This window comes from Dermacentor silvarum, chromosome 3 (genome assembly GCF_013339745.2).
Source record: "Dermacentor silvarum isolate Dsil-2018 chromosome 3, BIME_Dsil_1.4, whole genome shotgun sequence".
NCBI classification, from domain to species: Eukaryota; Metazoa; Arthropoda; class Arachnida; order Ixodida; family Ixodidae; genus Dermacentor; species Dermacentor silvarum.
In genome coordinates, this window is record NC_051156.1 from 30,481,802 (window position 1) to 30,553,890 (window position 72,089).

A 72,089-nucleotide genomic window follows, 5' to 3' on the forward strand; every position below is an offset into this window, starting at 1 on the left:
AAGAGTCCAACGTCCAAGGCGACCAGAAGAATCCTTCAGGGAAGCCAGCCAACACAAAGCGTGATGGTCAGTCACCACGTCGAAAGTGTGGCCGTATAAGTATAGACGAAACTTGCTTATTGCCCACACAATCGCGAGACACTCTTTTTCGGTGACCGAGTAGTTGGATTCCGCCTTGGTGAGGGCACGGCTAGCATAAGCTACAACATACTCGGAAAAGCCTGGTTTGCGTTGTGTGAGCACTGCACCAAGACCGACGCCGCTGGCGTCCGTGTGTACTTCGGTAGGCGCAGTCGGGTCGTAATGGCGCAAAATGGATGGTGAGGTAAGCAGATGCCGTAATGTAGTGAAGGCGTCGTCGCAGGCTTGAGTCCAATTTGAAAGGTCACCAGGGCCTGCAAGTAGCTTCGTAAGCGGTGCCATGATGGAGGCAAAGTTCCGGACAAAGAGACGAAAATACGAGCATAAGCCCACAAACCTTCGCAGTTCTTTTACGGTAATCGGCTTAGGAAACTCCGCAACTGCGCGAAGTTTCTCAGGATCAAGAAGAATGCCATGTTTTGATACATGACCCAGTAGGGTGAGCTGGCGAGCCCCGAAATGACACTTCTTCAGGATGAGCTGAAGGCTGGCGTTGGTAAGGCACTGAAGAATCATGCGCAGGCTGGCGAGATGTGTAGCAAAATCGGGGGCGAACACGACGACGTCATCTAGGTAGTACAGACAGATCTTCCATTTTAGACCGCGTAAAATGCTGTCCATCATTCGCTCGAATGTTGCAGGCGCATTGCAAAGGCCAAACGGCATGACTGTGAATTCGTACAGAACATCTGGTGTGACCAACGCGGTCTTTGGACGGTCAGACTCGGCCATCGGGACTTGCCAATAACCCGAACGCAAGTCGAGCGAAGAGAAGTATTCGGCGCCTTGTAGACAATCGAGGGCGTCGTCTATGCGGGGAAGAGGGTAAACATCTTTTCTAGTAATTTTGTTGAGACGTCGGTAGTCTACACAAAACCTAATGGAACCGTCTTTTTTCTTGACCAGCAGAACGGGGGATGACCAAGGACTACAGGAAGGCTTGATGACTCCAGGTTGAAGCATGTCGTTAACTTGCTCCGTAATTATACGACACTCCGCTGGTGATACACGGCAGGGGCGCTGGCGCAAAGGGGTGTTGGTTCCGGTGTCAATTGTGTGAACAACGGTGTTCGTTCGATCTAACAACGCTTGAGGGAAGTCAAACGAACTTCTAAATTCGTTGAGAAGCATCAGAAGCTGCGCACGTTGATCCGGAGCAAGGTTACTGTCGATGGAAGGGGAAAATACGTCCGTGGACACGCCATCGGACGCACGGTGAGGTGTCAGCGCGTTCAGCTCCGGCTTCGGACTCGGCTCGTAAGAATGAATAGGCACAATAAGATCATTGTCGAGTGACAGTACGTGGCCAAGCGTCTCATTACAGCGCAATATGAGAGGGAATGAGGTAGAAATAAGTGTTCCGGAGGCATCCTGGTGAAGTGATTGGACGGCAAACGGCAGCGACGCATGGTGGCGGCGACTGACAGAAGGCGTGAACTGTAGTTTCAGTGAGGGCAGCACAGTAAACAGGAACAATGACGGCACTGAGAGGGGGCACGTCAGTGTCAGCAGCCACCACAAGCTTGTCAACACCAGACACGGGCATATGGACACAAGGTACATCGCCAAATACAGAAAGTTCCACCTGACTGTGAGCACAGTCTATAACGGCGTCATGGCGCGACAAGAAATCCCACCCAAGGATCACATCATGTGACCACGAAGTCAACACAATAAACTCAATGTTATACAGTACGTCGCCAATGATGACTTTAGCCGTGCATACTGCAATCGGATGGATTCGCTGTGCGCTTGTAGTACTCAGAGAAAACGCTGTAGGTGGCGTTGTCACTTTACGAAGAGAGCGGCAAAGTTTCTGACTAATTACGGATATTGTGGCACCAGTATTGACGAGCGCAAGAGTTCGAAAACCTTCAACAAAAACTTCGACAACGTTGGCGGGGGACAAGTGAGGACTTACACAGGTCGATGACGACGCAGCTCGTGCCTCCGGAGCTGCGGCAGGTATAGTTTTCCGTCTCATCGACGGGTCGGCGACGCATAGGTGACAAAGAACGGCGGCGTGGTGAGGGTGATCGAGGGGAAGCGAAGGGTGGAATTTCGGAGGCAGGCTGGGGGTCGCGTGCGTATACCTCAGGTAGCACGTCTTGTGGAGCGTAGTACCGGGGCCGGAAAGAACAGTCGCGGTATCTTGGTGCAACTGAGGCAGCCGCGAAGCGCCTACGACAGAAGCGCGCAACGTGACCGCGAATTCCGCAAGAGTAACATATCAGTCGGTTGTCAGGAGTGCGCCACGGATTGACGATGTGCTCCTGTGCACCAGGGAATGGCGCCGGTGGCTGTCGGAGAGGTTGAGGGGCCAACGCTGGCGGTCGACACGGAGGCATTGCAGCGACAGCCGCATAAGTGAGTGGTGCAGCAACAGGTGTCGGCGGAGCGGCGGTCGGCAGCACCTCGGATACTTGCTCCTGAATAACTTGTCGGAGAGACGGTGCGTGATTGTGCGTAGGCATTTCTGGGGTCGGCAAATACGATATGCACGAGAGCTGCCGTGCTACTTCCTGGCGTACATATTCTTTTATTTGCGACAGTAGCGTCTCGTGGTCACCAGCGATGGTTAAGGCGGCGAGGGAATCGTCTGTTGTCGGCCGCCGAACTAAGACGCGTTGCTTACGGAGCTCGTCAAAGCTCTGGCACAAGGTCGTAAGCTCAGCTACGGTGCGTGGGTCCTTTGCCAGCAGCATTTGAAAGGCATCGTCGTAAGTGCCTTTCAAGATTCGTTTAATCTGGTCTTGCTCGGGTATGGACGGATTCAGGCGCTTGCACAAGTCTAGGACGTCTTCGATGTAGCTAGTAAAATTTTCGCCTTGCTGCTGCGCCCGTCCGCGGAGGCGCTGCTCGGCGCGGAGCTTGCGCACGGCAGGGCAGTCGAACACGTCTGCGAAGCGTTTCTTGAACGCACTTCATGTAGCGAAGTCGGCCTCGTGGTTGTGGTACCACGGCCTTGCGACCTCTTTGAGATTGAATGACACATTCTGTAATTTGGACGGGTCGTCCCACTTAATGTGGCGGCTCACCTTTTCAAACGTCGCCAGCCAATCTTCCACATCTTGGTCATCTGTACCACTAAAGAAGGGAGGGTCGCGTAGGCGCAGCGAACCGCTTTCGAAGACCTGCGGAGATTGGGCGGCGTCGTCTTGGGTGGTTTCGTCAGGCATTGTCGGGGCAGGAGGTAGTGTCCGACTTCAGAGTTCCAGGGTTGCAGACCCCGCACCTCCACCACTTTGGAAGGGGGTTTATTAACGTTGGACGTCAGGCGGAAGGGTTGCACGACGGGCACAAAGACAGTCTCAGCCGGACGAGAGAAAGAGAGAGAGAGCGCGTCGGGAACGAGAAAGAGCACAGCTGCGCCTCTAGCGGGAGCGGCGAGTACTAGCGTGGCTACGACGGCGCGAGAAGGGACAAGGCTCGACCCTAAGGAGCTTCGCCTCTAAAAAACGAGAAAACAAGCTAGGACGATGAGACAAATAGCACGAGATATCATAGCGCGAAAGACCTGTTCTAGCTCATAAAAAAAAAAGCCGTGAGCAAGTCACTGGACAGCTGAACTTCTACGCCGTAGGCAGAGATGACGTGAGAGATCGATGATGATAAACATTATATTGCATTCACGACAGCTATGAAGAAGAATTAGTAGTTCATATTACTGTAAATAACTAAAAATAATAACTTAGTACCATATGTCATAAAATAAAAGCACTGATTTCGCCCTCTGCAGCGATTCGCTGGAACTTAAGAGCTTCCGTGGCCAACCAAAAAGTGTTCTGTGCAAGCATGATGTCGCTGTTGTTGATGTAAAGGGCCGACCGTCACGACGGCACGGGCATTTCGTTACGACGGGTTGTGCAAAAAAATGTCGCAGTTTCGCCCTAAGGGCGAAGCAATGAATGCGATAGCAACACAGCAATGTCATACGAAGTAAGGTACGTGAGCGGCTTTGGTAGCAATATGAATTGTAGTAAACATGAGCTAGTAAGTAAGCAGGTGTGCTGCGGCGTAAGTAGACCGACATGAAGAGCGGCTCGATGACCACGAGAAGGTGCGTGTGAAACGGTGGTTCAGAATAGTGTTGGCCTGAGCTCGTTGGTTGCACATAGCACAAATGGTTTCCAGCAGAACGTATGGACACGGACAGAAAAGGACGACGACACACGCTGGACTAGCAACTGAATGTTTATTCTTGGTTTCCCACACCTTTATAGCACACGACAGCCAATGCTTTTTGCTTTTGTCATGCCGGTTATCCGTCTTTCAGGGCGAAGTGTCGTCTTTGCGCAAGTAGTTTTTTTCTTTTTGTGTTAGTAGTATCGAGGGTGTACTGATGCATGATTGCCCGCTTCTGTCAATGGCCATGGCTTCTAAAATTTCGCGCGTCAGCTTGTCTTTACTTTTGTGCTTTGTGAAACGGTGGTGTTGAGGAGAAGCGCTTCCCGTGAGCAGCGAGTGCGAAGGGACACACCTGTAGCGCTGCACTGCCGATCCGGGCAGCATTGCATGTTTAGCGTGCGTTGGAAAATGTGGCTCGACTATTACTAACTGAATGAACAAGCGTGGTATGAGCGCGCACAAAGAAGTATGAATAGATCACACTGAATGACTGCAGACAACGACTGTCAAAACGCTGGCAGCAAACGCATACGCCGCAGCGGGCGAAGGTACGTGCGGTCTATCGCTTCAACGGAAACTGAGCGGCGAATGTACAGCGCATACAAAGGTCAGAGCCGTGTGGAGATAAGAGACGGTGCGGGCGAGCGACGAGCGCGGTTGTTGGCAGAGTAGAAGTGCCCCCCCCCCCCCCTCCGCTCCCTCCGGCGCTGGCTTCCCGCTTCCTTGCTTGCGCGTGGGAGATTGAGTGCGTTCGCTCTCCGTGATAGCGCGCGTCCCCGCACGCTTCCGCTCGGGCATAGGGTGCGCGGCGAAGATTTTATCTATACGGAACCTCACGGCGACGGCGACGACGACGCCAACGGCAAAAATTCGGTTGAAGTGTCCATATAATTGCTATCAAAATAAAAAGGATTGCCGTAGTCGAATGTGAAAATGTATACACAAATAAAATTGCAAATAAAAATAGCTATATTTGGCTACAAAATATTTTGCAACTTTTTTTCTGTTTGGCTGAATTTGGGCTACAACTTCTCTAGCTTGTGGCTACGCCGCCTCGTCGAACCTGGCAACACTGCACAGCTTTACTGCACTGCACTGCACCTGGACCTTGCACAGCTTTAAAACTTTTTCAATGTACGTGGTGCATGTCTCACCTGGTAGCTGTGCCCGTTGCGAGAATGTCTGCTCAGCACGCTTTTTTTTGCAACTGAGTGCCCAAAACACGCCTTGAGCTCTTCAACAAAAAGTTCCCACGTCGTAAGCGCGTTCTCGTGGTTCTCGTACAACACGAGTGCGGTGTCGATCAGGCAGAACACCACATTGGTGAGCTGAGCAGTGTAATCCCACCTGTTCGACTTGTTCACTCCTTTGTAATGAACGCGCCACTCGTCGGCATCTTCTCCCGCTTTTCCTCGGAAGGTGGGTGGAACTCGTTAGTATTGCAGTGGACTGCTAGGCGCTGCCCTCGGAGCGGCTCCTTCTTCAGGCCTGTCGAAGACGGTCACGGCAGGTGGCGGGAGGCTGGCAAGTCGACGGCTTCGACGAAGCTGCTGCAGTGACGGTTCCGTTGTTGTGAACGCTTACCCAGCACCTCCACCACTCTGTTACGCGTGAAGGAGACCGTTTATTACCCTTACGGAAGAAGGGGGCCGTTTATTGTAGGACGCGAAGGTGAGCGCAAGAGCGGCCAGCTGGTTGATCACCTCAGAGTCGTCCTCCTCCTCTTTTGTAATCCGGGACCCCAAGCACGTTCACCGGTCATCGTTCTTCTCACTCGCGCGTGCGTGCAACATTATATACATATAGGCTCCTGTAAATACATATTTTACCTCTCGCTTTCCTTGTTACAATATCATGCTTGAAAAGCTTGCGGCCCTTAATACGCAATGACTCACGACTTCAAGTGTACCAGAAAGATGCAAGAACGCCAACATTAAACACACCCATAAGAAGGGAGACGTTAAAGAATTGAAGAATTATAAACCCATTATCTTGCTTTCAGTATTGTATAAAATATTCACCAAGATGACATCCAATAGAATCAGGGCAACACTTGACTGCAGCCAACCAAGAGAACAGGCTGGCTTCAGGAAGGGATATTCTACGATGGATCATATCCGTGTTATAAATCAGGTAATAGAAAAATCTGCGGAGTACAATAAACCTCTCTATATGGCTTTCATAGAATATGAAAAAAGCATTCGATTCAGTAGAGATACCAGCAGTCATATAGAGGCATTGCATAATCAAGCAGTACAGGAGGCATACATGAATATCTGGGCAAATATCTACAATGATTGCACAGCAACCTTGGTTCTCCACAAGAAAAGTAGAAAGATACCTATCAAGAAAGGGGTCAGATAAGGAGACACAATCTCTGCAATGCTATTCATTGTATGCTTAGAAGTATTCAAGCTCTTAGACTGGGAAGGCTTAGGAGTGAGGATCAATGGCGAATATCTCAGCAACCTTCGGTTTGCAGATGACATTGTCCTATTTAGCAACAATGGGGACGGACAAATTACAGCAAAGGATTCAGGACCTTAACCGAGAAAGTGTAAGAGTGGCGTTGAAGGTGATTATGCAGAATGCAAACCTAATGTTCAATAGCCTGGCAAGGGAAGAAGAATTCAGGATCTCCAGTCAGCCTCTAGAGTCTGTAAAGGAGTACGTTTATCTAGGTCAATTACTCACAGGGGACCCTGATCATGAGAATAATTTACAGCAGAATAAAATTGCCTTGGAGTGTACACGGCAGGCATTGACAGATCCTGACTGAGAGCTTACCACTGTCATTGAAAAGAAAAATGTACAATCATCGCATTCTACCGGTACTAACATATGGTGCAGAAACTTGGAAGTTAACAAAGAAGCTCGAGAACAAGTTAAGAAACGCACAAAGAGCGATAGAACGAAAATGTTAGGCCTAACATTCAGGGCCCATTCACACTTGCGACTAGGCGAGGTCGCGCGACCATGTTGGTCGCAAAGCGACCAGTCGCAAGTAGTCGCAAATGGTCGCTTTTGTCGAAATGCGACCGTTTCGGGCCAGTCGCTCACTGCTAGATTTTTCAGTCGCGCGACCACAGTCGCAGAACAGCTGAACCAATCAGATGCGAAGGAACAGGACGTCCGTATACGCTGGCGCTTATTTTACGCGGCGATGACATTTCAAGCAGACATGAACGGCATATCGTGATACATTTCGGTTTAGCGACTCGTCGGTCGCATTTGTAAGTGTGAACATCGTTCGCCTTGAGTAGTTTTCTGGTCGCCAGTCGCAATTGGTCGCGCGACCTCGCTTAGTCGCAAGTGTGAATGGGCCCTAAGAGACAGGAAGAGAGCGGTGTGGATCAGAGAAAAAACGGGAATCGCGGATATTGTAGTTGACATTAAGCGGAAAAAATGGAGCCGGATAGGCCATGCGATGCGTAGGATGGACAACCGGTAGACCATTACAGTTACAGAATGGATACTAAGAGAAGGGAAGCGCAGTCGAGGACGGCCGAAAACTAGTTGGGGTGATGAAGTTAGGAAATTTCCAGGCGCAAGTTGGAATCAGCTAGCGCAAGACAGGGGTAATTGGAAATCACAGGGCGAGGCCTTCGTAGAATAGTTAATTGTTGGGCTAGCTGGTTCTGCATAACTTAACAAGTAACTCAGCGCAAAAGGCCTTCGTCCTGCAGTGGACATACAGATAGGCTGATGGTGATGATGTAAGCGCCTCATGACATGCGCCTTGACATCATGTCCTCAGGATTAGGGTTTTTTTTTTTTTTTGCAGCGAAGCTGTCTATGGCTAGAGTTCCTTGTATTTTTTGTGTCCCTCAACAAATCTGTGTTTGCGAAAATTCAGCGACCGAATTTGATGCAAGAACGCTTCATTCAATGAAAAAGCTGATACATCTCATCACCTGGATATGCACTTTCAGTAGATTAGTTATCAATAGGCATAATTTTCAAGATCAGTATACTCTCAGGTAGATAATAAGGGCTTCTCGAAGGTTTGCCGCTATGGTAGATGTGATCAGTAATGCGGTATATGTGAGTAGGCTGACTGGGATTATTACATGACGTACGCCAACGTACCTAGGTTAAGTCACGGTGAAAATTACAGAGCCCTTTATTGTATATATGTTGAAGTCATGTGAGAGTGTCTCTGCTAAAAAGTTATAAGGTTATTAATATCAGGACAGAATAGCCTTCTGTTAAGCTGTTGGTAAAGATACTGTGTACGAAGTTCTATTGTGGTTTAAACTGCAACGTTACCAGCGCTTCCAAAATAAAGTGACTACAAGTCCATCTTTCTCGGGCGTTTATTTCACCTAGGTACCACCGCCTGGCTCGTGACCTTTATATTTTTAAATCTGCCCCGATGACGTAAGTTACGTTGCGGAAAAAAATAAATACCCTTTCTAAAGAATGAACCATCACTGCTTCCCGACAAAGCGCGCTACGTTGGCGCAACTCATCATGTGTGATCACGATAAGAACGACAGCCCGTTCTTAAAAATGTCTTGTCACTCCCCGGTTTTTCTTTTTTTGTCAAGGACGCGACGAACCCGTAGAAGGGCAATCCCGACCTTGGCATGATGCTTGCGACTTTTCTGATTCCGGACGAGCGCATTCTTTGTGTGTAATTCAGGCGCCTCGCATCGAAAGGCTTACACCTTTCTACAGCGAAAGGCTTTCATAGTCACTTCGGTAGCTGCATGGAAAGCGCGGACAAACAGTCCAATTTCAGCACAAGTGCTCTGAGCCAAGACACATATTTGCGAGAAATGAGCTCCTATATTACCCATAGCGAGAAATGGATCCACAAATGACACCTCATTATACCGATGTGTTTATGAGCCGCACTCTGCTGCCTGTATTCCGTAGTATTACAAAAAATATAGTTTGTGCAGTGTCAGTAGCCTAAACGTAAAACAGGAAATTTAAGTCATCACAAAGACTGTCAGATATCATAAATTGCAAGAAAAAAAATTTAACTGTACTTCATAATACTCGCAATGCAAACTTCGATGCATGTGATTCATTTCAGTTTCTTATCTGTTCCAACCCGCCTTGGTTGCTGAGTGGCTATGGTGTTGGGTTGCTGAGCACTAGGTCGCGGGATCGAATCCCGGCCATGGCGGCCGCATTTCGATGGGGGCGAAATGCGAAAACACCCGTGTACTTAGATTTAGGTGCACGGTAAAGAACCCCAGGTGGTCGAAATTATTCCGGAGTCCCCAACTACGGCGTGCCACGTAAAAGCCAATAATTTAATTTTTTTAACCTAGATGTTGCTAATCGTAGTGGCTAAGGGGAAATAAACATGTACTCTTAGCGCGCGCAGAAACTACGCCGGTTTCTATTGAGGGGAGCTTCGCGCCGTGACGCAGCAGACCCCTTCAAGCATTGACAGTGCAGCATGCTGCCGGCCGAAGTATACGGGCGGTGGGGTGCAACTCGGATGTGGCGGGGGCTGCCGTTGCAGCGCGAGGATAATTGGATGTGACGGACGGTCGCGCCGAAGATTAAAAAGATTGTTGATATTAAAGCGATAGCTGTGCACTATGACGTAGCCAAACATGGCGGGTTTTAACGGTGGATCATGAACGCTATCACAGAGAAGGTTTACTGCAAAGAGTTATATGGCGGGTAGAGGGGCGGTGGGGCTTAAAGCGATAGCTCTATGGTGGCGATGCACAAAAAAAAATTGTACCCTAAGTATCCTTACGTGATTTGAAAGCGAAAGCATTTAGACTTTTCTTAGTCATTACCAATAAAGACTTCTTAAGTATTACAAGCTGTTTCGCGATCCTTCCGTCGCGTTCTTTTCTCTGCGTTCATTAATCACCAGACCACAACCATTCAGAACTCATCGCCAAGTAGCTACGAGTTGATATGGTGATCCACTTTATTCCACCTTAACCAAATTTAATTCATTGTAATTTAGTTTGCTTTACCTTAATTCGCTTGACTCCACCTTAAGTCACCCTACTTTAACTTGTAACTTTAATTCACTTCACTGTAATTCACCTTAATTCCCAATAACTACCCATAATTACTACTAATTAACGTTGTCATACCATTTACTATCCTCTCTATTACTACTGATTTCATTCAAGACGCTGATGACGTCACATTGACTTTTTATACCACTCGTTGTGGACGACGCCGGCTTTTCTGCCTCTTGGCTCATGTAATGCTTTCGCATTAATGACTACTGTAGACGACAACGGTCAGTCTGCATGGCATAGAGTAAACAGCTTTCCCATTTTCATTGCGATTGCGTGGCGTCCGGTCATGCTCAGAGTTGCTGCAGGTACTTCTTGCGCGGCGACGAGGGCGAGCGTGCATCTGCTCGAGTGCACGCGATAGCAGTGAGACCGCTGCTCCGGCCTAAGCGGCCAGAAGTGCTTCCTGACGCCGTGATGGGAACGCGCCTTTGCCGATACGGATGGCACAAGAGCTGAAGCAAGTGGTATACCGGCATTGTTTCCTCCATGTTCTCTGCTCTGTGCCGAGTAGAACGACTTATATCACTTGTCACGGCGTGACGACGCTCGGCCAACGGCGGTGCCGGTGGCGCGAGGGAACGAGAGGCCCTGCGTATACAGGGGCACTATCCCTCACCAGTACACGGGAGCCCAAGCCCAGAGTCCACTAAAGTTTGCTTGAGAGATTTAATAGTGGAGATGTGCTTTATGGTAAACGAAAAAAAAATAATAATCACGATAAATAAGCCAGATAATGTGGATTCCACTGTCAATCTGCATCAAATCGACTGATTTAGCACATGAAAACTTTTCTATAATCGCAATGGAACATTCGCATCACTTATGCTAAAACACTGCGTTGGATCTGATGTAAAGTTTTCATTGTTGTTGTACTTCCTCTATAATAATTAATTAATAATAATGTAATAGTAGTAGCAGTAGGGGTAGTAGTAGCTGTAGCAGAAGTAGTAATTTTTATCGTTATCTTCGTTTTTACAAGCTCCTGGAAAAGGTCAGTAGTTGTTGCTCAGCAAAAAGGACAGGCAACAGTTGACATGGAAGAAGTAGAAGAAACGAAACGGACGCAAGTTTGAAATGGAGACACTGGAGCACCTAAATCGATAAATAGCTATGACTACTTCGCTGTTTGTTGATCGGCTGCTATGGCGCCACGGCTTCTTTTAGCGATGACTGGCAGAAAAGTAATGCAGTTCTGGGAGTGCAACGCTTTAGCGTTAAAAATGTTTATACTAACTCAATTTTCAACAGATGGAACACTGAATTAAAGGGCGGCAGCACAGGTTGTAGAAGTCACATAAATATAACGCTCAACGAGCGTGCCAACGACCGCTTACTCCTACCATTAAGAGTATCAGATGCGTTTTATGAACTAGAAAAGCGAATTCGCCGTCACATGTTGAAAAAAATGAAAACGCGGAAAGCGCCGGTGCGACATGGTCAGCAAACACTAGCCACACCCATATTAAGTACCTAATCATGCTGTGGATTCCCAAGGCTGTACCTAATCATGCTGTGGACCCACCCCCCGAAATTATTTCCTGCTGGCCAGCACCACCGACCAAAACAACCACCGGCGCCGGGAATCATTCCGGACTTGGTCTACAAGGTCTTTTTCACGCTCGAAAAGACATTTCGGCACGCACATTGCGAACTCGGGCTGGATTTCGTCGCAACCCCCTTGGCACCTGGACTCACATAACGCAAGGAGCCCCCATCCGAGCACAAACTTTCAAGAGTTTTTCGATAGCGAGTGGGCGTGTTGCGGCATCCCGCAGCGGCCGCGGAATCTACGGAGCACATGGAATTTAATTCCGAAACTTTATGGGTATAAAGATCTCAAACTTATGACGCGAAAGGTGCACTGACATTTCCAAAGGCGTGCTATAGGTTTTCAATTCTGGAACTGTATGGGTTTAACGTTTTTATAAACTTGAGATAACATGCGTGCACTGGAGCCCTCGTGTCCAAGCCGTTTTAGAAATGGAAGCCCGCGCTCGTAATCTCCCGCACACACAAAAATACTAAATATGACCGTGACTGACAGCTGGCAGCTGATAACTTTCTCCAAACATTTTCAGGAAGGGCGCCCGATATGATCAATCAGCTGGACCAGGGCAGGTAAAGTAAAATAAGAGAAAACAGAAGAAAGTTAACGGCCTATTATTTAGGCGGTTCTTTTTTGCGGACGGCAAGGTCTGGCTCTCCGTGGCCATAGGGACAGTGGTCCTATGGATTTAAGCAAATCCCCCTAAAAATATTGGTATTTTCAGAGCGCTTCTTCATATGTGAGGTGATTGTGGAGATACCTATCAGAAGAACCATTTGGATGTTGCCCCGTAATTCCTCGCACTTAAGCCCGGATGTACAAAACCAAATTATAGAAATTTGTGGTGAAATTATCAAAGAAAGCCTAGATGCAAAAGTAAATGGTGCTGGCTGCTTCTCCATATTTGCTGACGAAACAACGGATAGTGCCGGTATCCAACAGTTTTCTGTTTGTGCAAGGTACCTACACAAGAATGCCAGCGACATCGAAGGAGTACTTTTAGGTTTTAGCACTGGAATAGATGCCCTCTCTCATTGCGACTGCAGGTACTATGTAAATGTGTAGAAACGGCTTCAGATTCTAGTCACCCTTCCAGTGACCACTTCAAGCACAGATAGTATATTTTTAACATGAGATTACTAAAATACTACTTGCGCCCTACAATGTCTGAGGAACACATGGTTAAGCAGGCGCTTATATACGTCCAGAGAGACGTTGGCATTAACGTGTCCGAAGTCATTGACCGCTTCACTAAACTTCCCCGCGGAGTGAAGTTTGTCAGCGAAGCGGCAAAAATCAATGCAAGTAAAAGTTCTGTTCCTTCAGGTCCATAAACTCGTAATTATGAAAACGTACGACTGTTCATTAGCTTATAAAACCGCAGAAATTTTCGCCGTTTATTCAAACAGTTAGCATCATGATCAAAATTATCGTGTGAAAACGAAAATTACGAGGACATCAATAACCAATGTATACCGACCTTACCGACCTTGTTTATTGAAAACGCGGCCCTCGCGGCGTTTCCCAACAAACACACTAGGATATTGGATAGTTTAACTTGCCGCATCATCTGTGGCTTTCGATTAGTCTTTTCTTTCCTTTTTAGCTACCCGCTTTTACTTCTTTTTTGAACCGAAGCAATACCCTTCCTTAATTTTGGGTGCAGAAAATTTGTCGCCGCTCTGCAGGCAGTTAAATTACACATTTTCGTACTGATTTTTGCATTATTCCTCTATTATCTACCCATATGGTGCTGTCGCGACCGCCGCATGGCCCAAGTACATATGACGAGTTGCTTTCAGATATAGCGCAAAAAAGTACGCACACCACACACGAAGACACGACAGACGCGGACGAGCGCTGCTACCAACCGTTTATTTCATTCAACAAACCCTCCGACTTATAAGGTGAACCACGTAAACCAGTGTCATGCCCCTTTCCCATGCGAGGTGATAAAAAGAAATCTAAAAGAGTTAACAGTACTATCTGCTTCAGGCAACAGAGTTCAAATAGTTCAGTTCGGCTCTGAGCAAAAGAATTGGCGCTTCGCTTATACAAATATCTGAGTTCTTGTGGATGTAGAATGCTTCTGGACCACTCGAGCCGTGTAGTTTGTTGATTTGCCTAAGATAGTGGTCTCATAAAATCGTGCCTCGCAACCACACATATTGATATGGGCAACAAAATGTGCATACTTGTCCTATTTTTTCTCAACTTTTAGCGCATGCTCCCTGAGCCGGTCGTTTATGCACCGTTCGGTTTGGCCGATGTACACCTTCCCGCACAACAAGGGGACGGAGTATACCACTCCTGTCGCACACCCCACGAAGCGGCTATCGTGGCTGGTTTGGCAACCTCCTTTCCTGTCACCGCAAATTCGAGGGCGTAGCCTGGATAGCTTATTAGGAGCCGTGAAGACCACAGGAATATGATGCCTGTTCGCGACCTTCTTCAGGTTGTGCGAGACCTGATGCATATAAGGCATGGCTGAGGGTCTCGCCATCCATCGCTGGGTCTCAGCCCTTTCCGCTCCAGCTCTGTTCTTTACCCTCTGCAGGATAGACTCGGCCACCGCAACAACAAGCAACTCAGGGAATCCCGCTGCTAATAGTCGACCAATCTGATTGTCAAAGCTATGCTGCACTGAATATTGCGGGCATGACTTACGGAGCGCAGCATCCAGACATTGTAATGCGATGCCCCTTTTTACTACTTTAGAGTGGGCAGAGTCAAAAGGCAGGAGACACTTTTTAACCCATGGGAGGTACTCCCAGCAAACCTGGCCTACACTAAATTTTAGCCTGAGATGCAGGAATTGTAACCCCTCAGTTCCAAGCAATTCCTGAGTGAAACTCAAGCCCTGTCCAGCTTGAATAAAAACATCCAAAATACTCCCAGGGACAGTGAAGCCGTCCTATTTCTTTAAAAGAATTAAAAAGTCTTTGACGTACCGAAACACTTTGAATACCTTCCCTCCATTAAAAGCCAAATCAAGCGCACTGTCACTATCAGCTAAAGATATGATGATGATGATGATGATTGATGATGACTTATTGGCATCCCCTTTGAAACGGGGCGGCGACAAATAGCCACCTAACCTGCTTGATTTAATAAGGTATACTATACATGTTCTTTATCAGCATTTTTGTATACCTCTCATTATTATTTTTCTTTTTCAAAAATTTACCTTGTGCCGCTGCCTATGATTTTAAGAAATCAGGTCGTATCCATCTTTTCCCTGCTTTTTTTCCGCCAGTACTCCAATCGTCTCTTGCTGATCTCTACGGCTGATCTGTTTATGTTTCCTTCCACTTTGAAACCAAGCGCTTCTGGAAGTTACACGTTACCTACGGTTTTCGCTCGGTGGATCCCGTCGCATTCCATCAGGATGTGCTGAGTGGTTTCTGGATCTTTACTGCAGCATGCACATGTCTCATCTAGTTCCGAATATTTGTTCCGATATGTTTTCGTCCTTAGGCAACCGGCTCGAGCCTCAAATAGCAAGGCACTGCCCTTTGTGTTATCGTACAGATTTTCCCTTCTAATTTCTTTCTTCTCATTCTTGTAAATCTCCATTGTCCTTTTTGTTTCCATTCTTTGCATCCAATTCACGGTCTCTATTTCTCTCACTTTCTTTCTGATGACTCCTGGATGTCTATTTGCAGTTTCGATTATCCTGTACTTGGTTGCCAACTTCCTCCATTCTGTGTCTACGCTTGTCATCTAGAGATACTTGTGCACTTTAGCCGCCTATTCATTTTCATCCATGTTCCTGAGCCTTTCTTCAAAACTAATTTTGCTCTGTGCTTCTCTGACTTCAAAAGAGGCCCACCCATGTCACCCTGCACTGCTTCATTTGTGGTATTACCGTGGGCTCCCTAAGCCAACCTGCCTACTGATCTTTGGTTAACTTTAAACCCGCCAATATATCCGATTTTAAGCATATAAGGGCATTTGCGAATGTTAGCGCTGGCACCATTACTCCTTTCCAGATTCCACGCACCACCTCATACTTATTGTGGCCCCCACAGTGCTCTGTGTTTCATTATTGCTGCATTCCGCTTCCCCTTTATTTTCAGATTATCTTGGTGGTTGTTTGAGTAATTCTTTCCTTCGTTTATGTGTACGCCGAGGTACTTATATTGCTTCACTATGGGTATTACTTGCTGGTGAATTGACACCACGAAGTTACTCGTGTGTTCATAAAAGATCATAATTCCTGATTTCTCTGTGCTAAACTTAAGGCCTAGATTTGTCGCTGCATTCCCACAGATATCCGCAAGTATCTGTAAATCTTTTTTATTGTCCGCTAGTAGCACAATCTCGTCTGCGTACATCAGTCCGGGGACCAGAAAGGTCGGATAGAATCGGAGCCACGCAAGACCCAATACACACTCCTCTACGTTGCAGGAAAGGCTGCTCGTTAAAACAATAAATGTTACACTAAGATAAAATTCTAAAAGCGTTAAATTATGAACCGACAAGCAAGCGGAGTTTTGGAAATCGCATTCGCCACTCTGTTCAGTGCACTTCCTAACAGCAACTAAAAGCTTATCTTGAGGTACTGAATAATACAAGTCCTAAACGTCGACAGACAAGCCATAATCTATGCTCTCGTTGCGTTTCACATATTCAGTGACTTCTTCAGATTTCCTCACGCGGAAAGGATCAACAACCGTGAGTCACTTAAGTCTCTTCAGTAAAAACTGACTAACATTCTTTTGCCAAGCCCGCCCTTCGCTCACAATGGTTCTGAAATGGACATCTGCCTTATGTGTTTTGTAGAAAAGAAAACCTTCAGACTGTTCCCCTTACTATTTCTAATAGCACTAGCAAGAGCATTCAATTCCAAGTCCTTACAAAATTTGATGAACTTAGTCTTAACCCTCACGGCACTTTTCTAAACAGCCACACAGTTCTTGTCCACTGCCGCTTGGGCTTTTTCATTGAACATGCCTTTCGGCATCACAACAAATCCACCTTACTTGTCAGCTTCTAGGAGAACCAAACTGTTCTGCCAAACTGAAAGTAACTATGTTAGACCAACTAGCCCAACAGGCGGTCCTTCCAGAACATATCACGATTTCTGCGATCATAGTTTTGTTCTTGCCTGGATCGTCTGTCTTTCTATGCGTAAAGCTACTATGTGTGACTGCGCAACATGTCTATTTGTCTTGTTTGACGCATTACATACAGTGACGTTTGCTTAAATACGTAGATTTATTGGATACTTGTACATATATTTAAACATCTTGTTGCGAGGCTTTGTGCATACAAACAGTGCATTTTGTTTCCAGTGACAATTTTGTGCCCGTTATCAACTTGTATCTTCGAACTTGTATATTGCATTCTATTTTCGCATATCTAATGTACACCCGTGAGCAAAAGTATACGGACCACAGGGTCACCGAAAAAACTGAATTTCTTCGTAACTAACAAGCACAAACTGGAATTGATGGGCACACTGAAAGTTCGCAATGCCAAGTTTGGACTGCGGTCCTCAATTTTAAGTTGCGTTCACAGGCAGAGGAAAAAAATCGGCTTTATCGCGCAACCCCTGGTCCGTATACTTTTGCTCACGGGTGTACATCTTGCAGAACTCCTGCTTCTTATACGTATTCACTGTTGCGACAATATTATCGGTGTACTTACAATACACGACCGGTAACAACTGCTCATGAGCAGTTTATTGCAACGAAGGACAGCGTCATTGAGGTTTTTCCCTGGCCGTTGCATATGTAGAGTCACGAGCAAAAGTTTGTGGACCAAAGGTATAGTATGATGGTATGATAAAACTTTATTAATAATAAAGTTTATTATTATTTAATAATAAATATAATATGATTACAATATTATATATATAACATTATAATACAATATTATATAAATAAAGTTTTATCATACCATCATACCATGGAGGGGGGGGGGGCGGAGGCCCCACTTGCAAGATTCTGCATACGCATTCTCGAAGCAGGGCTGAGTCTCTAAACGCCTATCAATAGCAGCAAAACTGGTGCTTCACAGTAGACTAGCTGGCCGCTCGTCTTATACGCGCGGAGGTTATCAGATCTGCCATTCCTGATTCGCGCTCGTCCATGCTCGGCGGTGTCAGCCGTCTTTCCTTTTTTTTTTATTGTTAAAACGTGTATTCTGTTATCGTCCAGTACACTTCGTGCGTCATTGCGCGAATTTCGAATCTTAAAGGTCCGTACGCCACGTGGTGTAAAAGCAGTGAACTAAAGGCGATGTCCGGAATTGCTGGGGTTGTGCTTTAGTCATTTTCAGTAGTTTTTTACAGATTCCTTCTGGACCGGGAGCCGAGCTGTGAGAAAGACGATCAATAATAGCAGCTTATATGCTCTTGTAAGTGATTATAATATAATACATGACGGAGGTAACAGTACCTCATGCCTTCTCATAGCTATCGATGCATTGCTATAACTTCTTTAAAAGCAGCTACTTCCTTTTCAACTGGAGAAAATGGTTTCGGCAGACTATTGCCATGTCCGTCGTCACATAATAGTTTTCCGCGTTTCCTCGATGTCAGGGCAGGCTCGAAGGCGAAAGCTGACGGGAGAAAAACTCAAACTGTTGGCGAGCGGGGCGAGCCGTAGACAAACACAGGGTCACAGACGAGGGTTACTATCGGCGAAATACCGACGTGTCGGGTAAAAAAAAGAAAAAGAAAGTTTTGGTTAACAGCGGACGCATTTTTTCAGTTCAGGTCAGTTGCCTTATTTTATGCGTTAAAACGTCGCTTACGTAGCCAAGCTCGTCTGGCCACAGTGACTCCACGCGGGCTGCGTCGACCGCATGGTCGGCGGCGTTCGCCCGCTCTTGGTAGCATGGAGTGTGGTGTGACGAATTCGTGGCGGCGCTTCGCGCTCGATTTTTCGTCACGTGAAATTCGTCCCCAAAGTTCGCTCCATGGAGGTTGGCTTTAAAGGTTATGCCTGATGTAGCCAAGGGTTTTGAACGCGCTGCTAGGAATCGCATCGATCTGTTGATTCCATGAAACGTTTGAAGATAAATGAATGCCTAAGTATTTTATTGTGCGTTTATGTGCAATAGTAGCGCCGTTCGTCGAGTAATATGTAAGCTTCGGGTTAGAAGCTCTATAGTGACAGCTGTAGCCTTAGTTTTTAAAAGATTTATTTCCATTTGCCACTGTCTACACCAATCGGTAAGTTTCGCGAAGTCAGATTGCAAAGTGTCGAAAGGGTTAATTATTGGTCTATAAATTACGTAATCATATGCAAATAGTCTAACTGTAGATTTAATGATATTGATGATGTCGTTCACCTATAGCAGGAATAAAATAGGTCTCAATACAGAGCCCTGCGGCACCCCAGATTTCACAAGTGATCGCGGAGAAGAAAATTCATTAGTGTATCGCGTGTGTGTTTTCTGATAACAACGGCAAGCGCGTCAGTTGTGCGACATTCCTGTCTTCGCTGCGCATGTCCTTTCATGTGCACTGCACCCTCTCCCAATGTACGCCATAAAACTGGCCTCAAATAAACCTGGTGGTTCTTTTTCGTCGCAAGCCTGGCTTGACTATCACCATCGGTCACGCCCACACGAAACAATTACAAGTTACACATTGGTACTGGTTAGTTAAAAATTTACTAATCCACTTCGTAGTCCTACTATTTCTATTAAAATAACCAAGTTTCATTATAATCGGTTACGATCTGCCTTGTCGAAAGCCTTCGTAACATCAATAAATATGGCGTTTATTTCTGATGAGTCGTTAATAGCTTGCTATAAGTCAGGGACTAGATCGAATAACTACGCCTCGGATGAGCGACCCTGCTGTATGGTTAATGAAAAGAAGATTGTGCTGTTTGGTATTTCATAATTGCTGATCATATAATGTGTTCTAATAGTTTACATGAAATACTGGTGAAATGGGCCTGTAGTTACAGGAAGATGAAGGGTCCCGGGACTTAGATTTGAATCCGTCAGGAACGCATTCTGAATCAATAGATTGCTGCAAAAAAGAGGCGAAAATGCGAGATATCACTGCTTTAGTCATTTTCAGTAGTTTTTTACAGATTCCTTCTGGACCGGGAGCCGAGCTGTGAGAAAGACGATCAATAATAGCAGCTTCTATGCTCTTGTAAGTGATTATAATATAATACATGACGGAGGTAACAGAACCGAAGTCAATATTAGCGGGAACAGGAAGTTGACTTGTAAAAACAGAACAAAAGAAAGAATTTAATCCAGTAGTGACCTCTGATGATGCAAGGAACTCGTCTGTCATTATGATGACGGTTTGGGGTTTATTACTTTCCAGAATTTTTTGCGTTTTTTGCTAACTTGTTGGTAATATCATGGTAAAAAAGTTCATCTTTAGCTGCTTCAATTTCGGTTTTGCATAACTTTGTTTCCTATAGCACTTGCAGGCATTTTTCCGTACTTTTATTTCTGTTTATCTCACTGTTTATTTACAAGCAAGAACACATTGCTAAAAGGAAAGACTCAACCTAGAAGTCAGTTATTTGACTTTTCAATATCGGTCTTGCCAGTGTATCAGAGAGCATATAAAATCTGATTTCCTGAAGAATTTCCACCTGCTGCGAGAGATATGCTAATGTGCAGTTGAGCTTTCGCCACGTTACGGCTCCAAGACATGCACTCGTTGAACATAAAGAAAATATACAGGGATTTCAATGTAAGCAACGCACAGTTGGAATACATTTCTCGAGTGGTTTCAATAGACTTGTTTTGCTCCAGTCGCGACGCGTTTCTCATCGTTTGCAACGCACTGGAGACGCCGCTAGATGGGGCCGAGTGTTCTTTGAAGCTGCTTGGGTTATGCGGGAAAGCCGTACGGGTAGTGGCGCATTTTTTGTTTCCTTTCTATTCTCTACCGTGTTGCGAGTCGATTGCTCGCCTCCTGTGCCTGGATTTTACGCTTACGTGCCTTAGTATGAAATCATTACCCAAAATACGGCGTGTGACCAACATACACAGCGGTGCTATCATTCTTATAGCACATTCGATCGCTATCGAGCCAGATGCGGATAGAATTTCTCGGGTGCGGATAGAATTTCTAACTGCAGAAGGAAGCGCCAATCGCAGTCAAGAATTCTCAAGCGGATCGGGCTCGACAGCGATCGAAAGTTGACGTGCGTATTAGGTGTGCATGCAGGCGATCCCGAGCCGCGACAGCTGAAAATATGAACGCGCAATTGAACAGCGCTATGTCGCATCTAAGATTCCTTGTGAATCCAGGTGTGAATGACGCGAGCATGCATTCTTAAATTGTTTGCACTGTGCTGCACCGCTGTGTCGATTCCAGTATAGCTTCGTTGTCGCGCATTTAGTCTAAATGTAGCCGACACACGCGCTGACCAAGGCAATACGTATTCATTGTATGTGTAAAGTTCTTGTGGCCAACTTCTGCAGTGCCATGGTTAGATGAAAAGCACACTTTTATTTCTTGCTACATGCTACAATATTTATGTCGTATTGACATGAGCATGCGATTACTGAAGCGCTGCCATGTGCTAAGTTAAATGTTACAGGTCGTTTCTAAGAATTTTTATACACATGCTCAGATTGCAGCGGATAATGCGAACTAGAATGGCCACCAATTTTGTTACAGCTACACCGCAATTGCAAATAGCAAACGAGCCAGGCAATCAGGCGCATTTTATTGCAATTTATGGTTCCCACAACAGCGACGTCAACTAAACAAAAACAAAAGCACACTAACGAATCGCAATGCTCGAAAGCCAACTAACAGTTGACAAGTTCTGAAGCGACAAAAATCCCTGTAAAGATGAGAAGTGGACGAGACTGGCACAATGGCACCGCTGCTCTGTGGTTATTTATACAAACTTCCAGTCTGCGCTCGTACACCAAGCAAATTTCACACTTCACCCGAGCGTGAAAATGTCTGGTAAATGGTACAACCACGAAAACAAACACTTGTCCTAGGCACGCGCACAGACTGAACCTTGATACAGGCGGTAATATCTCTATGAATCCGAGAACGACATTTATATGGAGCGAGGGACGCGCATATTCAGAGTCGGCCTGTCATGGCCACTGGAGTCCGCGCCGAATAGCAGATTTCGCTCGTGGCACCGGGAAAAGTGCCTCACCATTTTCGGTGAGGTTGCTACAGTTCGGCACGCAGCATCCCGTCATACTGAAAGAGCTGTCATTGGTTCGACAATTCACACATCTCCCGACCAGCAGCATCTAAGCAGCGGCAGAGAACAGTGCCGATGTCAATCGCGCTTGGCCTGCCGGAACCCGCGGACGGTTGGCGTCACCTGCGAAAGTGCTGGTTTCTCCGTAGCGCAGCGTCATCACTTTTGACCACGTGAGAGCCCTCGGCTAATAGTGGTGCTGGAATCACTGGAGGCGAAGCGAGCATAAAACAGTGGCACAACTCTATTTGGACAAGCGCTTGGATTTAAAGTAGACGGAAGTATCAACTGGTCAGCAGTAGAGATAAGCAAGAGACGTTTAGAGTATTGCTGGAACAAAAGCAGGGAAGAGACTCGTACGACCGGATCCATTACAGGCATAGGCAGCGCTACAAGGTAGATACAGAAGATTAAAGAGATGTATACAAGAATGCTAGAAGGAAAAAAAGCATCGATAGCATACCTGAGTAACCGAAGCAGGCTAGAAGACGATTTGTCCTTGCCCCGTTTCAAAGGGGATGCCAATCAATTATCATCTTCGCCCAGTGATAACATGCACCTTCCACATGCGCTTGGATTTAAGTGGACGGAGGCATCAACCGGTCACCATACGAGGTTCAGAATATTGGTGGAAGAAAGGCAGATTGATACGAATAGATCTGTTACAGGCATAGGTGGCGGTACAAGGTTTACAGAGAACTTTTGAGGTAGAAAGAAGATTACAAGGAGGGATGTATAGCAAAAAAACTACAACAAAGGACATGCATAGCATACCTTAATAAATCAAGCAGGCTAGATTTGTGACCCGGAAATTTCAAAGGCGATGCCATGATCGAAGCGCGTAAGGGGAGCCCCGCTGCATTAGCCTCATTTCGCTGCGTTGCTTAAATGCTCGTGAGATGGGCCGACATTTTAACGCGATAAGGGCCCGGTATCTCTTCGCTGTAGTTACCGTATTACCGTAGGTACCGTAGGTGTGCAGTATATGCGGGTGTATTGCCAGACCATTCTATCCCTAAAATTGCTCATTCTTACATTCTTGACAAAGGTATTCTACGGAATGTGGAGACTGACAGCCCACAAACAAATGTCATGAAAGAAAACAGCGCATGTTACATCTTCTCAGATATTAAAAGTGCGAAACAATAATAAGAGGAACCTGATGTAATTTTTGCGGCGTAGCTGCGCTCCGGTCCACGTTTCTACCTTCGTGCATGGCGTTTGACGAAGGCGAGCGGTAACGGTAAACATTACGCTTACGTAAGCGGAAGTGTCAGGGATCTTTGAATGCTATGGCGTTCCACCAAGCTTAATGGCAAAGCTTAAGCGCCTCAATTTTTTTTAAGATATGGGTTGCCTATATTGCAATTTTTATTTTTTTTTATTCCTCCGCGCTTAGCAGGTAAAATGTTCTACTTATATTTTTGTTCAACCTTGCTTCGTGTAAATTCGGTAATACGAAGCAATTAGATAATATCAAGGTGTTGCTAAAATTAAGTGGGGCCTTCGCGTATCTCGTACAGGTGTCACACTTCCACGCAGAATTGAGGCGGTGAAGCATGTTTGCATAAGGGGAAGAGGTCTGTTTTGTCGCGATTCATTAATTAATAAAATATGCTAAAGCATGGTTCACAAACGCTACTAACGCTAATTATTCTAACCTTAGCTATAATAAAGGCTACCTATATATGAATTCAAATAAATCGGCATTATAAAATGTGCAATTTGCAATTCACCAAAAACCTATTCCTAACTTGTTTATGCAACTATGGCAACTGTATACGAAAAGCAGCAACAGCTCCTATGATAGAATTCCCCTCAATGGATTACACTTTTACCCGCCGCGGTGGCTCAGTCAGCTGAGGCGTTGCGCTGCTGAGCACGAGATCGCGGGATCGAATCCCTGCCGCGGCGGCCGCATTTCGATGGAGGCGAAATGCGAAAACGCCCGTGTGCTTGCGTCGCAGTGCACGTTAAAGAAGCCCAGGAGGCCGAAATTAATCCGGAGCCCTCCACTACGACGTGCCTCATAAGCAGAACTGGTTTTGGTACGTAAAAACCCAGAAAGAGGAATGACACTTTAAAGCAATGAATTTTTAAACTGAGAAAGTGGTTTACGAACAGAAAACCCGACATCTGTGCTTGGAACACGGGCTTTGTCGGAAAGATGGTCGCGGGAGGTCAAGCAAATGTCGCAATCAGCACCGAACGTGCTTTACATACTGGCCCCATTTCCTCCTACATTCGCTGCGCAGCTTAATATTCCAATCCAGTACTCGCCTTTCTTCCTGGCTTGCTTGCTTTCGACAGCGGCTGGTAGCTCGTCGTCGTCTTTCACTGCTAGTCGCGAGCTGGTAGCCCACTACGGCCTAGAAAATGGCGGTGAAACAGAAGAGTCAAAAATCGCAGTTTCGCCCGAAAGGCATCAGTAAGCTTTTATCGGCTGGGCACTGTTACGATTCACTTGGAGCGGCCATGCCCGGACCACGCATGAGAAACGGCGCGCCTAACGAGTTCGCTCGTCAACATGATGTCCGTCGCGAGGCAGAGACCTGCCGTGCGACCATCTCACCCCCGGGCTACGGTCACCCACCATCAGGTTTGCTACATTGGGGGCAGGAGAGGGGAAGAGTGCCCGGATGGTGGAGGGTATACACCACGGCGCTACGTCACGAAAATGCGGTGGCGCTGTCGTCGGAATTTAGTTTCGCTTGGTAGGCGCCGCCGAGCCGCCGCCCGTGTCACGCCTACCACAGAAGCCGCTGGGTTTCGCGGGTGGTTGTGCGGTTCCATCTGTAAAGTCTTTATTCTATGATATTACAATGAAAGAAACGCAGTATGTGGACGAGCTGAGTTGCGTCTAAATACGCAAGAGACTAAAGTTTTCATAAGTTTCCTGTTGATGAAAACCGTCGCAAGCAATGGGCCGCAGCGGTTAAAAGCGAGAGTTGGATATTCTGATACCATATCATCCATTATGCGCAAAACATTTCGTAACCATTAAGCTTCTCTTTTATTTTGATTGGTGTGCATTAACCAACCTATATATACGATCTTAGGATCGTTATTAGCGTGTCATCACAATTTCTTGCTGTACTGCGGGGAAGCTAGATTAGGATTAGCCTTGAATGTAGGTCGAGCGAGCAGATGCCCCACAAAGCATGTCACATTAGAATTCGTTTTCATCTCGAACAATTGAGCCACCAGCCGTGAGGATATCCTATCACACGTTCACACACTCAAGCAGCACGGTCACAGCTGCGTTTATTGCAGTATGGATGTCATAAACGCGCCTAAACGTGTCAGTTAAATTTCGAGCGCGAAATAAAATGCACAGTGTTAGTACAGAGTTGGAGCGATCGGACGGCCGCGTAAAACAGCTAGGTCACATTGCGCGGGCCTACACAGGCGGCGTCGCCCTATAGGGCCGGTACCTCGCCGGTCCCATCACCGAGGCGATCGCTTCTACACCGCTCGCGGCAACGTAGAAATCGGCTACAGCTTGTTCTTAACATGAAATAGTGCTTCATAGAAAAAATATCTCGAATTTGCGTGCGTTTCGTAAAGCAGCGCCCAGTACTAAACCGCTGGCGCGATCGGGAGCAACGATACGACCGCATTTCGTCTCGCAGACGGAAACCAAGCACCGGCCGTCTCAGCGAGGTGGCTCGGCTGGCTTGCCAGTTCTACGTTTCGTTTGTGATTCGCACCAATGGCACCGACAAAACCAATTCATCTAAGCCCACGTAAATCGTGTTTCAAAAATAAACGCACTATCATGAGCATCAGGCCAGGTCGCAAGCGCTGTAGGCAGTCACTGCGGCGGTCAGCGAGCTAGGCCTAGCGTCTCGTTTGGCCGTATCCCGATTTCTTTATACAGACATATTCGCACTTAGCCTGAAAGCGTTACAGCAGGGGGGCTACAACATGAAAAAATACAACTTGATTCACACTGCGCACCTGTCCACATGACAGCCGATTCCACTGAGCGATAGTTTTAACAAAAAAGCAATTGGCCTACAGGCCCGTCCTATCCGGGTATTCTCTAATTTTGCACTGGTGGTCAGTGCGTGCAGATATATAGTTTGGAGGTTTTAAGTACATTTCGCTATCAATTCCAGTTTTGTCATGATATATTTCATACAGAAGCTTTAGCCGCAGTTTCTTTCGGCGAGAAGACAGGGATTCCCAATTGAGCTCTTTTTTGGCACTTGGCAGCGGCAGCGACGGACCGTTTCTTCGTCACTAAGCAGTGTTTTATTCCACACGCAGTGAACAAGTTGGCGGCTGATCACGGAGCATGCGTACTGGATTCATCGATGGGTCTTCGACTCGGCAACCGCTGATTGGTTGGGCAAGAGACGGATCAAGCTGCGCAGACCTGCGTCGCTTTGACGTGACGTGTTCATCAAGCCACGGCAGGGGAAACTCCCACCGACGCATTCAGGCACTTGGCAGCGGCAGCGACGGACCGTTTCTTCATCACTAAGCAGTGTTTTATTCCACACGCAGGTTGGTGTAATTTAATTCTATATTATCTTTATAATCTGACGTTGCTGCCGCTGCCAGGCGACTTTAGAAATTGTACTTGCTAGCATGGACACGATGTCTGACACATCCATTTGTCTCGCATGCAAAGAAGAGCTTCCTGATGACGGCCATTTCGCTTATTGCACAGGCTGTGAATATAACTATCATTACGGTAGCTGCTCTGGTGGCTGTGAGAAACCAGGAAAAAAACAAAGGGTTGAAAGACAGTTGGAAGTGTCCAACCTGCGTCGTAGGTCGAAAGAGAGGCAACAAGCCGGCAGCTAAGCCACCAAAAAACAGGAATGTGAACATCCAAGCGAACTGGCTGCCATCAACGCAAAACTGACTGTTCTGCTAAAAATGAAAGTGCAAGTTTACATGGTTCCTACCCTGCATACGACGCTGAAAGGTGTCGAAGCATCTGTGCAATTTATTTCGAACAAATGCGATGATATTCTCAACAATCAAAAACGTCAGGACAAAGACATTGAAATTCTTGCAAAACGGCTTGATCACCTCGGGCTGATTCTGAGGTTGCCAGTCTCAAGGTACAATTGAATGCTCTGGAGCAGTATGGCAGGCGCCAAAACATGGAAATTCATGGCCTGGATCGTGGTGAAAACTGCTCACAGTTGTTAATGAGCTGGCAACTGAACTTCACCTTGACCGAATCACCCCGAGTGACATAGATGGGCTTCACAGACTTCCTGAGAAACGCGACAAACCGCCGGTTGTGTTGGTACATTTTGTCGGCCGCGCAGTAATGGAAAAATGGCAAGCTAAATCGAAGGAACTGAGACAAAAACTGGCAGACGTCCGTTTCTACGATAACGGCTTCCAACAAACAGCTGTTCCGGCTGACGCGCACGAAAGCTGCTGAAGTTGGTTATCAGTACACTTGGCAGTCAAACGGCAAAGTGTTCACTCGAAAACAAGCGGGTGATAGAGCTATCGCTATTAAATGCGAGAAAGATCTTGGAAACATTAGATAGCTCGCCTACATTGCTGTTTTTCCACACTTTCCGTAAATCATGGCTGCCTTTGAAGTGCACTCGTTCAATACAGGTGTCAAAGATTATCGAGAAACCATTAAAAGTTCGTTCTCTCTATTTCACTTGAACACCCGTAGTCTGAGGAACAAATTCGATTAACTAACCCAATACCTTAACGATCTTTATGAAGCGTTTGATGTTATAGCTTTTACGGAAACATGGTATGCTGATAATTGTCATGTCCCAAGCATTGATAACTGTACAAACGCTTCCTTGTCTCGAACACAGAAACGTGGAGGTGGGCTATGTGCGTATATCAAAAAAGGTATTGCTCATTCTTTCATATCTGAATTTTGTGTGACTAGTTCGGACATGGAATCCCTGGCATTGGTAGTTAATAATAGTGTTATAATTATTGTGTACCGTCCACCACCCGGTTCCATTAGTGAATTTTGCAGATTCCTTGAAGAGACATTCGACTATGCATTTATAAATAACCTAAAGGCTATTTACACTGGCGATATAAACATTAATGTACTTTCTAATGAAAAGTTATCTGTCGATTTTCTTGACATGATACACAGTCATGGCGTTGAAAATTGCATAACCTCTCCGACAAGAACAACAAATAGTACAGAAAGTCTTTTATGCGTTTGTCTGACGAATGATAGAAGTGACAGTATTTTCGCAGGCACCTTAGGTTTGAGCGATTACACGCCAATTTTCTGCGCATTTCCTTCTCATGCAAAACGTAACCCGCCTACTTCATTCAGGAAGACTGACGAGGATAGCCTCGCTTACTTTCGAGATGCAGCACCGACCGACTCAATCCAAACACCTCATTTAAATTGTTCACGGATACTTTCACGGTAATATGAGGCCTTTCCTGTGCAACCATTTAGGAAACACAGGAAAAGTAGGAAACCATGGATTTCCCAGAGACGGTATGAAAGAATCGTCGAGAAAAACCGCTTATTTGCGCGTTTCATACAGACTAAACATCTAAATTATTCCTTGAATATAAAAAAAATTACAAATAAATTGGGAGCCGACATTAAGAAACACGGAACGAATATTACTTAAATAAGTTCGATGCATGCCATTCCCCAAAGCAAACTTGGGCTATGTTAAACCAATTAATTGGTGATAATAAGAATCGCATTAACACACCACTGACCTATGAAGCAGAAACTTTAGACGGTTTAAATTTAGCTAATCGAATGAATGTACACTTTTTATCTGCAGGTACACCTAATGAACCTTATGACGATTCCTCAGATCCCGTGAGTTTTATGACGGGAATGCATTCTAAACCATTATTTTTATTTCCATGCAGTCAAAATGAAATATTTAATACTATACATTCTATAAAACTTAAATGCGCCCCTGGCGTAGAGAACATAATGACGAGGCCAGTTAAACAAACAGCCGATATTACCGGCTGTCCCGTGGCGCATATTTGTAACACCATGCTGACATCTGGTTCTTTTACTGATGACATGAAATTAGCCCGAGTCAGTGTGATCTACAAGGGAGGTAATAGAAATGATCTAAACAACTATAGACCCATCTCTGTGCTGTCAGTATTCGCAAAAGTTGCTGAACATGTAATTAACAATTGTCTATATAGTTATATTTCTGTTGACAACATTTTTGTAGATCAACAATTTGGGTTTAGAAAAAACAAGAGCTCAGATTCGGCCTTGCTAGGTATAAAGGAAAGATGCTTGACAACCTTGAGCGCAAATTAATAACGGTAGCGATCTTCCTAGACCTGCGCAAGGCTTTTGATTCCGTAGCACACGGCATACTAAAAAGAAAGCTGAGTTATTACGGTATAAGAGGAGTAGCGTTAAACTTACTCAGTAACTATCTGAATAACCACCAACAATTCACCACTGTAAATCATATCAAATCGAACACAGGAGTAATCTCAACAGGCGTACCTCAAGGGTATATATTAGGTCCCGTCCTATTTTTACTATACATTAACGACATAATTAACATGCAAGATACAAAGAATATTGTGATTTATGCTGACTATACGAATGTTTTTTTTTACTGGACAAGATTATCAAGAATTACGGTATATAGCAAATGCATGGTTATCTGAACTCGCAATATGGCTAAAAGCAAATCATCTGCAATTAAATGTTAACAAAACAAAGTATGTAGTGTTCAGGCCAAAGAATAAAACCATTCACAATGATTTCTACTTGAAGTATCACACCTGCTACCTGACGCGCGAACAAAAATACAATTTCTTGGTGTTGTATTTCAGGAGAATATGTTGTGGTCAGAACACATCAATTACTTATCCACCAAGGTAGCTCGTTCTATAGGCATAATAAACAAATTTCGTTATGCATTACCCGTTCGAGTAAAGCTTCTATTGTATTACTTGCTTATCTACTCTCATGTTTATTATTGCATACTAATATAGGGTACGACTACAGAAACTAATGTAATGAAACTTGCCATACTCCAAAAAAGTCGACGTGCTATTGAAAATCTATCACTTCGTGAAAGCACTAGAAGTTCGTTTTTTAAACACAGCCTGTTGAATATTCCGCAAACATATCTAAAGAAATTATCAATTCATAGTGAAATCTTTTAGCGCGCACAATCAACACGGACACTGTTGTGTTGCGTGGTTCATGCGAAGGAGCAGACAAGTTTCCAGGGGCGAAGCGACGTTTATTGCCGCATGTTCATCGGTGCGTGGCTGGTTGAGATAAGCCCACGCGCAGGTTGCGGCGCACGCCTTTTATTCGTTTTGCGCGCCTGCGCATTAAGGACTGTGGCGATAGGCCGGACACCACATCCCTCCCCTTTTATATTGGCTAATTTACCAAGCTAAACTCCAGCTTGATATCTGTCCGGTGGTCGACGGTCTCTAGTCGGGTAGCGTCTTGCACCCGCCGTCTGGATCTCTTGCGAAGCGGCAGGACCACTGGTGGTAGGAGCGGAGGATGTAACTGGGTCGACGCTTGGTGGAAACGCCAGGAACTCGTACCCCTCTTGGTCAGATGCCTCGCGGTCCGGATCCGTGGTCCGCGCGAGCAGCTGGTCCTTGTGACGACGCCAGGTGAAACTGCCTCTGGGTGTGGTAGCACGAACGGTAAAAGACACAGGGCCGGACTGCCCCACAACAACACCAGGGACCCAGTTTGGTCTGCCTCGATAATTGCGAGCCATCACTTGGTCACCGACTGCTATGTGACGATCCCGACGTGGGCGAGCCACGGATTGCTTGAACTGATTATATGCAACCCTTCCTCCCACCGCTGGCTTGACAACATCGAGTCGATTTCGCAGCCGTCGTCCTAGTAACAAGTTTGCTGGTGACTCATTTGTTGTCGTATGGGGCGAGTTGCGATAGGTAAGCAAAAACTTGTGAAGCCTCAGTTGTAATGTGTCCGCTCCGCTAGATTTACGAAGAGCGTTTTTAAGTGTCTGAATAAAACGCTCTGCAAGCCCATTTGAGCTGGGATGATACGGTGCTGTAAGCACGTGACGACAGCCCAATTCTTTTACAAAAAGCTTGAACTCTTCGGAAGTAAACTGCGGGCCGTTATCAGTGACAATCGTTTCTGGGAAACCAAACCGTGCAAACAGCTCTCTCAATCTGTCAACTGTAGCATCCGACGTAGTCGAGCGCATAACAAACACTTCCGGCCACTTGGAGTGCGCGTCCACGACTACAAGAAACATTGCGTGCAGAAAGGGGCCAGCAAAATCTATATGTACGCGCTGCCATGGTGCTGTCGGCCAAGACCAAGGATGCAGGGGCGCTTTGCATGGCTCGCAACGTTGTTCTTGACAACTTACGCAGGCCTTGACACGATGCTCGAGGTCCGCCTCGATGGACGGCCACCACACGTAGCTGCGCGCCAGTTGCTTGCTGCGCACGATGCCTGGGTGCCCTTCGTGGAGTTCGTCCAGCAGCAAGTTGCGCAACTTTGCCGGCACGATCACTCGCATCCCGAACATGATGCAGCCTTGGTGAACTGTGAGCTCGTTGCGTCTGTCAAAAAAAGGCTTCAAATCGTTTTCAGTCACAGACGCCGGCCACCCCACATTTATGCAATCTATCACTTTACAAAGCAAGGGGTCCCGAGCTGTTGTTCGAGCAATGTCCTGGCTTGAAACTGGCATTGATTGCAACCGCAATGAATAAAAAGTTTCCTCTCTTTCTTGTGTTTCGTCTTTCACAATTGATAGCGGCAGGCGCGAGCAGAAATCGGCTTCAGCATTCTCGCTTGATTTTCTGAAGATAAGCGAATACCGGTAAGCGGACAATGTGACAGCCCATCGCTGCAAACGCGCTGCTGCGATATTCGGAATGCCGGTTGTTGGGCCCAAGATGGTTTGAAGCGGTTTATGGTCGGTGACTAATGTGAACGAACGACCGTAAACGTAGAAATGAAACTTCTTAACACCAAAAATTATTGCAAGGGCCTCTTTCTCGAGCTGGCTGTATTTCTTTTCGGCATCGGTCAAGGTACGCGATGCGAAAGCGATTGGCTTCGTGCTGCCATCATCTAAAACATGAGAAAGAACCACGCCTAAACCATAGTGCGATGCGTCGCATGATAGCTGCAATGGTTTGCACGGGTCGTAGTGCGCCAAAGTTGGTGGAGAGGCTAGCAAGTTCTTTATCTTGGTGAACGCTTCCTGGCAACACTCATCCCAGCACCACGTGGCGTTTTTACGTAGCAACCTGAAAAATGGTTGCGCCACCGTTGCTAGGTTAGGAAGGAACTTGCCGTAGAAATTGACGACTCCCAGGAACGACTGCAGCTGCTGCCTGTCTTTAGGGGCTGGAGCCTTGAGGAGTGCGTCAACCTTCTCCGTCGTTGCCGATATGCCTTGTGCGCTGATTCTGTGTCCGAGGTAGCAAAGGTCCTGTTGGAAAAACGAACACTTCTCTTTCTTGACACGAACGCCTCTTTCAAGAAGTCGTTTTAACACAGCCTCCAGATTGATGAAATGCTCTTCATCATTTTACCAGTCACCAGAATGTCGTCTAGGTAGCAGCAAACCCCGTGTAAGCCCTTCAGCATGGTGTCAATTATTCTTTGGAAAATCCCGGGAGCGGACGAAATTCCAAATGCGAGTCGATTAACAGCAAACAATCCTTTCTGCGTATTCAACGTGAGGTATTGTTTTGACGACTCTGACATCACCACTTGCTGATAGGCCTGGTTGAGATCAATCTTCGAGAAGTGCTTACCTCCCGACAAGGCTGTGAACAGGTCGTCTACCTTCGGTAATGGGTAGCGGTCGACATCAAGGCACGGGTTAACGGTCGTCTTGTAGTCGCCGCAAATACGTATGCTACCATCTTGCTTGATTACGGGTACCGCAGGCGTAGCGTATTCTGACGTCGTAACCGGCGATATAATTCCCAGCTGTTCCATTTTAGCCAATTCAGCGTCAAAAGCTTTTTGCAACGCGAACGGAACGTTCCTGGCTTTTAGGAATCTCGGCTTCATATCAGGTTTAAAAAAAAGTTCGGCGCGCTCTTCCGTTATCGTGCCTAACTCGTCTTTGAAAAGGAGTTGGTACTTCGCCAGCAATGCGTCTAGCCTCTTTTTTACGCTGATATGAGTAGGAGTGTCTGACCTTGTAATGTTGTTCAGGTTCCAGATTTTCGCCCACTCCAGCCGGACGGCGTGCAGCCACTCCCGGCCCAGTAGAGGTGGTCCCTTGTGGTCTACGACGTAGAGTGGGAGAATTGCAGAATGGTCGCCGTGCTGCACGTTGACCGAAGAGACTCCCTGGGGTCGTACTAGTGCTCCTGTGTAGGTACGAAGTTTAACTGTCGTAGGCTCCACTACAGCCGAAGGAAAGAGCTGACGGAACTGCGTCTTTGACATGACGGAAACAGCCGCTCCCGTGTCTAGCTCCATGTTCACCAAGACGCCGTCGATGGTCATCTGCACGGTGACAGGGTCGCTCTGAGCTGCCGACACGCCGTTTAGACTGAGGGTCGAAGCTTTCCGCGACACAACCGTCAGCATCTTCACATTCTTTTTCGTCTGCTTTTTCTTAGAAAAAGTCTTACCACTGCTTCGGCAGGCTCTCTGGATATGCCCTTTCTTGTTGCAACTGAAACAGGTTGCCTCCAAGTGAGGGCATGCTTCACTCGTGTGTTTTGGCGAACCACAGCGAAAGCAGCTTTTGCATGTTTTCTGCGTCTCTGCTTGCACCTTGTGCACATCGCCGACTGCGGCGTCGGTGCCGCGTGCCTCAGCAGCACTCTTCTTAGCCGCTTCCATTGCCATAGCCCGCTCTACCGCTTTCTGGAACGTAAGCTTGCTATCTTCCGTGAAAAGCACTCGCTGAATGTCTTCTCGTAGCAGGCCGCACACGAAGCGGTCCCGAAGGGACTCGTCAAGGGCGCTTCCAAACTCGCACGTTTGCGACAGTTTACGAAGCTCGGCAACATAACTAGATAAGGACTCGCCTTCTCGTTGACACCTCCGGTGAAACTTGGCCCGTTCTCCAATGACGGACGGCTTCGGGGACAGGTGGTCGCTCAAAACTTTCTTGAGGTCTTCGAAACTCTTCGTAGAAGGCAGTTCTGGAGCTGTTAATGACTTCAACAACCCGTAGGTCTTCGGACCGATAATGCTCAAAAAGGCATGTACCTTGTCGCCGTCGGGTACTCGGTTTACAATAAGGAACGACGTAAGCCGCTCTTCGTACGAAGCCCAATCGCTGGCGGACTCGTCAAAAGGTTCCAGCTGGCCCAGTCGCCCAGCGAAGTGCGTCACTGCTGCCTCGGCCCCAGTCATGACGACAGTCACAGGCTCCGTGAACTGCAAAAAGACAGTCTTCTTCACCGAGTGAATTTCGGAAACACTTGCCTTCCAAACTGAAGAACGACGTCTTCAAATCCCATCCTCGTCGCCAGTTGTTGTGTTGCGTGGTTCATGCGAAGGAGCAGACAAGTTTCCAGGGGCGAAGCGACGTTTATTGCCGCATGTTCATCGGTGCGTGGCTGGTTGAGATAAGCCCACGCGCAGGTTGCGGCGCACGCCTTTTATTCGTTTTGCGCGCCTGCGCATTAAGGACTGTGGCGATAGGCCGGACACCACAGACACAGTGAAGGGGGACACACGAGCGCTTTCACACAACTGTTTATTTTCGGAAAGATCCAGAACATAAATACCCCAGCTATCTGCACTGAGCATGTGCAACAAGAGTCGTCAGTATAAACAGAAATAGATTAAAAACAGATTAAAAAGGTTTACCCAGTATTCAAAAATGTAAATTCTTTGCAAGAAATTGCAACCGATGGTTGACTTATGCATTTTTCAGCACAGTTCTTGATATGTAACGCTTCTGTTATTTCGCGTGTTTGTTTTTATCTGAAAACAAAATGTCAGTGTCAATAAGTACCGGATCACAATGACATAGATTACAGTGGTTCGATAAGTGTGAATGATTTTCTTTACCGAGAGAACGTTCATGTTTTTTTAGACGGGTGTTTATGCACCGACTGGTTTGTCCTATGTACATCTGGCCACAGGTCAACGGAAGCCGGTACGCAACACCTATTCTGCATTTTGTGAATTTTTGATCTTCTTTAAGACCGCAGCTGCATTTGTTTACCTTATTATCAAACTTTTTCGAAATAGCTTGGCACAGTTTTTGCACCTTGTTAGATGCACTGAAAACGACTTCAACACCATACCGGCTGGCTACACTCTTTAGCCCATGGGAAAAATAATGCACGTAAGGTATAACCGCAAGGCGCTTTCTGTTTGTGCTAAACCTGTTCCTTGGATCGGTGGGTTGTACACCATTTACTATTTTAATTACTTTTTCGGCCGCTCTGACTATAATGTGTTCCGGGAATCCCGCTGAAGCTAGCCTTGTTACCTGTATTGGGATTTCATCGGGTCCTGCTGCCGTGTTGTTAGGGACATTTTCTGCTGCGTTTTTCCAATAAAAGCTTTCTATGCTAAATTTTGATCTCTCTGGCCTCTCTGCTGTTGCTGTATCTGTTGTCTGAACTACGCTTTTTCTCGTGCCGAAGTTATCCCTAATAACGTCTGTGATGTACCGCATCGCATCATCTCCTTCGTAGATGTTACCGTCTTCGTCCCGTATAGCCGTTTGCGAGTTTTTTGTTGGAGCTCCGAGTGCTTTTATATGGTTCCAGAATCTTTTTGGAGCGCCTTTGTCTCTTTTGAGAATGTTATGCACCCAACGTTGACTTGCGCATTTACCTTTCTCTTGCACGAGCTCACTCGCAACCCTTTTCTTTTCTCGGTATGTATTCCATCTAAGGAGCACCTCTTCTTCTTGTAATCCCAACTTCTTGGCTTCTCGATGAGCCCTAGATGCCTCTTTACGCTCTTATATAGCTTGTTTTATTTCCTTGTTCCACCACTTACGTGGTTTACTCTTGCCAATCCAACAATTGTTTTGCCGTGTCCGCCTTATTTCATGCTGCGTAACGTCCACCAGTTCCTTATATTCCCAGACTGCTGTAGGAGAATCCTTAATTTTCTTCTCTGTTGTTTGCGATCTCTGTTATTTGCTCGTCATTCATTTTTAAAAGCTGTGAGGCTATTGGTTCATGCTCTGCGCTAGTATCTCGCCCAAACGTTTAATGGTAAACGTCTATGATCGCTTCCCAGGCTATTTTTTCCCATTTTCGTCTATTATCATTTGGTCTAGTTGTTCGTAGACCATTTCTGAGACTAAAGCGTAGTCGATAAATGACTGCCTGTTTCCGCATTGCCACGTTACCTGTCCACGACACTTATTCTCCCTGTAAACTACTATAAGGTTCTGTTCATCACACAGATCCAGCACTAGAGAGCCGTTGTAATCAGTATATCCGTCTAAATCGTCCATGTGTGCGTTCATATCTTCCACTAATATCACCTGGCCCGATCTACTGAACTGATTAATATCGCTTCTAATGCAATCAACCAATCCCTTATTTTAACACGAAAGTGTTTAATGCCGGGGTCCACCAAGACTTCACTGACGTATTTCCGTCACGGAAATACGTCATAGAACATAATACAAAGAAAGAAACCAGAAGAAAAAGTTCCACAAACATGCAAAATTTGGAAATCGAACCCACGACCTCTCGGTCCGCGACGATAGATCGCCGAGCGTTTAACCCATTGCGCCACAAACGCATTTGCAGAGAGCTACACAGACGCGCCTTATATATCTAACACTCCTCCGTGTACCCGCGCTCTTGCTCGGGGCGGTGCCGCCGCCTACGAGCAGAAAAGAGAAGTACTGCATTATGACACTAACGCGCACCGACAGTGAACGCTTCGATGGTCTCAGCACTACGACTATAGTGCCTAGAATATACATACTAGTGTGCCGACCGCGGGCTTTCCGGTGGCACGGAGAATGATGCCTTCCGCCGGCGGCCACCAGACGGCGATAGCCGTACGGACCGTGCTATGCCGAGCGGCGTCTCTAGCCAACGCGCGCGTGTGCGACAGACGCCAATGGGCTGTCCCAGCCCGTTTCGTTCTGCGGAGCGTTGGTTGAGGTGCAAAGCGTAATCGAAAGAATATGATTTCGTTGCACTTACAAACGATCGTAGCCACAGTTATCATTATAACGCTACACGATACGGGGTGTTTCTGCGAAAAATACCAATAATAAATACGTGGTTTCCGAAGCGTAAATTTTTTCCACAGTAAACTATTATATGCGAGACATGTCCACAAATGCTAAATTCGCACCAAGTTGTATCTAATTACCATAAATTAAATTAATTACCATAAATGACGGTAATTAAACAGGGCACATTTTCATGGGCGACACGCCGTCGACTAATCTTGAAGGAGCGCTCAATGTAGCAATTATTAAAGTGTTTCTCACAAGCGACAGCCGCCAGAGTTAGCCTTCGATCAGCCCTCTTATATTCTTCTCCCACTCGCCAAAACGTTCTGGCCAGTCAACAGGCGCTGAATAATGAGACTTGCTCGTTGTTTGAGCGCTATCCAGTTGTACAATATGGGACAAAACAGGTGCTGTGTTTACGCCTTGTTTTGTGCGACATCTCGGTTCCGTCCGTGAACAGACACAAGTGCGAACCACGCGCACAGAAAGAAACCCAGCAATGACATGCGGAGGCACCACATGCTACTTGCTCGAAAGCTACAACGCGCCGCAACCGACTGCGCTTATGAACGCGCATCCGAAGTGCACCCGAAGCGCAAGTGACGCGTGATGCGCCGCTCGGTTAGCACGGTCCCAAACAGTGTCGCCGTCTGGGGGCCTCCGGCGGAAGGCATCACCGGCGGTGCCAGCGTCTCCCATTGGAAACGCCCGGCGGTCGGCACACTAGTAAGTATATTCTAGGCACTATACTACGACGCCTCGATGCCAGCATTCGAAGGGACGCTGGCATCAAGAAGCACTACCAACGCCACCTAGGTGGCGTTCACCGTACTCAGCACAGCGGAGCGTGGCCTCCGCAATTAGCTCTGAAAATGTTTCTGAAGTTGATCGCGGAGGCTGCAATTACGACGCGCTGTACGCGCTGATTTGACTCGGTGACGATTCAGTTACGTGCTTTGTCTTGCGCGTTGTATTAGTGTGTCAGTTACGTGCTTCGTCTTTCGCGTTGTGCTAGCGTGTGCAGCGTAGTGCAGCTTCCATATGCACGACGGTTGCTCATGGTCATCGACGTTGGTAGTCGTGATGGAGGAGACGTGCCACCAGGCGTCAGCGTGGGTGCATCAACGCCTAAGGGCGCTTTAGCCACAAAACACCAATAGACATTATATATCAATGTGCAATAAACATTACACTACTTCTGTGAAGACACGTTTCACTTTCGTGTTCTATACCGATTCCTATATAAGAGGGATCAACCACATTTATTTTTTTCTGCTATCACTACCTGTCCATAGGTAAGCTACTCCCAGCCACGTCTTTTACCTTACCATGTGCCGCTAATTCATAAATGCGCTTTACATGTCTCGTTTACCCTTCGCCACTTCAGACTTCGCCTAATTAGTACGCCTACTCCTCCGCCTTTCCTTGACCCGGTCATTCTATTGCACCCTTCCCATACAAAATTGTCAATCACAGGCGGCTGCTGCAAATCTCTTAGATGCGTTTCGGTCAAGGCGTACACGCTAATCGCTTCAGCTGCGTTTGAATTTCCAACCATTTTTCCTGCTTGCGACCACCCTGTATGTTAATGTAGCAAATTTTACCTTCTCTATTCTTATCCTTTCTGTGTCTTTTCCTGACTCCTGGTCGTCTAATTCTGCCCTTTACTGGTGTTTCGCTACGTTCAATGCTTAATCTTGCTTGCTGATTGCCTGGGGCCCGCCTAAAAAAGCTACAGCTCGCGCTGCGAATCGATGTCCGACCGGTGTTGCTACCCTTTCGCTAAAATGTATCCCATCACGCACAAAAGCGCCTTAGCGGCCTGTTCGGTGCACTTCTCGGTTGATGTCAATGACCGTAAAATTCATTGCTTTAGCTAGAGTCCAAATTTCTCTGTTCACTGCAAGAATTGCCCTTTCAATTTCATTGCCCTGCCTTTCAACCTCTGGCACCGTGCACACCGCGATTTGCACTTCCTTTGAAACATTCCGCAGGTCGGTGACCCCTTTGGCTATTTGCTTTGTGATCCCTGCTCCTCGTCTGTTCAGTACGTCAATCACTCCGCCCATTATCACCACTACTAGGTTTCTCTCCTCCATGGTGTCCCACATGCGTTCCTTGGCCTTCGCTATAACCTCTCTAATCGGCTTTCCCGGAAGCGCGCTAACCTGGACTCGTTCGCCTGCACCTACCCTCTCTGTTATCGCCGGTTCTACTTTAGGCATGTTGGAATCCCCAACAAAGACTACTCGACGCTTTTCTTCCCCCTCACCACCGAAAGCTGCTCCCGAGGTCACAATGCCCTCCCCTCCTGTCTTATCCTTGCCCTTGTTTTCTTCCGCGGCCGCGTCAGTGGTATCCCACTCGTGACTATCACTGACGGCTCCGCCACTGCCTCCCGGCGTGGCGGGTTCGGCTGTCTCTGCACCCGCATCGGATCTAGCTCCATTCACGGTGCTCGCCTCGATGGGTTCACCATTGCTTTGCTGAATGGTGGCCCTCAGCTTCATCTCTACGTTAACTCCCCGCAGGGGCGCCTGTGTATGCAGGCGTTTGGTGGGTATCGACACCACGGACCCGAGCACATGGGGGTCGGACCCTCCCACGCTTAACGTGCGTGGCTTAGCCGTGTCCGGGGAAAAGGGGATCCTGGGGGTTGAGCCAATGCTGAGTGCTTGGACCTTTATGGCCCCTCGGCGGAGGCAACACACCCCTTTGGCCTCGGCTTCACGTAGACGGCACCCCCGGGCTGACCCACCCGGGGGAAATCGGTAGTTGCCTTTTCCTGTCTCTCTCTCCTTCGAACCTTCGTCTTTCTCTCTCACTTTCCATCTCTCCTGTATTCTCTTCGCTTCGTTTTACTTCCAATTTTCCAGGCAGCAAGGGTTAACCTGGTGTAATCTATCCAACCTTGGGTCTATTATATTAGGTTATAGTGGCTATGTACAGCTGGCGTCTGCGTCTCCTACGGGTCTCGTAGCGTCCCCTTGTTGGGCTCGGTGGTGGGTGGCTGGCATAGCTGCCGAAATCATCGTTACCTTTATGGATTTTGCGTCATTCCCCCGACTCCCTGATCACCCTCATAAACGAGGGCGCACCGAAGAAGTTTTTAAGTCTTTTGGCCGCCAAGTTGATAATTTCCCAAGATTTCATGTTATACATTCCGAGAAAGCAGAAAAGTCAGCAAGAATCGTCTCACTATTTCTGGTTGCGAAATCACTGATGGAGGCTTTTGGCCCAGGCTACAAAGTTTCCAAGCTGGCAAGCGGTGATCTACTTCTTGAACTCCGTGATAAATTGCAATACGAAAAGCTACCCAATCTTGTGTCTTTTGGGGACATTCCAGTGAGTGTCACCCCACACCGTTCTATGAACACCATTCGTGGTGTCATCTCCGATGATGATCTAATGGAGCTAACTGAGACTGAACTTTTGGAGGGATGGAGTGACCAGAATGTCATCAATGTGAAAAGAATTAAGATGAGACGTGATGGTCAAGAGATTCAAACCAAGCATCTAATCCTAACATTCGGCTCAAGTGTACTTCCCGAGATTATCGAGACAGGCTATGTAAAGATCCGAGTCAGGCCCTATATCCCGAATCCCCTCCGCTGCTTCAAATGCCAGAGGTTTTGCCACAGTTCTCAGAACTGCCGAGGCCGAATAACCTGTGCCAAATGTGCCGATGAACATCCATCTGAATCTTGTGAGAACGCGCCACACTGTGTGAATTGTGATGGGGAGCAGGCCGCGTATTCGCGTTCCTGTCCATCTTGGAAGAAGGAGAAAGAAATAGTAACGATCAAAGTCAAAGAAAACATATCATTCAGAGAAGCGCGAAGGCGGGTGTCCTACCTGCCGAAGAATAGCTTTGCCGAAGTGGCGCGTCAGGGGGCAGCGCCACAACGGTTTCCGGCGGCTGTCAGGCCCACACACAGTGAGCCGGCGGTGACGCCATCCGCCCCCTCGGCGGCTGCAGCTAGTGCTGCTCCGCCATCTCAGAACAAGGGGCCATCGACCTCCGGGCTGGTGGCCTCAAGGGTCTCGTCCCACGAGACGAGGCCGTCACGACACACCAACCGCTCGCAAGAGCGCGTGTCCAGCGCCTCGCAAGAGGCGATGGAGACAACAACCGGCCAGACGGCGCCGCCAGCGCCTAAGGAGCGGCGGGAATCTCTCGACCGCTCCAGAAAAGAGAAACCTCGCGTCACGGCGCATGGAAAGGGCACCGTGAGCTAGTCTTCATCTTCTGAACACACAGCACAAACTCCTTTTCAATATGAACACGCAAATATTACAATGGAACGTTAGGGGTCTCCTTCATTCCTTGAGGATGTCAAAGAGCTCCTTCTTAAAAATAGTCCGAGGGTGGTGTGTGTCCAGGAGACGCATCTCAAAGCAGAGAACACAAACTTTTTAAGGCAATATGCCATTTTTCGCAAGGACCGTGACGACGCTACCGCCTCGTCGGGCGGTGTCGCTATAATAGTAGATAAAGGTGTTGCCTGTCGGCAATTAAACCTCCGAACTTCCCTTGAGGCAGTTGCTGTCCGAGCAATACTGTTCGGTAAGCTAGTCACAATTAGTTCGATTTACGTCCCTCCTTGTTATCAACTTTCCAAGACACAGTTTCAAAGCTTCATTGATGAACTTCCTCCGCCATACATAATTGTTGGTGATGTGAACGCTCATAGCCCCTTATGGGGCGACTCTCGTTTAGATGCGCGAGGACGCCTTATAGAAAATTTTCTGTTTTCCTCAGGTGCATCTATACTTAACAAGAAAGAGCCAACTTATTACAGCGTTACACATTACACATACTCAGCCATTGATTTAAGTATAGTATCGAGTGCTCTAATTCCGTATCTGGAGTGGTCTGCTCTCAGGAACCCCTTAGGGAGCGACCATTTCCCAGTTATGCTAAACTTAACAGAACAAGATACATGCTTGCCACATTTTGCTCGATGGAACATGGACTCGGCCAACTGGGAAATGTTCCGAGAGCTTACGTATTTAGGTGGAGATGAACTTGCTGTTTTTGATGTAGAGGATGCTGTTGCATACCTAACAGGTTTCATTATTAGCGCTGCAGCTAAATGTATTAGGCAAACTAGCGGATTAGCTAATAAGCGTCGCATCCCATGGTGGAACGACGAATGTCGAAAAGCGCGCAAAAATCAAAACAAAGCTTGGAGATTGCTTCGCAATTCTCCAACCGCTGAAAACCTCATTAATTTCAAACAGATCAAATCACAAGGCAGGAGAACACGTCGACGTGCAAAGAGGGAAAGTTGGGATAGGTACATCACCAGTATAAATTCGTACACCGATGAAAGAAAAGTCTGGAATCGGGTAAATAAACTAACAGGTCGTGAGTCGCATCCCCTACCCTTAGTAAGTACACAAGGTGATAGGCTGGAAGATCAGGCGGATTGTCTAGGCGAACATTTTGAATATGTGTCAAGCGCATCGCACTATACCGAAACATTCCTGAGAATCAAAGAACGCGAAGAGCGGCGACCCCTAAATCGCAAAGGCTCATCGAGTGAGGCCTACAATTCCCCATTTACTTTAGCTGAGCTTAAAGCATCTCTCGCTTGTTGCAACAACTCAGGGCCAGGTGGGGATCATATCATGTACGAAATGATTAGGTACTTACACCTCGAAACAGTGAAAACACTCTTGTCTCTTTTTAATGCCATGTGGGCGGCTGGCTGTATTCCGTCTTCATGGAAAGAAGCCATAGTGATCCCTATACTTAAACAAGGCAAAGATCCGTCCCTGGCCAGCAGCTACAGGCCAATAGCTCTAACAAGCTGCCTGTGCAAGCTGTATGAAAAAATGATAAACCGGCGCCTAATATGCTTCCTAGAAAATAACAAAATTCTGGACACCTTCCAGTGTGGTTTTCGAGAAGGTATAGTGGTATAGGTAAGGCAGTGTGGTTTCCGCATTGAGGCATATATTAGAGATGCTTTCATACATAAGCAGTTCTGTCTGTCTGTATTTCTAGACCTAGAGAAAGCTTACGACACCACATGGCGCTTCGGAATTCTCCGAGATCTTTCGGCGATGGGTGTTCGTGGCAATATGCTTAACACAATCGAAAGTTACCTCACTAATCGCACATTTCGCGTAAGGGTGGGCAGAGCTTTGTCTAGGTCATTCACACAAGAAACTGGTGTGCCGCAGGGTGGTGTGCTTAGCTGCACACTATTTATTGTAAAAATGAATTCCCTGCGTACAGTCATCCCACGCACAATGTTTTATTCGGTTTATGTCGACGATGTGCAGATAGCCTTTAAGTCATGTAATATGTTCGCCATCTGCGTCGACAGGTACAGCTGGGAATGAACAGATTGTCCAAATGGGCGGAGGAGAATGGTTTTAAAGTTAACGCTCAGAAGAGCACTTGCATGCTCTTTACAAACAAGAGAGGCGTAACGCCTGTCCCAAGTATACAAATCAAAGGAGATGCGCTCTCTGTGAGCAGCGAGCATAAGTTTCTAGGAATCATTTTAGATTCCTAGCTTACATTTATTCCTCATATTAAGTATCTGAGGGCAAAATGCCTGAAGACAATGAACATTCTAAAACTTCTGTCGCGCACAACATGGGGCAGTGATCGAAAGTGTTTGCTTTACTTGTATAACAGTCTTGTCCTCTCACGGATTGATTACGGGTCTATAATTTATAATTCTGCAACGCCAAGTGCATTAAAAATACTAGACCCCGTTCACAATCTGGGTATCCGCCTCGCGACCGGTGCTTTCCGAACAAGTCCGATCCAAAGCCTCTATGTGGAGTCTAACCAGTGGTCACTCCATCTGCGGCGTTCATATAGCAGTTTCACATATTTTCTGAAAGTACAAGCAAACAATGAACATCCTTCTTATTCAACCATAAATGACGTTACCGCTGCCACACTCTTCCATAATCGACCTGCAGCAAGAAAGCCATTCTCCTTGCGTGTGAGGAACCTCAGTGAGGAAATGGGTGTTCCGCTGCTTGATCATCGTCCTATGGCTCCAGTGAAACTGTTACCGCCGTGGCAGTGGCAACTCATAGATTGTGATACATCGTTTGTAGAGGTCACTAAACACGCGCCAGAGGCACACATTAAAATGCATTTCTTAGAGCTTCAATACAAGTACTCGTGTACAGAGTTTTACACAGACGCTTCCAAGTCACATGCCGGGGTATCTTATGCAGCCATCGGTCCATGCTTTTCGGAATCCGGTGTACTGCACCCGGAGACAAGTATCTTTACGGCTGAGGCCTATGCACTATTATCGGCTGTGAAGTATATAATGAGATCAAAACTTCAAAAGGCTATCATATTTACAGACTCCCAAAGTGTCGTGAAAGCATTGAAGTCACTCTGTAAACAGAAAAACCCTGTACTTAATGAGCTCTATTCCATTCTGTGTAAAGCTTATATCTCTAACCAGCATGTGATTATATGCTGGGTGCCGGGCCACAGAGGCATTGAGGGTAATGTTCGAGCAGACCAAATGGCCACATCAGTTACATCTCAGGCGTTACATCTCCCTACAGCTGCTGTTCCCGCAACAGATTTGAAGCCTTTCCTGCGAAAGAAACTGCCAAGCCTCTGGCAACGCGTGTGGGAGGCTGAAACAGATAATAAGCTTCACCTGATTAAACCACAGTTAGGTTTCTGGCCCCCCGTAACGAAAACACGACGAACTGACGTCCTATTCTGTCGTCTCAGAATAGGACACACGTACGGCACCCACAGTTTTTTGCTGACTGGTGATGAACCACCAACCTGTGGTAGATGTGGAGAGAGGCTGACCGTCTTGCACGTCCTGCTGGAGTGTCGGGAAGCCGAAAGAGAGAGAAAGAAACATTTTCCCCTAGCATACCACTATTGTGTTCCTCTCCATCCTGCTATGTTTCTTGGTGAAGAGCCGCTTTTTAGCACTAAAGCTGTCCTAGGCTTCCTGAACGATGTGGTCCTGCATGTTAATAGTCCAATCGTTTCGTAGCGCATCCTCTCTCTAGAGGATGCTGCTGTGATAGTAGTTCAGCATCTATAGCACATGCCTCCAGGCTCTTGCACTTCAAGGGCTCTGTTAAGGCAGAAGTGCTTTTTGAGAACTTTCGCCTCTGACATATTTTAGTATACTATCATTCTTTCACAATGCATCTCTCGTGTCGATAGCACACTTCATTACTTATTGACATATTCTTATTACCTATAGATTTTACACACTTTACAGTGACTATTTAGGCCCCTTTACAGCCATGCCACATCTGTTTTATTTACACCTTATGATTTACTATTCATACCACTGACAAGCCATTATCATCGCCTTGGCGCTCTTTGGCCACATCTGGCCCTTGCGCCAATAAACTCTAACGATCATCATCATCTCTACGTTAACTAGCTTTTCTTCTATCTCCTTCCTCTGCTTCTGCTCGCTTTTAAGTTCCTTTTCTAGCTTTCCGAGCCGCTTAGCTAGCTTATCTTTCTCTTGCTCGAGACGGTCTAGCCGCGACCCTAGCACACACATCCTACAGATAAAATCTGCACCGTTCGCTTCGCGTGCAGACGTACGTAAACCGCGTTTCTTCCAACGCGTAAGAACGCTCGCACTCAGAACGCACGCGTGGGTTTTCCCTAGTACCAACCATCATCCCGTACTAACAAGGCGTAGATGTGACAAAAAAAAATTTTTACCTACTTTTACCTAAGCGAGAAGACCAAGAAAGTGAAAAAGCATGAAAATAACTTATAAAGATTGCTTGGCTAGCAATCTTGGCTAGCAAAGCTTCACTCTCTCGAGTGAAGCTTTGTCGGCTTCACTCGAGAGAGTGAAGCCGACAAAAAGTTATTTTGATGCCACGGATGCGAGCGCCATCTGGATATCATTTTCGCAAGTTAAGTACCCGAGTGCGCGGCTGTAGGTCTGGTATAAATGCTGGAAAAGTGATTTGTGTTTCAGTTTCCCCGTAGCAGAATTATGTACATTCAAATTACAATACGACGCCGAATGGTAAAGTCGTCTTGTACTTAATAGCGCATAAAAAGGGGACGAGGCACAGATGGACGACGCGGACATCTGTGCCTCGTCCCCTTTTTGCCTCAACCTTGTTCGCCCTTGGTTCATATGCCCAGCACCAAGTGTGCTGGGCATATGAGCCAAGGGCGAACAAGCCACTACTGCCATTTTCGTCAGGCCACTCTAAGTTGGTTAAAAGAGGCATCGCAAAGTCTACCCTAATGAATGCGCTTCGCCGCTTATGCCCTCATAAGTGTTTTTCCAGTTTCCTTGCGCAAGAGGAACGCCTCAAACAGGCTGGTTTTCCGCAGTATATTATCACAGCGGTGGCCGAAGGCCTCCTTAAGACCGTGAAGCGCGGGCAAAATGAGCAGTTCGCTTCTCCGGACATCGTTCAAAGGAAGCAGAAACGCTCAATAATACCGTACATCCACGATATCTCACACAGGCTGAAAAAGATTGGCAACAACGCAAATGTAAGCGTCATCTTTTCAGCGCCAAACAAGCTGTCCAACTTGTGCAAGGCCAGCTATTGTGGCTCTTTAAAACCCCGTTGCCAGACAAAGCACAAGGAAAGTCATGTTCATTGTGAGAACAATATCGTGTATGAACTACCCTTGTCGTGTGGCAAAAAATACATCGGCCAAACAGGAAGGTGTATAAATGATAGGCTGCGTGAACACGCAAATAACGTGCGAACTGGAGGAGTGGGCCATCTGGCTTCCCACTGTAGAAAGCATGGGTGCAGTCCCATTTATAAGCAGTGCACAGCGATAGGAAGAAGCCCAATGCAAACAACACGTGAGATCATTGAAGCGGCGAAAATCGCTAGTTTGGACGAAGCTTGTGTTAGCGCGCCTTCAATTGATCTTTCGAAAAAAGAATTAGATTTTTTAAACAAGGTACAGAGGGTGGCGTGATGAAGATAGCATCCTAATCTGTCGCTACAAGAAAAATTGGTTAAAATCTTTTTTAATCGTTTTTTCACCTTTTTCATCTTCGATCTCATCTTTTCCATTACACATGCCACGTTACCATCATGTGTTAAAAAACCAGTACTTATGCGCTTGCGTGCGCTGCTATCTGTTAACTATATATATGTGAAGTGCTTCGTAGAATAAACGATTGTTGGAAGTTAGCGCTGTGTCCGCGTCGTCCATCTGTGCCTCGTCCCCTTTTTATGCGCTATTAAGTACAAGACATGGAATACCAACTCGCCCAATCTTACGCTCTTTCAAGTTACATTTCTAGTACATCGGGCTCTGTTTTATGTTCTACGTTGCATCCTTCCATACTCATCACAGTCATCTCAGCTGCGTTTTGTAGGGCACGCTCGCTCTTGTACTGTCTACAACTCGACCAGATGACGCCGGATGTGCAACGCTTCTGTGGGTACCTTGAACCCTCGAGAGGACATGGACGAAGAATTTGCAAGATTCTGAGATCAGAATGCCTCAGACAAGCGCGGCTTTACAGGGACTTACTGCAGGCACGAGTGTTTCTTCAGGAGAATCAACCTGCGGCAAAAAGGAAAAAGTGGCGAGAATACTCAAGAAGGATTGACGACACTGTGGAAGCCCTCTGGAGACCTCGCCTCAGAGAACTGCGGGCCACACAGAAAAGAAATCAAGGGAACCAGATCAACGCAGTCCACATCGATGGGGACATACAACTGCCTGGGTATGTGAGAGACACCCTGAAGCTGGGACCAAAATTTGCTGTTGAACCTAAGCTGTCCGCTCCTGAACTCTTAACCTTGGTTAGAGACGTTTCTAAACGCGCTGAGGGAAATGAAGTGGGAATGTGCATTTCAGCAGGTGTGGATGTTGTGTCGCGAGCTAAGCCATCCCGGCCGTCAGTGCCCTTGAAACGTGTCAGACATTTCCTTCGCGAAAATAGCTTGGCACTGCTTCCTGCAGATAAGGAGGGTGGTTTCGTTGTCATCCCACACAACTCTTTGAAACAGAAGGCAGATGAGGCGTTGGATTCCGTTTTTCATAGCAGGAATGATGTCTCACTTGCGAAAGTGAAAACGGAAGCTAAGAAGCTTTGTCAGAAATTAAACCTGAGTAAACTGGTTCGTGAGATCGAAAGCAAAAAAGCTGGGAGCCTTGACATGTTTTTTTCGATCAAAACCCATAAACCGGAGTGGCCACTGCGTATTATAGTGTCAGAAAGTGGAACTTGGCAAAAGTCCGTGGGCCTTTTTCTTCAACGTAAGTTGAAATTGCTTGCAGTTAATGACCCTTTTCTGACCAAGAACTCGGAAGAAGTGATAAGTTACCTGAAGACACATGCAGGTAGTAATTTGAACGCTATCTCTATAGATGTAAAAGATCTATATTATTCACTGCCACATGATGAGTTGTTAATATGTGTTCAAGAGGCTATAGATGCTTACGATGAACTCAAGTTTGTTAACACCATCTGCATATCTACACAGGGTTTTCTTGAACTACTGTCTATGTATCTGCGCTCGACGTTCTCCAAGTGGGATGGAAATGTTTATCTCCAAAAACAAGGAATTTGCATTGGTTCCTGTATTGCGCCAATTTTAAGTGACCTTTATCTTGCTCGTGTAAACAGGACACTGGATGCCAGATTAGATAACCCAAATGTAAAGAAGGTATATAGGTATGTTGACGACTACCTTGTACTTCTCGATTCAAGTTCAAGCGGGAGGGTTTTTCCTGATGTTACGCAAGTGCTAGACCTTTTTAATAAGTGTTTGCACCCGCTCACTATCACGCATGAAATGCCTCAAAACGTTACTTTACGATTCCTCGACATAAGAATGTTTTTTGAGGGAGACCAAGTGTGCTGGGCATATGAACCAAGGGCGAACAAGCCACTACTGCCATTTTCGTCAGGCCACTCTAAGTTGGTTAAAAGAGGCATCGCAAAGTCTACCCTAATGAATGCGCTTCGCCGCTCATGCCCTCATAAGTGTTTTTCCAGTTTCCTTGCGCAAGAGGAACGCCTCAAACAGGCTGGTTTTCCGCAGTATATTATCACAGCGGTGGCCGAAGGCCTCCTTAAGACCGTGAAGCGCGGGCAAAATGAGCAGTTTGCTTCTCCGGACATCGTTCAAAGGAAGCAGAAACGCTCAATAATACCGTACATCCACGATATCTCACACAGGCTGAAAAAGATTGGCAACAACGCAAATGTAAGCGTCATCTTTTCAGCGCCAAACAAGCTGTCCAACTTGTGCAAGGCCAGCTATTGTGGCTCTTTAAAACCCCGTTGCCAGACAAAGCACAAGGAAAGCCATGTTCATTGTGAGAACAATATCGTGTATGAACTACCCTTGTCGTGTGGCAAAAAATACATCGGCCAAACAGGAAGGTGTATAAATGATAGGCTGCGTGAACACGCAAATAACGTGCGAACTGGAGGAGTGGGCCATCTGGCTTTCCACTGTAGAAAGCATGGGTGCAGTCCCATTTATAAGCAGTGCACAGCGATAGGAAGAAGCCCAATGCAAACAACACGTGAGATCATTGAAGCGGCGAAAATCGCTAGTTTGGGGGAAGCTTGTGTTAGCGCGCCTTCAATTGATCTTTCGAAAAAAGAATTAGATTTTTTAAACAAGGTACAGAGGGTGGCGTGATGAAGATAGCATCCTAATCTGTCGCTACAAGAAAAATTGGTTAAAATCTTTTTTAATCGTTTTTTCACCTTTTTCATCTTCGATCTCATCTTTTCCATTACACATGCCACGTTACCATCATGTGTTAAAAAACCAGTACTTATGCGCTTGCGTGCGCTGCTATCTGTTAACTATATATATGTGAAGTGCTTCGTAGAATAAATGATTGTTGGAAGTTAGCGCTGTGTCCGCGTCGTCCATCTGTGCCTCGTCCCCTTTTTATGCGCTATTAAGTACAAGACATGGAATACCAACTAGCCCAATCTTACGCTCTTTCAAGGTAAAATCGTACTTTACCAATTTTCTGACGGATTTCATTGTGAGAAATTCAATTTTTGTTCACCGAAGCCTTGCACCACATGGAGGGCCTGCGCGGTCGGGGTGGTTGGGGATCATTTTCTCCGCCACGGACGGACGACGACGCCGGATTTTCTGCGACACGGGGCCCTTAAACAAAAAAGTCACAGGCCTGCGCGGCACACGCAGCAGTCACAACGTAAGCTGGCGGAGTGGCGCAAGTGTAGCTCCAATTTCGGCACCATGTGCACGCACAAGGTCTTCCCGGCAAAATGTATTCGCCTCGATTTTGACGAGAACGATCTGAAGTGTCCGCGCGGCGTCGACGCCGAACTGCGGCTTCTAATGCTCTCTGCACAGCAGTCTGCTGAGCCCACTGATGCCTGGTTGTAGCCGCGCACAACCACGATTCGCTCCTTCAGCAGCGGTTCGTACCTTGCGAGGAGACGCCATAACGTGTACTGAAGAGGTACCCAGAATACGTGTCGCACATCGGGATAGCGTTGATTGCGCACCTCGTCTGAATCGCATCTCGTCGCACGCGGTGGTTGCAGGCACGTTAACTAGATGGCGCCACCATACTGGCAGAGGCTCGGGTCATTTGTGCCTGCGCGCCTGTATAAAGGGAATTTTTCTTCTACCTCATAGCTAGCGCTTGTACCTCATGCCTTCTCATAGCTATCGATGCATTGCTATAACTTCTTTAAAAGCAGCTACTTCTTTTTCAACTGGAGAAGATGGTTTCGGCAGACTATTGCCATGTCCGTCGTCACATAATAGTTTTCCGCGTTTCCTCGATGTCAGGGCAGGCTCGAAGGCGAAAGCTGACGGGAGAAAAACTCAAACTGTTGGCTAGCGGGACGAGCCGTAGACAAACACAGGGTCACAGACGAGGGTTACTATCGGCGAAATACCGACGTGTCGGGTAAAAAAAAGAAAAAGAAAGTTTTGGTTAACAGCGGACGCATTTTTTCAGTTCAGGTCAGTTGCCTTATTTTATGCGTTAAAACGTCGCTTACGTAGCCAAGCTCGTTGGGCCACAGTGACTCCACGCGGGCTGCGTCGACCGCATGGTCGGCGGCGTTCGCCCGCTCTTGGTAGCATGGAGTGTGGTGTGACGAATTCGTGGCGGCGCTTCGCACTCGATTTTTCGTCACGTGAAATTCGTCCCCAAAGTTCGCTCCATGGAGGTTGGCTTTAAAGGTTATGCCTGATGTAGCCAAGGGTTTTGAACGCGCTGCTAGGAATCGCATCGATCTGTTGATTCCATGAAACGTTTGAAGATAAATGAATGCCTAAGTATTTTATTGTGCGTTTATGTGCAATAGTAGCGCCGTTCGTCGAGTAATATGTAAGCTTCGGGTTAGAAGCTCTATAGTGACAGCTGTAGCCTTAGTTTTTAAAAGATTTATTTCCATTTGCCACTGTCTACACCAATAGGTAAGTTTCGCGAAGTCAGATTGCAAAGTGTCTAAAGGGTTAATTATTGGTCTATAAATTACGTAATCATATGCAAATAGTCTAACTGTAGATTTAATGATATTGATGATGTCGTTCACCTATAGCAGGAATAAAATAGGTCTCAATACAGAGCCCTGCGGCACCCCAGATTTCACAAGTGATCGCGGAGAAGAAAATTCATTAGTGTATCGCGTGTGTGTTTTCTGATAACAACGGCAAGCGCGTCAGTTGTGCGACATTCCTGTCTTCGCTGCGCATGTCCTTTCATGTGCACTGCACCCTCTCCCAATGTACGCCATAAAACTGGCCTCAAATAAACCTGGTGGTTCTTTTTCGTCGCAAGCCTGGCTTGACTATCACCATCGGTCACGCCCACACGAAACAATTACAAGTTACACATTGGTACTGGTTAGTTAAAAAGTTACTAATCCACTTCGTAGTCCTACTATTTCTATTAAAATAACCAAGTTTCATTATAATCGGTTATGATCTGCCTTGTCGAAAGCCTTCGTAACATCAATAAATATGGCGTTTATTTCTGATGAGTCGTTAATAGCTTGCTATAAGTCAGGGACTAGATCGAATAACTACGCCTCGCATGAGCGACCCTGCTGTATGGTTAATGAAAAGAAGATTGTGCTGTTTGGTATTTCATAATTGCTGATCATATAATGTGTTCTAATAGTTTACATGAAATACTGGTGAAATGGGTCTGTAGTTACAGGAAGATGAAGGGTCCCGGGACTTAGATTTGAATCCGTCAGGAACGCATTCTGAATCAATAGATTGCTGCAAAAAAGAGGCTAAAATGCGAGATATCACTGCTTTAGTCATTTTCAGTAGTTTTTTACAGATTCCTTCTGGACCGGGAGCCGAGCTGTGAGAAAGACGATCAATAATAGCAGCTTCTATGCTCTTGTAAGTGATTATAATATAATACATGACGGAGGTAACAGAACCGAAGTCAATATTAGAGGGAACAGGAAGTTGACTTGTAAAAACAGAACAAAAGAAAGAATTTAATCCAGTAGTGACCTCTGATGATGCAAGGAACTCGTCTGTCATTATGATGACGGTTTGGGGTTTATTACTTTCCAGAATTTTTTGCGTTTTTTGCTAACTTGTTGGTAATATCATGGTAAAAAAGTTCATCTTTAGCTGCTTCAATTTCGGTTTTGCATAACTTTGTTTCCTATAGCACTTGCAGGCATTTTTCCGTACTTTTATTTCTGTTTATCTCACTGTTTATTTACAAGCAAGAACACATTGCTAAAAGGAAAGACTCAACCTAGAAGTCAGTTATTTGACTTTTCAATATCGGTCTTGCCAGTGTATCAGAGAGCATATAAAATCTGATTTCCTGAAGAATTTCCACCTGCTGCGAGAGATATGCTAATGTGCAGTTGAGCTTTCGCCACGTTACGGCTCCAAGACATGCACTCGTTGAACATAAAGAAAATATACAGGGATTTCAATGTAAGCAACGCACAGTTGGAATACATTTCTCGAGTGGTTTCAATAGACTTGTTTTGCTCCAGTCGCGACGCGTTTCTCATCGTTTGCAACGCACTGGAGACGCCGCTAGATGGGGCCGAGTGTTCTTTGAAGCTGCTTGGGTTATGCGGGAAAGCCGTACGGGTAGTGGCGCATTTTTTGCTTCCTTTCTATTCTCTACCGTGTTGCGAGTCGATTGCTCGCCTCCTGTGCCTGGATTTTACGCTTACGTGCCTTAGTATGAAATCATTACCCAAAATACGGCGTGTGACCAACATACACAGCGGTGCTATCATTCTTATAGCACATTCGATCGCTATCGAGCCAGATGCGGATAGAATTTCTCGGGTGCGGATAGAATTTCTAACTGCAGAAGGAAGCGCCAATCGCAGTCAAGAATTCTCAAGCGGATCGGGCTCGACAGCGATCGAAAGTTGACGTGCGTATTAGGTGTGCATGCAGGCGATCCCGAGCCGCGACAGCTGAAAATATGAACGCGCAATTGAACAGCGCTATGTCGCATCTAAGATTCCTTGTGAATCCAGGTGTGAATGACGCGAGCATGCATTCTTAAATTGTTTGCACTGTGCTGCACCGCTGTGTCGATTCCAGTATAGCTTCGTTGTCGCGCATTTAGTCTAAATGTAGCCGACACACGCGCTGACCAAGGCAATACGTATTCATTGTATGTGTAAAGTTCTTGTGGCCAACTTCTGCAGTGCCATGGTTAGATGAAAAGCACACTTTTATTTCTTGCTACACGCTACAATATTTATGTCGTATTGACATGAGCATGCGATTACTGAAGCGCTGCCATGTGCTAAGTTAAATGTTACAGGTCGTTTCTAAGAATTTTTATACACATGCTCAGATTGCAGCGGATAATGCGAACTAGAATGGCCACCAATTTTGTTACAGCTACACCGCAATTGCAAATAGCAAACGAGCCAGGCAATCAGGCGCATTTTATTGCAATTTATGGTTCCCACAACAGCGACGTCAACTAAACAAAAACAAAAGCACACTAACGAATCGCAATGCTCGAAAGCCAACTAACAGTTGACAAGTTCTGAAGCGACAAAAATCCCTGTAAAGATGAGAAGTGGACGAGACCGGCACAATGGCACCGCTGCTCTGTGGTTATTTATACAAACTTCCAGTCTGCGCTCGTACACCAAGCAAATTTCACACTTCACCCGAGCGTGAAAATGTCTGGTAAATGGTACAACCACGAAAACAAACACTTGTCCTAGGCACGCGCACAGACTGAACCTTGATACAGGCGGTAATATCTCTATGAATCCGAGAACGACATTTATATGGAGCGAGGGACGCGCATATTCAGAGTCGGCCTGTCATGGCCACTGGAGTCCGCGCCGCATAGCAGATTTCGCTCGTGGCACCGGGAAAAGTGCCTCACCATTTTCGGTGAGGTTGCTACAGTTCGGCACGCAGCATCCCGTCATACTGAAAGAGCTGTCATTGGTTCGACAATTCACACATCTCCCGACCAGCAGCATCTAAGCAGCGGCAGAGAACAGTGCCGATGTCAATCGCGCTTGGCCTGCCGGAACCCGCGGACGGTTGGCGTCACCTGCGAAAGTGCTGGTTTCTCCGTAGCGCAGCGTCATCACTTTTGACCACGTGAGAGATCTCGGCTAATAGTGGTGCTGGAATCACTGGAGGCGAAGCGAGCATAAAACAGTGGCACAACTCTATTTGGACAAGCGCTTGGATTTAAAGTAGACGGAAGTATCAACTGGTCAGCAGTAGAGATAAGCAAGAGACGTTTAGAGTATTGCTGGAACAAAAGCAGGGAAGAGACTCGTACGACCGGATCCATTACAGGCATAGGCAGCGCTACAAGGTAGATACAGAAGATTAAAGAGATGTATACAAGAATGCTAGAAGGAAAAAAAGCATCGATAGCATACCTGAGTAACCGAAGCAGGCTAGAAGACGATTTGTCCTTGCCCCGTTTCAAAGGGGATGCCAATCAATCATCATCTTCGCCCAGTGATAACATGCACCTTCCACATGCGCTTGGATTTAAGTGGACGGAGGCATCAACCGGTCACCATACGAGGTTCAGAATATTGGTGGAAGAAAGGCAGATTGATACGAATAGATCTGTTACAGGCATAGGTGGCGGTACAAGGTTTACAGAGAACTTTTGAGGTAGAAAGAAGATTACAAGGAGGGATGTATAGCAAAAAAACTACAACAAAGGACATGCATAGCATACCTTAATAAATCAAGCAGGCTAGATTTGTGACCCGGAAATTTCAAAGGCGATGCCATGATCGAAGCGCGTAAGGGGAGCCCCGCTGCATTAGCCTCATTTCGCTGCGTTGCTTAAATGCTCGTGAGATGGGCCGACATTTTAACGCGATAAGGGCCCGGTATCTCTTCGCTGTAGTTACCGTATTACCGTAGGTACCGTAGGTGTGCAGTATATGCGGGTGTATTGCCAGACCATTCTATCCCTAAAATTGCTCATTCTTACATTCTTGACAAAGGTATTCTACGGAATGTGGAGACTGACAGCCCACAAACAAATGTCATGAAAGAAAACAGCGCATGTTACATCTTCTCAGATATTAAAAGTGCGAAACAATAATAAGAGGAACCTGATGTAATTTTTGCGGCGTAGCTGCGCTCCGGTCCACGTTTCTACCTTCGTGCATGGCGTTTGACGAAGGCGAGCGGTAACGGTAAACATTACGCTTACGTAAGCGGAAGTGTCAGGGATCTTTGAATGCTATGGCGTTCCACCAAGCTTAATGGCAAAGCTTAAGCGCCTCAATTTTTTTTAAGATATGGGTTGCCTATATTGCAATTTTTATTTTTTTTATTCCTCCGCGCTTAGCAGGTAAAATGTTCTACTTATATTTTTGTTCAACCTTGCTTCGTGTAAATTCGGTAATACGAAGCAATTAGATAATATCAAGGTGTTGCTAAAATTAAGTGGGGCCTTCGCGTATCTCGTGTAGGTGTCACACTTCCACGCAGAATTGAGGCGGTGAAGCATGTTTGCATAAGGGGAAGAGGTCTGTTTTGTCGCGATTCATTAATTAATAAAATATGCTAAAGCATGGTTCACAAACGCTACTAACGCCAATTATTCTAACCTTAGCTATAATAAAGGCTACCTATATATGAATTCAAATAAATCGGCATTATAAAATGTGCAATTTGCAATTCGCCAAAAACCTATTCCTAACTTGTTTATGCAACTATGGCAACTGTATACGAAAAGCAGCAACAGCTCCTATGATAGAATTCCCCTCAATGGATTACACTTTTACCCGCCGCGGTGGCTCAGTCAGCTGAGGCGTTGCGCTGCTGAGCACGAGATCGCGGGATCGAATCCCTGCCGCGGCGGCCGCATTTCGATGGAGGCGAAATGCGAAAACGCCCGTGTGCTTGCGTCGCAGTGCACGTTAAAGAAGCCCAGGAGGCCGAAATTAATCCGGAGCCCTCCACTACGACGTGCCTCATAAGCAGAACTGGTTTTGGTACGTAAAAACCCAGAAAGAGGAATGACACTTTAAAGCAATGAATTTTTAAACTGAGAAAGTGGTTTACGAACAGAAAACCCGACATCTGTGCTTGGAACACGGGCTTTGTCGGAAAGATGGTCGCGGGAGGTCAAGCAAATGTCGCAATCAGCACCGAACGTGCTTTACATCCTGGCCCCATTTCCTCCTACATTCGCTGCGCAGCTTAGTATTCCAATCCAGTACTCGCCTTTCTTCCTGGCTTGCTTGCTTTCGACAGCGGCTGGTAGCTCGTCGTCGTCTTTCACTGCTAGTCGCAAGCTGGTAGCCCACTACGGCCTAGAAAATGGCGGTGAAACAGAAGAGTCAAAAATCGCAGTTTCGCCCGAAAGGCATCAGTAAGCTTTTATCGGCTGGGCACTGTTACGATTCACTTGGAGCGGCCATGCCCGGACCACGCATGAGAAACGGCGCGCCTAACGAGTTCGCTCGTCAACATGATGTCCGTCGCGAGGCAGAGACCTGCCGTGCGACCATCTCACCCCCGGGCTACGGTCACCCACCATCAGGTTTGCCACATTGGGGGCAGGAGAGGGGAAGAGTGCCCGGATGGTGGAGGGTATACACCACGGCGCTACGTCACGAAAATGCGGTGGCGCTGTCGTCGGAATTTAGTTTCGCTTGGTAGGCGCCGCCGAGCCGCCGCCCGTGTCACGCCTACCACAGAAGCCGCTGGGTTTCGCGGGTGGTTGTGCGGTTCCATCTGTAAAGTCTTTATTCTATGATATTACAATGAAAGAAACGCAGTATGTGGACGAGCTGAGTTGCGTCTAAATACGCAAGAGACTAAAGTTTTCATAAGTTTCCTGTTGATGAAAACCGTCGCAAGCAATGGGCCGCAGCGGTAAAAAGCGAGAGTTGGATATTCTGATACCATATCATCCATTATGCGCAAAACATTTCGTAACCATTAAGCTTCTCTTTTATTTTGATTGGTGTGCATTAACCAACCTATATATACGATCTTAGGATCGTTATTAGCGTGTCATCACAATTTCTTGCTGTACTGCGGGGAAGCTAGATTAGGATTAGCCTTGAATGTAGGTCGAGCGAGCAGATGCCCCACAAAGCATGTCACATTAGAATTCGTTTTCATCTCGAACAATTGAGCCACCAGCCGTGAGGATATCCTATCACACGTTCACACACTCAAGCAGCACGGTCACAGCTGCGTTTATTGCAGTATGGATGTCATAAACGCGCCTAAACGTGTCAGTTAAATTTCGAGCGCGAAATAAAATGCACAGTGTTAGTACAGAGTTGGAGCGATCGGACGGCCGCGTAAAACAGCTAGGTCACATTGCGCGGGCCTACACAGGCGGCGTCGCCCTATAGGGCCGGTACCTCGCCGGTCCCATCACCGAGGCGATCGCTTCTACACCGCTCGCGGCAACGTAGAAATCGGCTACAGCTTGTTCTTAACATGAAATAGTGCTTCATAGAAAAAATATCTCGAATTTGCGTGCGTTTCGTAAAGCAGCGCCCAGTACTAAACCGCTGGCGCGATCGGGAGCAACGATACGACCGCATTTCGTCTCGCAGACGGAAACCAAGCACCGGCCGTCTCAGCGAGGTGGCTCGGCTGGCTTGCCAGTTCTACGTTTCGTTTGTGATTCGCACCAATGGCACCGACAAAACCAATTCATCTAAGCCCACGTAAATCGTGTTTCAAAAATAAACGCACTATCATGAGCATCAGGCCAGGTCGCAAGCGCTGTAGGCAGTCACTGCGGCGGTCAGCGAGCTAGGCCTAGCGTCTCGTTTGGCCGTATCCCGATTTCTTTATACAGACATATTCGCACTTAGCCTGAAAGCGTTACAGCAGGGGGGCTACAACATGAAAAAATACAACTTGATTCACACTGCGCACCTGTCCACATGACAGCCGATTCCACTGAGCGATAGTTTTAACAAAAAAGCAATTGGCCTACAGGCCCGTCCTATCCGGGTATTCTCTAATTTTGCACTGGTGGTCAGTGCGTGCAGATATATAGTTTGGAGGTTTTAAGTACATTTCGCTATCAATTCCAGTTTTGTCATGATATATTTCATACAGAAGCTTTAGCCGCAGTTTCTTTCGGCGAGAAGACAGGGATTCCCAATTGAGCTCTTTTTTGGCACTTGGCAGCGGCAGCGACGGACCGTTTCTTCGTCACTAAGCAGTGTTTTATTCCACACGCAGTGAACAAGTTGGCGGCTGATCACGGAGCATGCGTACTGGATTCATCGATGGGTCTTCGACTCGGCAACCGCTGATTGGTTGGGCAAGAGACGGATCAAGCTGCGCAGACCTGCGTCGCTTTGACGTGACGTGTTCATCAAGCCACGGCAGGGGAAACTCCCACCGACGCATTCAGGCACTTGGCAGCGGCAGCGACGGACCGTTTCTTCATCACTAAGCAGTGTTTTATTCCACACGCAGGTTGGTGTAATTTAATTCTATATTATCTTTATAATCTGACGTTGCTGCCGCTGCCAGGCGACTTTAGAAATTGTACTTGCTAGCATGGACACGATGTCTGACACATCCATTTGTCTCGCATGCAAAGAAGAGCTTCCTGATGACGGCCATTTCGCTCATTGCACAGGCTGTGAATATAACTATCATTACGGTAGTTGCTCTGGTGGCTGTGAGAAACCAGGAAAAAAACAAAGGTGTGAAAGACAGTTGCAAGTGTCCAACCTGCGTCGTAGGTCGAAAGAGAGGCAACAAGCCGGCAGCTAAGCCACCAAAAAACAGGAATGTGAACATCCAAGCGAACTGGCTGCCATCAACGCAAAACTGACTGTTCTGCTAAAAATGAAAGTGCAAGTTTACATGGTTCCTACCCTGCATACGACGCTGAAAGGTGTCGAAGCATCTGTGCAATTTATTTCGAACAAATGCGATGATATTCTCAACAATCAAAAACGTCAGGACAAAGACATTGAAATTCTTGATCACCTCGGGCTGATTCTGAGGTTGCCAGTCTCAAGGTACAATTGAATGATCATGAGCAGTATGGCAGGCGCCAAAACATGGAAATTCATGGCCTGGATCGTGGTGAAAACTGCTCACAGTTGTTAATGAGCTGGCAACTGAACTTCACCTTGACCGAATCACCCCGAGTGACATAGATGGGCTTCACAGACTTCCTGAGAAACGCGACAAACCGCCGGTTGTGTTGGTACATTTTGTCGGCCGCGCAGTAATGGAAAAATGGCAAGCTAAATCGAAGGAACTGAGACAAAAACTGGCAGGCGTCCGTTTCTACGATAACGGCTTCCAACAAACAGCTGTTCTGGCTGACGCGCACGAAAGCTGCTGAAGTTGGTTATCAGTACACTTGGCAGTCAAACGGCAAAGTGTTCACTCGAAAACAAGCGGGTGATAGAGCTATCGCTATTAAATGCGAGAAAGATCTTGGAAACATTAGATAGCTCGCCTACATTGCTGTTTTTCCACACTTTCCGTAAATCATGGCTGCCTTTGAAGTGCACTCGTTCAATACAGGTGTCAAAGATTATCGAGAAACCATTGAAAGTTCGTTCTCTCTATTTCACTTGAACACCCGTAGTCTGAGGAACAAATTCGATTAACTAACCCAATACATTAACGATCTTCATGAAGCGTTTGATGTTATAGCTTTTACGGAAACATGGTATGCTGATAATTGTCATGTCCCAAGCATTGATAACTGTACAAACGCTTCCTTGTCTCGAACACAGAAACGTGGAGGTGGGCTATGTGCGTATATCAAAAAAGGTATTGCTCATTCTTTCATATCTGAATTTTGTGTGACTAGTTCGGACATGGAATCCCTGGCATTGGTAGTTAATAATAGTGTTATAATTATTGTGTACCGTCCACCACCCGGTTCCATTAGTCAATTTTGCAGATTCCTTGAAGAGACATTCGACTATGCATTTATAAATAACCTAAAGGCTATTTACACTGGCGATATAAACATTAATGTACTTTCTAATGAAAAGTTATCTGTCGATTTTCTTGACATGATACACAGTCATGGCGTTGAAAATTGCATAACCTCTCCGACAAGAACAACAAATAGTACAGAAAGTCTTTTATGCGTTTGTCTGACGAATGATAGAAGTGACAGTATTTTCGCAGGCACCTTAGGTTTGAGCGATTACACGCCAATTTTCTGCGCATTTCCTTCTCATGCAAAACGTAACCCGCCTACTTCATTCAGGAAGACTGACGAGGATAGCCTCGCTTACTTTAGAGATGCAGCACCGACCGACTCAATCCAAACACCTCATTTAAATTGTTCACGGATACTTTCACGGTAATATGAGGCCTTTCCTGTGCAACCATTTAGGAAACACGGGAAAAGTAGGAAACCATGGATTTCCCAGAGACGGTATGAAAGAATCGTCGAGAAAAACCGCTTATTGGCGCGTTTCATACAGACTAAACATTCTAAATTATTCCTTGAATATAAAAAAAAATTAGAAATAAATTGGGAGCCGACATTAAGAAACACGGAACGAATATTACTTAAATAAGTTCGATGCATGCCATTCCCCAAAGCAAACTTGGGCTATGTTAAACCAATTAATTGGTGATAATAAGAATCGCATTGACACACCGCTGACCTGTGAAGGAGAAACTTTAGACGGTTTCAGTTTAGCTAATCGAATGAATGTACACTTTTTAACTGCAGGTACACCTAATGAACCTTATGACGATTCCTCAGATCCCGTGAGTTTTATGACGGGAATACATTCTAAACCATTATTTTTATTTCCATGCAGTCAAAATGAAATATTTAATACTATACATTCTATAAAACTTAAATGCGCCCCTGGCGTAGAGAACATAATGACGAGGCCAGTTAAACAAACAGCCGATATTACCGGCAGTCCCGTGGCGCATATTTGTAACACCATGCTGACATCTGGTTCTTTTACTGATGACATGAAATTAGCCCGAGTCAGTGTGATCTACAAGGGAGGTAATAGAAATGATCTAAACAACTATAGACCCATCTCTGTGCTGTCAGTATTCGCAAAAGTTGCTGAACATGTAATTAACAATTGTCTATATAGTTATATTTCTGTTGACAACATTTTTGTAGATCAACAATTTGGGTTTAGAAAAAACAAGAGCTCAGATTCGGCCTTGCTAGGTATAAAGGAAAGATGCTTGACAACCTTGAGCGCAAATTAATAACGGTAGCGATCTTCCTAGACCTGCGCAAGGCTTTTGATTCCGTAGCACACGGCATACTAAAAAGAAAGCTGAGTTATTATGGTATAAGAGGAGTAGCGTTAAACTTACTCAGTAACTATCTGAATAACCGCCAACAATTCACCACTGTAAATCATATCAAATCGAACACAGGAGTAATCTCAACAGGCGTACCTCAAGGTTATATATTAGGTCCCGTCCTATTTTTACTATACATTAACGACATAATTAACATGCAAGATACAAAGAATATTGTGATTTATGCTGACTATACGAATGTTTTTTTTTTTACTGGACAAGATTGTCAAGAATTACAGTATATAGCAAATGCATGGTTATCTGAACTCGCAATATGGCTAAAAGCAAATCAGCTGCAATTAAATGTTAACAAAACAAAGTATGTAGTGTTCAGGCCAAAGAATAAAACCATTCACAATGATTTCTACTTGAAGTATCACACCTGCTACCTGACGCGCGAACCAAAAATACAATTTCTTGGTGTTGTATTTCAGGAGAATATGTTGTGGTCAGAACACATCAATTACTTATCCACCAAGGTAGCTCGTTCTATAGGCATAATAAACAAATTTCGTTATGCATTACCCGTTCGAGTAAAGCTTCTATTGTATTACTTGCTTGTCTACTCTCATGTTTATTATTGCATACTAATATAGGGTACGACTACAGAAACTAATGTAATGAAACTTGCCATACTCCAAAAAAGTCGACGTGCTATTGAAAATCTATCACTTCGTGAAAGCACTAGAAGTTCGTTTTTTAAACACAGCCTGTTGAATATTCCGCAAACATATCTAAAGAAATTATCAATTCATAGTGAAATCTTTTAGCGCGCACAATCAACACGGACACTGTTGTGTTGCGTGGTTCATGCGAAGGAGCAGACAAGTTTCCAGGGGCGAAGCGACGTTTATTGCCGCATGTCATCGGTGCGTGGCTGTTGAGATAAGCCCACGCGCAGGTTGCGGCGCACGCCTTTTATTCGTTTTGCGCGCCTGCGCATTAAGGACTGTGGCGATAGGCCGGACACCACATCCCTCCCCTTTTATATTGGCTAATTTACCAAGCTAAACTCCAGCTTGATATCTGTCCGGTGGTCGACGGTCTAGTCGGGTAGCGTCTTGCACCCGCCGTCTGGATCTCTTGCGAAGCGGCAGGACCACTGGTGGTAGGAGCGGAGGATGTAATGGGTCGACGCTTGGTGGAAACGCCAGGAACTCGTACCCCTCTTGGTCAGATGCCTCGCGGTCCGGATCCGTGGTCCGCGCGAGCAGCTGGTCCTTGTGACGACGCCAGGTGAAACTGCCTCTGGGTGTGGTAGCACGAACGGTAAAAGACACAGGCCGGACTGGCCCACAACAACACCAGGGACCCAGTTTGGTCTGCCTCGATAATTGCGAGCCATCACTTGGTCACCGACTGCTATGTGACGATCCCGACGTGGGGCGAGCCACGGATTGCTTGAACTGATTATATGCAACCCTTCCTCCCCACCGCTGGCTGACAACTCGAGCGATTTCGCAGCCCGTCGTCCTGTAACAAGTTTGCTGGTGACTCATTGTTGTCGAATGGGGAGAGTTGCGATAGTTAAGCAAAAACTTGTGAAGCCTCAGTTGTAATGTGTCCGCTCCGCTAGATTTACGAGAGAGCGTTTTAAGTGTCTGAATAAAACGCTTCTGCAAGCCCATTTGAGCTGGGATGATACGGTGCTGTAAGCACGTGACGACAGCCCAATTCTTTTACAAAAAGCCTTGAACTCTTCGGAAGTAAACTGCGGGCCTTATCAGTGACAATGGTTTCTGGGAAACCAAACCGTGCAACAGCTCTCTCAATCTGTCAACTGTAGGCATCCGACGTAAGTCGAGCGCATAACAAACACTTCCGGCCACTTGGAGGTGCGCGTCCACGACTACAAGAAACATTGCGTGCAGAAAGGGGCCAGCAAAATCATATGTACGCGCTGCCATGGTGCTGTCGGCCAAGACCAAGGATGCAGGGCGCTTTGCATGGCTCGCAACGTTGTTCTTGGACAACTTACGCAGGCCTTGACACGATGCCTCGAGGTCCGCCTCGATGGACGGCCACCACACGTAGCTGCGCGCTAGTTGCTAGCTTGCGCACGATGCCTGGGTGCCCTTCGTGGAGTTCGTCCAGCAGCAAGTTGCGCAACTTTGCCGAGCACGATCACTCGCATCCCGAACATGATGCAGCCTTGGTGAACTGTTGAGCTCGTTGCGTCTGTCAAAAAAAAGGCTTCAAAATCGTTTCAGTCACAGACGCCGGCCACCCCCAATTTATGCAATCTATCACTTTACAAAGCAAGGGGTCCCGAGCTGTTGTTCGAGCAATGTCCTGGCTTGAAACTGGCATTGATTGCAACCGCAATGAATAAAAAGTTTCCTCTCTTTCTTGTGTTTCGTCTTTCACAATTGATAGCGGCAGGCGCGAGCAGAAATCGGCTTCAGCATTCTCGCTTGATTTTCTGAAGATAAGCGAATACCGGTAAGCGGACAATGTGACAGCCCATCGCTGCAAACGCGCTGCTGCGATAGTCGGAATGCCGGTTGTGGGCCCAAGATGGTTTGAAGCGGTTTATGGTCGGTGACTAATGTGAACGAACGACCGTAAACGTAGAAATGAAACTTCTTAACACCAAAAATTATTGCAAGGGCCTCTTTCTCGAGCTGGCTGTATTTCTTTTCGGCATCGGTCCAAGGTACGCGATGCGAAAGCGATTGGCTTCGTGCTGCCATCATCTAAAACATGAGAAAGAACCACGCCTAAACCATAGTGCGATGCGTCGCATGATAGCTGCAATGGTTTGCACGGGTCGTAGTGCGCCAAAGTTGGTGGAGAGGCTAGCAAGTTCTTTATCTTGGTGAACGCTTCCTGGCACACTCATCCAGCACCACGTGGCGTTTTACGTAGCAACCTGAAAAATGGTTGCGCCACCGTTGCTAGGTTAGGAAGGAACTTGCCGTAGAAATTGACGACTCCCAGGAACGACTGCAGCTGCTGCCTGTCTTTAGGGGCTGGAGCCTTGAGGAGTGCGTCAACCTTCTCCGTCGTTGCCGATATGCCTTGTGCGCTGATTCTGTGTCCGAGGTAGCAAAGGGTCCTGTTGGAAAAACGAACACTTCTCTTTCTTGACACGAACGCCTCTTTCAAGAAGTCGTTTTAACACAGCCTCCAGATTGATGAAATGCTCTTCATCATTTTTACCAGTCACCAGAATGTCGTCTAGGTAGCAGCAAACCCCGTGTAAGCCCTTCAGCATGGTGTCAATTATTCTTTGGAAAATCCCGGAGCGGACGAAATTCCAAATGCGAGTCGATTAACAGCAAACAATCCTTTCTGCGTATTCAACGTGAGGTATTGTTTTGACGACTCTGACATCACCACTTGCTGATAGGCCGGTTGAGATCAATCTTCGAGAAGTGCTTACCTCCCGACAAGGCTGTGAACAGGTCGTCTACCTTCGGTAATGGGTAGCGGTCGACATCAAGGCACGGGTTAACGGTCGTCTTGTAGTCGCCGCAAATACGTATGCTACCATCTTGCTTGATTACGGGTACCGCAGGCGTAGCGTATTCTGACGTCGTAACCGGCGATATAATTCCCAGCTGTTCCATTTTAGCCAATTCAGCGTCAAAAGCTTTTGCAACGCGAACGGAACGTTCCTGGCTTTTAGGAATCTCGGCTTCATATCAGGTTTAAAAAAAAGTTCGGCGCGCTCTTCCGTTATCGTGCCTAACTCGTCTTTGAAAAGGAGTTGGTACTTCGCCAGTAATGCGTCTAGCCTCTTTTTTACGCTGATATGAGTAGGAGTGTCTGACCTTGTAATGTTGTTCAGGTTCCAGATTTTCGCCCACTCCAGCCGGACGGCGTGCAGCCACTCCCGGCCCAGTAGAGGTGGTCCCTTGTGGTCTACGACGTAGAGTGGGAGAATTGCAGAATGGTCGCCGTGCTGCACGTTGACCGAAGAGACTCCCTGGGGTCGTACCAGTGCTCCTGTGTAGGTACGAAGTTTAACTGTCGTAGGCTTCAGTACAGCCGAAGGGAAGAGCTGACGGAACTGCGTCTTTGACATGACGGAAACAGCCGCTCCCGTGTCTAGCTCCATGTTCACCAAGACGCCGTCGATGGTCATCTGCACGGTGACAGGGTCGCTCTGAGCTGCCGACACGCCGTTTAGACTGAGGGTCGAAGCTTTCCGCGACACAACCGTCAGCATCTTCACATTCTTTTTCGTCTGCGTTTTCTTAGAAAAAGTCTTACCACTGCTTCGGCAGGCTCTCTGGATATGCCCTTTCTTGTTGCAACTGAAACAGGTTGCCTCCAAGTGAGGGCATGCTTCACTCGTGTGTTTTGGCGAACCACAGCGAAAGCAGCTTTTGCATGTTTTCTGCGTCTCTGCTTGCACCTTGTGCACATCGCCGACTGCGGCGTCGGTGCCGCGTGCCTCAGCAGCAACTCTTCTTAGCCGCTTCCATTGCCATAGCCCGCTCTACCGCTTTCTGGAACGTAAGCTTGCTATCTTCCGTGAAAAGCACTCGCTGAATGTCTTCTCGTAGCAGGCCGCACACGAAGCGGTCCCGAAGGGACTCGTCAAGGGCGCTTCCAAACTCGCACGTTTGCGACAGTTTACGAAGCTCGGCAACATAACTAGATAAGGACTCGCCTTCTCGTTGACACCTCCGGTGAAACTTGGCCCGTTCTCCAATGACGGACGGCTTCGGGGACAGGTGGTCGCTCAAAACTTTCTTGAGGTCTTCGAAACTCTTCGTAGAAGGCAGTTCTGGAGCTGTTAATGACTTCAACAACCCGTAGGTCTTCGGACCGATAATGCTCAAAAAGGCATGTACCTTGTCGCCGTCGGGTACTCGGTTTACAATAAGGAACGACGTAAGCCGCTCTTCGTACGAAGCCCAATCGCTGGCGGACTCGTCAAAAGGTTCCAGCTGGCCCAGTCGCCCAGCGAAGTGCGTCACTGCTGCCTCGGCCCCAGTCATGACGACATTCACAGGCTCCGTGAACTGCAAAAAGACAGTCTTCTTCACCGAGTGAATTTCGGAAAACACTTGCCTTCCAAACTGAAGAACGACGTCTTCAAATCCCATCCTCGTCGCCAGTTGTTGTTTGCGTGGTTCATGCGAAGGAACAGACAAGTTTCCAGGGGCGAAGCGACGTTTATTGCCGCATGTTCATCGGTGCGTGGCTGGTTGAGATAAGCCCACGCGCAGGTTGCGGCGCACGCCTTTATTCGTTTTGCGCGCCTGCGCATTAAGGACTGTGGCGATAGGCCGGACACCACAGACACAGTGAAGGGGGACACACGAGCGCTTTCACACAACTGTTTATTTTCGGAAAGATCCAGAACATAAATACCCCAGTATCTGCACTGAGCATGTGCAACAAGAGTCGTCAGTATAAACAGAAATAGATTAAAAACAGATTAAAAAGGTTTACCCAGTATTCAAAATGTAAATTCTTTGCAAGAAATTGCAACCGATGGTTGACTTATGCATTTTCAGCACAGTTCTTGATATGTAACGCTTCTGTTATTCGCGTGTTTGTTTTTATCTGAAAACAAAATGTCAGTGTCAATAAGTACCGGATCACAATGACATAGATTACAGTGGTTCGATAAGTGTGAATGATTTTCTTTACCGAGAGAACGTTCATGTTTTTTAGACGGGTGTTTATGCACGACTGGTTTGTTCTGTGTACATCTGGCCACAGGTCAACGGAAGCCGGTACGCAACACCTATTCTGCATTTTGTGAATTTTGATCTTCTTTAAGACCGCAGCTGCATTGTTTACCTTATTATCAAACTTTTTCGAAATAGCTTGGCACAGTTTTTGCACCTTGTTAGATGCACTGAAAACGACTTCAACACATACCGGCTGGCTACACTCTTTAGCCCATGGGAAAAATAATGCACGTAAGGTATAACCGCAAGGCGCTTTCTGTTTGTGCTAAACCTGTTCCTTGGATCGGTGGGTTGTACACCATTTACTATTTTAATTACTTTTTCGGCCGCTCTGACTATAATGTGTTCGGGAATCCGCTGAAGCTAGCCTTGTTACCTGTATTGGGATTTCATCGGGTCCTGCTGCCGTGTTGTTAGGGACATTTTCTGCTGCGTTTTTCCAATAAAAGCTTCTATGCTAAATTTTGATCTCTCTGGCCTCTCTGCTGTTGCTGTATCTGTTGTCTGAACTACGTTTTCTCGTGCCGAAGTTATCCCTAATAACGTCTGTGATGTACCGCATCGCATCATCTCCTTCGTAGATGTTACCGTCTTCGTCCCGTATAGCCGTTTGCGGTTTTTTTTTTGGAGCTCCGAGTGCTTTTATATGGTTCCAGAATCTTTTTGGAGCGCCTTTGTCTCTTTTGAGAATGTTATGCACCCAACGTTGACTTGCGCATTTACCTTTCTCTTGCACGAGCTCACTCGCAACCCTTTTCTTTCTCGGTATGTATTCCATCTAAGGAACCTCTTCTTCTTGTATCCCAACTTCTTGGCTTCTCGATGAGCCCTAGATGCCTCTTACGCTCTTATATAGCTTGTTTATTTCCTTGTTCCACCACTTACGTGGGTTTACTCTTGCCAATCCAACAATTGTTTTGCCGTGTCCGCCTTATTTCATGCTGCGTAACGTCCACCAGTTCCTTATATTCCCAGACTGCTGTAGGAGAATCCTTAATTTCTTCTCTGTTGTTTGCGATCTCTGTTATTTGCTCGTCATTCATTTTAAAAGCTGTGAGGCTATTGGTTCATGCTCTGCGCTAGTATCTCGCCCAAACGTTTAATGGTAAACGTCTATGATCGCTTCCCAGGCTATTTTTTCCCATTTTCGTCTATTATCATTTGGTCTAGTTGTTCGTAGACCATTTCTGAGACTAAAGCGTAGTCGATAAATGACTGCCTGTTTCCGCATTGCCACGTTACCTGTCCACGACACTTATTCTCCCTGTAAAACTATAAGGTTCTGTTCATCACACAGATCCAGCACTAGAGAGCCGTGTAATCAGTATATCCGTCTAAATCGTCCATGTGTGCGTTCATATCTTCCACTAATATCACCTGGCCCGATCTACTGAACTGATTAATATCGCTTCTAATGCAACAACCAATCCCTTATTTAACACGAAAGTGTTTAATGCCGGGGTCCACCAAGACTTCACTGACGTATTTCCGTCACGGAAATACGTCATAGAACATAATACAAAGAAAGAAACCAGAAGAAAAAGTTCCACAAACATGCAAAATTGGAAATCGAACCCACGACCTCTCGGTCCGCGACGATAGATCGCCGAGCGTTTAACCCATTGCGCCACAAACGCATTGCAGAGAGCTACACAGACGCGCTATATATCTAACACTCCTCCGTGTACCCGCGCTCTTGCTCGGGGCGGTGCCGCCGCCTACGAGCAGAAAGAGAAGTACTGCATTATGACACTAACGCGCACCGACAGTGAACGCTTCGATGGTCTCAGCACTACGACTATAGTGCCTAGAATATACATACTAGTGTGCCGACCGCGGGCTTTCCGGTGGACGGAGATGATGCCTTCCGCCGGCGGCCACCAGACGGCGATAGCCGTACGGACCGTGCTATGCGAGCGGCGTCTCTAGCCAACGCGCGCGTGGTGCGACAGACGCCAATGGGCTGTCCCAGCCCGTTTCGTTCTGCGGAGCGTTGGTTGAGGTGCAAAGCGTAATCGAAAGAATATGATTCGTTGCACTTACAAACGATCGTAGCACAGTTATCATTATAACGCTACACGATACGGGGTGTTCTGCGAAAAATACCAATAATAAAACGTGGTTTCCGAAGCGTAAATTTTTCCACAGTAAACTATTATATGCGAGACATGTCCACAAATGCTAAATCGCACCAAGTTGTATCTATTACCATAAATTAAATTAATTACCATAAATGACGGTAATTAAACAGGGCACATTTTCATGGGCGACACGCCGTCGACTAATCTTGAAGGAGCGCTCAATGTAGCAATTATTAAAGTGTTTCTCACAAGCGACAGCCGCCAGAGTTAGCCTTCGATCAGCCTCTATATTCTTCTCCCACTCGCCAAAACGTTCTGGCCAGTCAACAGGCGCTGAATATGAGACTTGCTCGTTGTTTGAGCGCTATCCAGTTGTACAATATGGGACAAACAGGTGCTGTGTTTACGCCTTGTTTTGTGCGACATCTCGGTTCCGTCCGTGAACAGACACAAGTGCGAACCACGCGCACAGAAAGAAACCCAGCAATGACATGCGGAGGCACCACATGCTACTTGCTCGAAAGCTACAACGCGCCGCAACCGACTGCGCTTATGAACGCGCATCCGAAGTGCACCCGAAGCGCAAGTGACGCGTGATGCGCCGCTCGGTTAGCACGGTCCCAACAGTGTCGCCGTCTGGGGGCCTCCGGCGGAAGGCATCACCGGCGGTGCCAGCGTCTCCCATTGGAAACGCCCGGCGGTCGGCACACTAGTAAGTATATTCTAGGCACTATACTACGACGCCTCGATGCCAGCATTCGAAGGGACGCTGGCATCAAGAAGCACTACCAACGCCACCTAGGTGGCGTTCACCGTACTCAGCACAGCGGAGCGTGGCCTCCGCAATAGCTCTGAAAATGTTTCTGAAGTTGATCGCGGAGGCTGCAATTACGACGCGCTGTACGCGCTGATTTGACTCGGTGACGATTCAGTTACGTGCTTTGTCTTGCGCGTTGTATTAGTGTGTCAGTACGTGCTTCGTCTTTCGCGTTGTGCTAGCGTGTGCAGCGTAGTGCAGCTTCCATATGCACGACGGTTGCTCATGGTCATCGACGTTGGTAGTCGTGATGGAGGAGACGTGCCACCAGGCGTCAGCGTGGGTGCATCAACGCCTAAGGGCGCTTTAGCCACAAAAACCAATAGACATTATATATCAATGTGCAATAAACATTACACTACTTCTGTGAAGACACGTTTCACTTTCGTGTTCTATACCGATTCCTATATAAGAGGGATCAACCACATTATTTTCTTCTGCTATCACTACCTGTCCATAGGTAAGCTACTCCCAGCCACGTCTTTTACCTTACCATGTGCCGCTAATTCATAAATGCGCTTTACATGTCTCGTACCTTCGCCACTTCAGACTTCGCCTAATTAGTACGCCTACTCCTCCGCCTTTCCTTGACCCGGTCATTCTATTGCACCCTTCCCATACAAAATTGTCAATCACAGGCGGCTGCTGCAAATCTCTTAGAGCGTTTCGGTCAAGGGTACACGCTAATCGCTTCAGCTGCGTTGAATTTCCAACCATTTTTCTGCTTGCGACCACCCTGTATGTTAATGTAGCAAATTTTACCTTCTCTATTCTTATCCTTTCTGTGTCTTTTCCTGACTCCTGGTCGTCTAATTCTGCCCTTTACTGGTGTTTCGCTACGTTCAATGCTTAATCTTGCTTGCTGATTGCCTGGGGCCCGCCTAAAAAAGCTACAGCTCGCGCTGCGAATCGATGTCCGACCGTGTTGCTACCTTTCGCTAAAATGTATCCCATCACGCACAAAAGCGCCTTAGCGGCCTGTTCGGTGCACTTCTCGGTGATGTCAATGACCGTAAAATTCATTGCTTTAGCTAGAGTCCAAATTTCTCTGTTCACTGCAAGAATTGCCCTTTCATTTCATTGCCTGCCTTTCAACCTCTGGCACCGTGCACACCGCGATTTGCACTTCCTTTGAAACATTCCGCAGGTCGGTGACCCCTTTGGCTATTTGCTTTGTGATCCCTGCTCCTCGTCTGTTCAGTACGTCAATCACTCCGCCCATTATCACCACTACTAGTTTCTCTCCTCCATGGTGTCCCACATGCGTTCCTTGGCCTTCGCTATAACCTCTCTAATCGGCTTTCCGGAAGCGCGCTAACCTGGACTCGTTCGCCGCACCTACTCTCTGTTATCGGGTTCTACTTTAGGCAGTTGGAATCACCAACAAAGACTACTCGACGCTTTCTTCCCCTCACCACCGAAAGCTGCTCCGAGGTCACAATGCCCTCCCTCCTGTTATCCTTGCCCTTGTTTCTTCGCGGCCGCGTCAGTGGTATCCCACTCGTGACTATCACTGACGGCTCCGCCACTGCCTCCCGGCGTGGCGGGTTCGGTGGTCTCTGCACCCGCATCGGATCTACTCCATTCACGGTGCTCGCCTCGAGGGTTCACCATTGCTTTGCTGAATGGTGGCCCTCAGCTTC

At 46.8% G+C, this 72,089-nt stretch overlaps 3 protein-coding genes across 3 annotated transcripts; all 3 read right to left on the bottom strand.

The window, feature by feature from the left end:
- Positions 1 to 30,370: 30,370 nt before the first annotated feature.
- LOC119443786 (uncharacterized) lies at positions 30,371 to 31,498 on the bottom strand. Its single transcript, XM_049664523.1, has 2 exons — positions 31,346 to 31,498; positions 30,371 to 30,655 (listed from the first exon to the last, which is right to left on the bottom strand). Exons 1-2 carry the CDS (start codon positions 31,496 to 31,498, stop codon positions 30,371 to 30,373), a joined length of 438 nt encoding a protein of 145 aa, XP_049520480.1.
- Positions 31,499 to 32,259: 761 nt separating this feature from the next.
- On the bottom strand, positions 32,260 to 34,616 carry LOC125943748 (uncharacterized). The gene is made up of 2 exons (XM_049663255.1): positions 33,143 to 34,616; positions 32,260 to 32,422 (listed from the first exon to the last, which is right to left on the bottom strand). The coding sequence occupies exons 1-2, from the start codon at positions 34,315 to 34,317 to the stop codon at positions 32,263 to 32,265; spliced, it is 1,335 nt and encodes a 444-aa protein (XP_049519212.1). The 5' UTR covers positions 34,318 to 34,616; the 3' UTR covers positions 32,260 to 32,262.
- Positions 34,617 to 62,901: 28,285 nt separating this feature from the next.
- Positions 62,902 to 66,295, bottom strand: LOC125944203 (uncharacterized). The gene is made up of 2 exons (XM_049664524.1): positions 65,506 to 66,295; positions 62,902 to 63,142 (listed from the first exon to the last, which is right to left on the bottom strand). Exons 1-2 carry the CDS (start codon positions 66,066 to 66,068, stop codon positions 62,902 to 62,904), a joined length of 804 nt encoding a protein of 267 aa, XP_049520481.1. The 5' UTR covers positions 66,069 to 66,295.
- Positions 66,296 to 72,089: the final 5,794 nt, after the last annotated feature.

Coding starts and splice junctions, on each gene's coding strand:
- LOC119443786 (XM_049664523.1), bottom strand. CDS start 31,498: ATGCGAGTGATCGTGCCGGCAAAGTTGCGCAACTTGCTGCTGGACGAA. Junction 30,656..31,345: donor AGCATCGTGTCAAGGCCTGC/GTAAGTTGTCAA, acceptor GTTGTGGGGCAG/TCCGGCCCTGTGTCTTTTAC.
- LOC125943748 (XM_049663255.1), bottom strand. CDS start 34,317: ATGACTGGGGCCGAGGCAGCAGTGACGCACTTCGCTGGGCGACTGGGC. Junction 32,423..33,142: donor AACCTGAACAACATTACAAG/GTCAGACACTCC, acceptor TTTTTCCAACAG/GACCTTTGCTACCTCGGACA.
- LOC125944203 (XM_049664524.1), bottom strand. CDS start 66,068: ATGCTGACGGTTGTGTCGCGGAAAGCTTCGACCCTCAGTCTAAACGGC. Junction 63,143..65,505: donor CTAAAAGCCAGGAACGTTCC/GTTCGCGTTGCA, acceptor TACCACACCCAG/AGGCAGTTTCACCTGGCGTC.